This window comes from Medicago truncatula, chromosome 7 (genome assembly GCF_003473485.1).
Source record: "Medicago truncatula cultivar Jemalong A17 chromosome 7, MtrunA17r5.0-ANR, whole genome shotgun sequence".
In the NCBI taxonomy this organism is placed as follows: Eukaryota; Viridiplantae; Streptophyta; class Magnoliopsida; order Fabales; family Fabaceae; genus Medicago; species Medicago truncatula.
In genome coordinates this window covers 48,069,562-48,141,650 of record NC_053048.1, presented here as the reverse complement: position 1 = coordinate 48,141,650, position 72,089 = coordinate 48,069,562, and the positions used below count along the sequence as shown (strand labels likewise).

At 32.4% G+C, this 72,089-nt stretch overlaps 5 protein-coding genes across 6 annotated transcripts; 4 read left to right on the top strand and 1 right to left on the bottom strand.

Moving 5' to 3' along the window:
- The first annotated feature begins 15,525 nt into the window (after positions 1–15,525).
- On the top strand, positions 15,526–22,022 carry LOC11425780 (ABC transporter B family member 1). The gene is made up of 10 exons (XM_003625629.4): positions 15,526–16,248; positions 16,372–16,426; positions 16,568–16,743; positions 16,858–17,058; positions 17,172–17,431; positions 17,537–17,853; positions 17,962–18,185; positions 19,009–19,382; positions 19,690–20,404; positions 20,531–22,022. The coding sequence occupies exons 1-10, from the start codon at positions 15,811–15,813 to the stop codon at positions 21,785–21,787; spliced, it is 4,017 nt and encodes a 1,338-aa protein (XP_003625677.2). The 5' UTR covers positions 15,526–15,810; the 3' UTR covers positions 21,788–22,022.
- A 6,286-nt stretch (positions 22,023–28,308) lies between these two features.
- LOC25499325 (glucomannan 4-beta-mannosyltransferase 1) lies at positions 28,309–31,771 on the top strand. Its single transcript, XM_013594550.3, has 9 exons — positions 28,309–28,823; positions 29,449–29,547; positions 29,648–29,900; positions 30,023–30,133; positions 30,215–30,351; positions 30,458–30,571; positions 30,680–30,879; positions 30,962–31,162; positions 31,471–31,771. The coding sequence occupies exons 1-9, from the start codon at positions 28,509–28,511 to the stop codon at positions 31,628–31,630; spliced, it is 1,590 nt and encodes a 529-aa protein (XP_013450004.1). The 5' UTR covers positions 28,309–28,508; the 3' UTR covers positions 31,631–31,771.
- A 2,020-nt stretch (positions 31,772–33,791) lies between these two features.
- On the bottom strand, positions 33,792–42,653 carry LOC25499324 (histidine--tRNA ligase, chloroplastic/mitochondrial). Its single transcript, XM_013594549.3, has 11 exons — positions 42,248–42,653; positions 41,940–42,035; positions 40,473–40,561; positions 40,182–40,311; positions 39,614–39,706; positions 38,897–38,971; positions 38,371–38,488; positions 37,556–37,698; positions 36,592–36,720; positions 35,005–35,168; positions 33,792–34,188 (listed from the first exon to the last, which is right to left on the bottom strand). The coding sequence occupies exons 1-11, from the start codon at positions 42,575–42,577 to the stop codon at positions 34,050–34,052; spliced, it is 1,506 nt and encodes a 501-aa protein (XP_013450003.3). The 5' UTR covers positions 42,578–42,653; the 3' UTR covers positions 33,792–34,049.
- Positions 42,654–51,079: 8,426 nt separating this feature from the next.
- On the top strand, positions 51,080–53,188 carry LOC25499323 (heavy metal-associated isoprenylated plant protein 6). Of its 2 annotated transcripts, none has more exons than XM_013594548.3 (5): positions 51,080–51,238; positions 51,356–51,461; positions 51,536–51,795; positions 51,960–52,047; positions 52,288–53,188. In XM_013594548.3, exons 1-5 carry the CDS (start codon positions 51,230–51,232, stop codon positions 52,872–52,874), a joined length of 1,050 nt encoding a protein of 349 aa, XP_013450002.1. In that variant the 5' UTR covers positions 51,080–51,229; the 3' UTR covers positions 52,875–53,188. The 2 variants fall into 2 exon arrangements, with proteins under 2 accessions (XP_013450002.1, XP_039684173.1); XM_039828239.1 differs by having other exon boundaries at positions 51,119–51,238; positions 51,353–51,461.
- Positions 53,189–70,518: 17,330 nt separating this feature from the next.
- Positions 70,519–70,860, top strand: LOC25499322 (auxin-responsive protein SAUR71). The gene has a single exon (XM_013594547.1). The coding sequence runs from the start codon at positions 70,519–70,521 to the stop codon at positions 70,858–70,860; it is 342 nt and encodes a 113-aa protein (XP_013450001.1).
- Positions 70,861–72,089: the final 1,229 nt, after the last annotated feature.

The window sequence follows — 72,089 nt, the reverse complement described above, 5'->3', positions numbered from 1 at the left end:
CCATAAATGGTAATTTTGAGCTTATGGTCATTTAATAAATATAATGCTCTATTTTTCTTTGATCATTATTCAAGCAAAAATCAATCTTCTCCCTTTTAAAATTGTTCATTAATTCCTTTAATTTAGCGTGTGTTAACTCCCGTTCGGTATTTTTCAGCGGAAGTTAACTCAAGTTGACACTTTTAAGATCAGTTGAACCAGCTTAAAAAGTGATTGAATCAACCTTAAAAGTGTCAGCGTGAGTTAACTAACGCTAAAAAATGCCGAGCGTGAGTTAGCTTGCGATGAATTAAATAAATGAGCAAAAACGGAAGGGAGAATAACAATTTTCCATTCAAGCCTTGTGTAAAAGTGGGCTTTAAATGGAACCACTCCCTCTTTGTAAAGCCCAAAGTTTTCTTAATTTTACTTGAGTGGTCCATCAACCAGTTACTTGTCAAAGTCATTAACATTGCTAAGAATGAATTTGTCTTCTGAATTTCTCCTCGGATTCAGGGACAATTTTTTCCCTGTCAATAAACAAACTCACGGTGCCATTTAATTTGGGAAAGCAAACTTCTTTCCCATCATGGAAAAGTAAATCTCAACCATTAGATTCAAGAGGAACATTGATTTTATCATACTCTCTCCACACTAGATTATTTTTTATACTATCTTTCATCCTCTCTCATGTTCCCACACACCTACACCACTACCACCGCATCACATTCACATTTAACAACAAACCCATTATTCTCTTCATCTTCTTCAAAATTCCATTATGCTTTCAAACAGCATAAACACAACAACCATAGAAAGATATACTAAATTGAGTGAAATCCTTAAAATCAAATTTCAGAAAAATCTGATACACAAATGAATAATCAAAACAAGCATGTAGATGACAAAATTGGAATCTGAAATTTCATTATGCTTTCCCTAATTAGTCCACCGTTTTTTCACCCTTACTTCCACGCCTAATCATATCGGACATGTTTCCAGAATTGCGGTCTAAGTTTAATACTGATGTGTTTTAAAGCACCAACAAGGTTTTGTTTTTATTTTTCATGTTCTTGGTGTGATGGATTTTGAAGATCCATGGCAGATTGGGTGATGGATTTGTGTTCCTCAGTTTAAGAAATTCGCAAAACTGAATGATAATATTGGGACAAGGACAATTCAACTTGTTATTTTCTAAAACAACACCCATATAAAACTTAGAGAAATTGAGTTTTCCGGCAGCCATGGTGGTGTGTGGTGGTCAGAAGGGTTGCTAAATTTGTGCTTTAGTGGTGGTGGTGTGGGACATGAAAGAGAGATGATGAAAGATAATATAAAAAATAATTTAGTGTGGAAAGAGTATGATAAGAATATGTTCCTCATTAATTTAATGGACATGATTAACTTTCCCATGGTGGGAAAGAACTCTCCTTTCCCAAATTAAATGGCACCTAACTCAGAGCAATATCTAAGCTATATGTTGCAAATTTATACTCGAACTATTAGGTTATGAAGTATTTTGTATTGAACCTAAGTTATTGTAAGTCCTTTCTTTATTTTATGTGGAATTTTAATATTTTCTAATACGTTCCTTACCTCCGACACTATTTGATTTGGCGCGTGAATATAAATAATGAATAATCCGTCTTTAATACCATATTAAATTTTTAGTTTTGACCTAACTCATCTCAAGTATTGTATTAATTCTATCTGTAACTTGATTTTTTTTCCTAATAAATCCTGTTATATTACCTGTAGACAATAATTTTCGTTTTCCATCAAGTTATCTTTCTTTTTACCAAGTTCCTGATTAGATACACAAGTTGATTTCTAAGTCTAGTAACTAGTAATGAGGAAACAAGTGGTCTATAATCAAGGTGGACAATTTTTTTCCCAACCACCATAAGACTTTGACAAGAGATGCTGTTTTTATTTCTAAACGTCCCTATTGCTTCTATTGTTCAATTATTCCAGTTTAGCACATGCAACTAATTCTTTAGATCTTTTTTCCTTATCTTTCAATGAACCAATTAGTTAAACTTTGTCCAATTCAATGACCCTCTAAATTTCTTATGCTTTTCAAGTCTTTGGCCCTACTAATTAATTGTCAATCCCATCCCACTTTATAACTAACTTGTAATGTGTGGCATCCAATTCGACTTCTATTTGACTTGTTTGCCTCTCCCACTCATTTTTCTTCAAAAGACTCCAGCATTTGGAAACTCTCTCCATCTAAGTGACACTAACTTTTGCTGTAGTAACTCATTTATTACTTTAGTAGAAAAATGCCTAACTACTTTTCATCTCTTAAGACTCTAACCAACCAAACACCTTTTCATTTTATGACTATCATGATGATAAAGAAAAACCACCATAAAATATTCATACCCAATCTTATTTGTTGGAGAAACCTAACTAGTTTGAACTTTTTAAGTCTTGTACTTAAACATTGCATTTGGTAAGGACTAAGGAAGCAATTTTCATATAATGTTGCAATAACCCTTTTCAGTCAATGCTACATGTTTTCCATTTTTATAACAATAAGCATGCTACATTTATGAAATATCTATCATCATTTATTAGTGGTTAATATCTATCGAAAAATCTAATAAAAAAATAAGACGAATTCTTATATTTTAACAAAGTTTCTCCAAGGTTCGAACTTCTGATTATTTGCTTATATTACTCAATCCTTTATTAATAACATCTATGTTATTTTCCATTTTACTAATACAAAAGCTAAACCACTTTTTTTTTTTTGTCTCCAAGATGAAATTATTAATATGCTTTAATCTAGAAATTAATTTTAATTGATATCAGAAAGTGACTCTCCAAAGCCAAATCAGGAGACAAACCCTTTGATAACAAGGATTAAAGATCTTTCTAGGTCACAACCTTATCAAAATTCTCTGGTGCAAATAAACACACAAAGTACTAGAGTTGTCCATTTTTGCCATCAATTATGTTTGAGTTCCCAAACATCTTTTTCATATCAAAACTTTGTTAGCATAGGCCACAATCAAAAATCTCCTACCACATCAAGTAATCAAATCCCTAGTTTCTTTATTATCCCTCCCTGCTGTGTGATATGAATTTAACCAAATAATGTGTTGTAAGTGGCACATGTCTACCTTATTGAAGGGCCAACCTTGTTTTTATTGTTGAATGATTTTGATGGCTTAGCTAGTCCGTACAATCAACTATACTCTATCATTATTTATTGATCACATCAAAGACATATCATACTCACGTTATCCTTACTCTACATACATAAAAAGAAATGAAATTTTTACCTTTTAGTTTAAATAAATAATTGTCTTTGTAAATAAAAAAGTTTAAGTGAATAATTAAGCAGTATGTAAAGAGGTTTATTAATTTACACCAAAGCATTATATGACCGACAACATTTGTTTGTCTCCTGACAAAATTCATCTTAAAGTTTGTGGATTGTTGTAAAAGTGACGTACAACCAACTATGATATTGGCAAGTTCGGCTTGATTATCATTCTTATCATATATGCTCTCAATCACAAGTTTACAATCTAGTTCAATGTGCATTTATGATAATCCCGACTGTCCATGCCACAAAATAGTATCACATAAACCCACTGCTTCACCTTCTTAAGGAAGATGATTGCCTTCATACCATTTTGCAGCAGCTTTTATAATATGGCCACAATGATCTTGGATGCAAATACATGTACCTAAACTATTCAGGTCATTGAAAATGGCCGCATCGATGTTGCATTTCAGAACATCTTGTGCTATAGTTGAAAATGAAATAAGTGTGAAATACATAAATTGTGAAATAAACATATTGACATTTTAATGCTAAATTACTTTTTTGGTCCTCTAACTATTTAATTGGTATCGGATTAGTCCTCTAAGTAAAAATTGATTTATTTCGGTCATCTAAGTTTCTCACTGTTACTACATTTAGTCTTTTCTGTTAGTTTTATTCAAATAAACGTTAGGGTTTGTGTTATGTGGGTCCTCTAACTTTATTTATTAGTATCATTTTGGTCATATTTCTTATTAAGGTATTATGATTAAATAGTGACTGATATTATTATTGGTAACTATTATGGTTCATATGTATGTGTGAAACATGAGGTCAGATACCCACATAACACAAACCCTAACGTTTATTTGAATAAAACTAACAGAAAGGACTAAATGTAGTAACGGTGAGAAACTTAGAGAACTGAAATAAACCAATTTTTAGTTAGAGGACCAATCCAATATCAACTAAATAGTTAGAGGATAAAAAGGTAATTAAGCCACATTTTAACAAGCAAAAGAGTAAAAATAAAAAAGTAAGAGTGAAGAGGAAGAAAGGGAATGGGACCCAAAGCATGGGATAGAAGATGCAAAGTGATGGATGATAGAAAGGTTTGTTCACACATGCACACACAACAATCACTACCATAAACACATGGAAACCGAAACCAAGTGCCACTATGAAAACACAAATAATTTTTCATCATCATTAAAAATGCACAACACTAGCACCCACCCTTTTTGTCACTAAATGTCAACTTACATCATATGGATCCATTCATGCCTCCACTACTACCCATTTTCGATGCTTTTCCCATAGAATTTCCCTACCTTTTATCATCTTCTAATTATTTTGTCCCTCTAGCCTCGTCTCACCATTTAAGCATTTTCGCAAACATTATAAATAGAACCTTTTTCCAGTAAAATGGTTCAAGTGTTTTACCTCTACATTGTTCACTTTATCTACTAATGTAATGTCCATGTCCTTACTAAAATAAAAGGAATCCAAACACATTTCATATTGTGTGCAAGGAATCTAATAAAACCAATCTTACTTGCATATTAGAATTGGAGACTGAAGTAATTCTTAGAAACTGTGATTGGACCTAACACAATCTCACAAAACCGGCTTGTGATGTGAGGATTGCTCTCACTTATAAACATATTGTCAGATTATCACATATCTGATGTGGGACTCTTAACAATAATAGGATTGATTTTTATTTTATTTTATCATCAATAGGATCAATTCAATTGATCATTATTTAAAGAGAAATGTTAAATAGTGATCGTAGGATATTTGTTACGAAATTAAAATAGAAATATTCTTTTGAGAACTGATAAAAAAAAATGTATGTTCAACATTTTAAATGTTTAAAATTTATTTTTTTAATATAAAGTTTCTGGTTTTTACTTTTTTAACATGTTTTAAGTACATTTGTTAGTCCGACCCTTATTTAAATTAGAGGGTAAAAACTTATTTAACTAAGGGCTTGACTAAAAATTTGAATTTCTATTGATGTTATCACTATCATTCAATTTCAAAAAACTTGTCAACAAAATAATCATTTCAGTTTGTCATAAAAAATAATAATAATCATTTCATAAAAGAAAGAAAATAAACCGATTAATGTTCATATCAATTATCATAACTTAGTAACTATTCTTTCTATCTTACTTACCTGAATAAAGTCCATAAGCCCTGTTTTGTAGGGCAGACATGTGCAATGATAAAGCAAAATTTCAAATTTAAACATCCCTCTAAAATAAAACTGTACTATACAGTGATTAAATAAAATCGCTGATGAGAGCCATGTGACTTCAACGTTTTTCTAAGTCCCAAACCCACCTTACGAAAAGCACATAAACTATAATATGAGAAGATCAATTGTGGGTACACAACTTTACGACGAATGAGAATTTCTTCTAGAATTTTTGTTATAAAAAATCTACTAGTTTATTCAATCATTTGAGGTTTTCTGCCGTTCAAGATACACACACATGTCACACATAAGCAAAATTCTTCACTTCTCAATAGGAATCCACTAAAGCATTTTAATTAATATTTTATGATTTTGATATACATTAAAAGTCTAATGATAGAAAGAATATAGATGCAAAACAGAAGCATATGGTTATTGTGTACGATTTATACATTAGTATTATGAACATATCATAAACACGCTGGAAAAATATGTTGTCACACCCCACTAAAGTGAAATTTATTCGCACTTTAACACAAAGCATTTTGCAGATCCTGACAAATGGAGAGGAATGAGTTGGTTATTATGTGTAAGTATCAAATAATTTTATTTGCTTTATTGTGTTTGGCAGCTATAAGGATAGAAGCTTCAATATCTCAGTGTGATCAAGATTTATGTATCTTAGTTTAAAGCTACTTCTTTTTTAGTGTGTCATTGGTGGGTTTATATGTTGAGGCAACTCACAATAAGCTGGAATATTCCTTAACTTGATTAATTAAATGCTCCTTTTTGGTGATGGTGAAAGAAATTGCATATATTATATTGCTAACAATCTTAATATAGGATCAAATTGCATAATTTATAAAAGAGAAATGATATATGAACAACCATTTTTTATAATTTTTGTGACAACTTTCTTTCTCATACTCACATTATCTTTTTACTTTCTCTCTCTATTGCTTTAGTTTTTGTGTCAATACCTCATTTCCTTTGTAAAATTTTGATTGTCATAAAAGTTATCACATATATATGAATGTTCAAATAACACAACTCTATGTAAAAAGATAACCAAAATACTAGTAAAAAGGGTGTCAAACTCTCATCATGTGTTATGAAAGCAATTGAAAGTTAAAACTCATTGAGGACCCATACTCCAACTGAAGTCCCAACTCAGCTGTACTAAACCCCACTAAGGATGAGTTAAAATAAAATGTCCTCTAGTGCATGTATGTATTATACACGTGAAACTAATCTAATCTAATTATATAAAATTAAATTAAATTAATTGGACCCAATATATATAAATCATCACCTATACTATAGTCATAGGATTGTCCATGTCTGTTGGAAGAAATTAGCCTACAAGATCTAAGTCTTGCCAATCGATAAGATTTGCAACACACAAATGCTTAGATTTTGCTAATTGCCATTATTAGTTAGCGCTATTTTCTTGACCAAATTATTAGGTAGCGCTTTAATCAAAGAAAAGGTAAAAAGGTTAATAATGAATTATTAAAGCCAAAGTTACTTTCATTTATAAATAAATGAAGGGTTTTGAGGACAATGGTTAAGGAAGCCAAATGTAGTATGTTTGCATTGATTTCAACAGCATTTTGACTTTTAAAAAGTTAAATTTATCACCTTTCACCATTTTCCAATGCTATATTTATATTTTTATCCTCTTATCAAATGCCCCACAGATATAGTTAGCATTCTCCATGAATGAATCGTCAAATGTATTTTGTCAACAAGTGTTCTCAAGATATTGATTAAGAATTCTGTAAGTAAAATTTTTATCTTAAAAACATAACTTATTACTTTTAACTAAATAGTAATAATTACACCTTTTTAATAAAAATGTACTACTACTCTGAAACACAAGTTGGGTTGTGGAAAACTTGGGATTTTGAAATGTCAACTATTGGGAAACTGTGGGATGTGAAATCTTTTGAATATTGCTATACATAGTATTAGTGCAATAACATAAACATGACAAGAAAATAAAAATCACACCAAAAACGATGTTTGTGTCTCTTGTTCCGGTCGAAAATTATAAACATACTTTAAATTTTCTTCAGTGGGAAACATTTATTTATATTTATGCAGAAATTGTCGATTAGTATGACTGAATTTTTTTTCCTATGGAAGAGATATTCTTATATTTGCTTCTTTAATATATGTATTTAGAACACTTGTTAGTTATACCCTATAGCAAATAATTGTTCTTTTCGTTTAACTGCAATTTTGATCTTTGTATTTTAACTCGATCACAAAATTTGCACTTCTAATTTAAAATCATTAAGTTTTGGTCATTTTTGTGGATTTTTAGACTAAAAAATGGTGTGACATATTTTAAATGGGATGTTATACAATTTGATGATGTAGAATGATCAACACCCAAGAAAATACAAGAACGTAAATACTTAATCAATCTCAATGATTCTCCATCATGTAGTGAAATGCCAGGTCATTTAAAATACTACACATCACTATTTTTAAATAAAAAAACCGAGGGGACCAAAGTTGTGTGATTTTTAAAATGGGGGCACCGTATTTATTTAAAATATAGTAAAATATTAAATAAAACTAAAAAGTTTGCACCTCTAACTCATATTCTGAATACGTTTGTGATGGGAGGGAAGAGAAGGGCAACAAGTTGTGTTGGTCTGGTCTCTCTAGGGTTCACTTCTTTTGGATATTGGAAATTTGAGATGAGAGGAAAAAAAAATGCGGAATGAAACCTAATTCGCTTTTAATTTGGTACTTTTTATAATGTTTTTAAAAGAAAATATAATCAAAACGACGTCATTTTTTGGAGGAAAAACAATTTGTGCATGACCTGAGATGACAATTTTATGATGTTTCTTGGCCATATCCCAAATTTACATACCAACTAATCTCTTAGTCTTTTTAATCACCAATGTTGACAATTGGTTTGAGTTAATTTTTTTTTCCTATGTTCCAATGAATTTTAGAAAAAAAGAAAAAGGAAAAACATGAAATAAAAAATGATAAGCTATATGCTCGAAACATAAAGAACCAGACTTACATCACCATCTTCGCTTGCCTTCTTTTTAGTCATGTGTTTTCGAACCAGACTTGCATCACTATCTTCATTTGCATTTTTTATTTCATGATACTTCATTTAAAGTTTAATTTATTTCCTGACTTTTATGTTTTATTGTTATCGTCTTATCGATCTCTATAAAAGTGTTCTTCGAGTTTTAGCCTCCGCAATATTTTCTATCAACAATTTTAGTTCCTATAAAAATTAAAATGATATCAAAATCGAGCTTTATCGTAATGCTAATAGACTTTGACTACGATGGATGTCTCTAAAAAAAATGATATCAGAGTTTGATTTATAGGCCTAAATTTCCGTCTTTTATGTTTTTTGAGAAGTCATCATAATTTGAACAGTAATTAGTCTCAAGTAGCATTTCAAGATTTCCACTGCTCAAGAATTATAAAAACACTGTGCTGAGTACTCCTTTTATTTCACAACTAAGAACTTATTGATAGTATCTACACATAAAAATATATGACCTCTACAATCATGATTCCTACATTTTTTTTTAAAACTTTTGATAGACCTATCTGATAAGGATCTCTATTAACTAAGTTGTTCGCAGCCAAAAGTAAACATAAATATGGCATGATAGTCCAAATATATGCAAGAATCCTAAACCACTATGGTCTCCTTGGTTCTTTAAGGGGGGACATTAGATATTTGAAAAAGGAAATGAATTTGCAAGAAACGAAGGGTGGGTCCATGGGTAAATTTCTCACAAGTTCAGTTCACCAGTGTTGGAATGTTAGTGAAACATACTGTAGTAAATGCAACCCAAGGAATCAATCAACATAACTTAATAATGAAGATCACATGATATCTATTTTGATGTTTAAATATATAAATGTGCACACCTAACCACAAGAAAGACAATGGAATGACATAATTGGTGTCACAAAGTATCACCACTTTTGAAAGTAGTATTTGAGTGGATACTCGAGTATATTAATTTGTTGTATATATATATTGTACTTATTTGATATTTGGATAATTAATCCTTAAATAATGATATTTTTACAACTATTTTGTGACAATTTGTAGAACAATATTCTTTTTATCTCTTCTTATTGGACAAAAATAATATAGAAAGTAAAAACACAATGAGAGTATGAGAGAGTTGTCGTAAAATTGTCACAATTTTTTTTTTTTGTAGGATTACCGTTTCTCATATGGCCACTAGAATGGAAAATCCATTTTGGATTGGACATCATCGTTAGACCTTTATGATAATGTTGGCCTTTATTTATTACTCAAACCAAGTTAAATCATTCCATTGCAAAAAAATATTTAATACAATTATAAAGGAAATAAAAGTCATTTCAAAGCGTGAGCACTACCATTGGTTTGTTGTTAGGAGTATCTAGGATCATATTCTTATTCTATCGAATTTTTATTGAGAAAATGATCAACCACTTCCAAAACATTTTGGTCTAAGAACATTGATCGACCAAGCATTCCCTTGCGCTCAAGATTCATTTGATCCTCGATACATGTTTGGCAAAGGTGCAACAATCTCATGAATTCATGGATTGTTAACTCAGGTTGCTCCGCCTATATATTGCACAAGTCATCTTGTTAGAGGATACTACTCCATCCAGTTGACAACCGGTTATTATAACCAGTTACATTTAAGTCATAGATGATAGAAAGTTAGTTATAACAGATTACTTGTGTTACAAGTCACCTAGCTTTATTCACTTGTGTGTGTGTATGATTCTTGTAATTAACTTTCAGTTCATGCCATTCATTTCAATATATGAGATTTCTTTGTTTACCTCTCTGATTTTCATCTCCTCACAGTGTGCAATGAATTGAAAGAAAGATTTGTGCAAGGAAACTTAGTTTTTGCAAAACTTCAACAAGAATTTCAACCAAAGCACAATCTGATTTGTGCTGGCATAATGGACTTGTCAATTTACATCCCCTTAAAATTTGTTTTTGGAGTAAAATTGTTTTAATAAAAATCTGCCACCAAATATATTTCTGGACTGAGTCGCGTATACTTTCTTTAAGGCATTTCGCTACACTACCCAATATTGTGCAAGCAAACTACCGACCACATTAGACTTCTACTGCAATATAGGATCCGTTCTAAAATAATACCCTCAAATTTGGTACTATATATGATCACTTGAACTTAAGAAGGGGCAAACATATTTTGAAGGGACAAAAATCCAAAAGGAACAAATTTTGAATGGGAAAAGTGGCTTGAAAGTGCGTCAAGCATGAGAGAGAAAAAAGAGAAAGTTTGGAAGGGCGTCAAAACCGAAAGTTTTCAACAACAATAAGGTCTTGGTTTCTTAAAAATTAATACACGATAAATCCTAAGCGCAAGTGAGTCGGACGAACGGTGACAAGCGTGTGTGTGGTCAAAATTTAATGTTTGAATATGGTTATATTGCCACTCAAACTTCCAAATGGACAATATCTGGGACAATTCTTTTGAAGGAACAAATTACGAAAGGGAAGTGGTTTGAAAGTGTGTCAAGCAAAAGAGGTAAAACCAAAAGCTTGGAAGGGCATCGAAACCAAAAAAAATTTAAAAAATAAAGTTAAGGTTTCAATTTCTTAAAAAAATTAATACACCACATGGCCCAAGCCTGGGCGAGTTGATCGGATGGACGTCAACACATGTGTGGTGGTCAAGTTGAATATGTTCTCTCTCATTCACAAAATTGAATACACAAGGCCCAAATTCAAACGAGCCGGTCAGAGACGGCGATACACATGTGTGATGCTCAAATTGAATATGTTCTCTCTCATTTACAAAATTAGGTATCCCTTGAGGTACACCCAAGTATCCTACCTTTACCTTACATACGTTATAGTATTACTAATAAGATTGTGTGAACTCTCTTCTACTTGAGACTTCCTGCATATTTCAATTCACATAATATAATAGTATAATACTTTATTGTTCCAACATATTCTCCCTCCCTTGAATTTGACTGATGAATAGGCAAGTAAAATATCATTGTAATGAGAACTGGATTTGTTTATGTTGGTCTCTTCATGAGTGGAAGTTTGATCACCGACCCTTTTTATCTTTTCACCTAATATGTAACAAACGAATTGAGGGTTTATTTGACTTTTCTACTCTAACTTTATTTCATATTCAATATTCATATTGGATGTTGGACTTCTTGTGCAAATGGCAGGGCCATACCTCTATCGTGAATTCCTTATTTTAATTATCTACTTGTGTAACGCTTAAGACAAGGAATCGATTGTTCTCAACGTGGAAATCTTCACCATGGTATTATATGTTTTCTCTGTTTTTATGTTTCCTACAAATACAACCTCTCATGGATCTTCATCCTATCTATTAGTGGGGTCAAACCTTTCATAAATATAATTCTCAATTTACTATTTTAAGATTTTGAATTTTTTAAATTGCATATCTATTTTCTTTCAAAAAAAAATTACATATCTAGTTTGATTTTTATTTTTGTTAAACCATTATCTCTGGTCTTAGATGAAGTGATAATCCACTGAAAATAAACTCACACATAACTGTGAGGTATTGGGTTCGAACCCAGGTCAAGACGTCCGGCCTTGCAATTTCGGCATTTGCCAGTTAAACCATTATATATCTTTTTATAGCGTAATAAGATTACTAACTTATGTTATGTTGGTCATCAACAACTCTATTCAACATGTTATTTTTCGAACGGATTCTTTAGGGGTTCTCCATTTTCTCTAACATATGTTTTTCAAAGCTAGATATTTTTTCTTTAATACATTAATATTTTTGGTAACTTTTTTCTTTAATGAAACAAATTAAGATAAATATTTTTTTTATAAAAAAAGTTACCAGATAAATTATCAAAGTGTACTGAATAAGTTGTTGGGTGTTTGTTGCAGGCCATTACGCGTGCAGTGCTTGGCGTTGGCAACAAGTGGTAAAAACCCAAAAAAAGTGGGTATCAGAAGTCACCTTTTTCCATTTGCATTTTAAGACATTCCTGTTTGGGGTTTACAAATTTCCATATATCATAATAATGTAGGGTAAGTACTTGTACGTATTCTTTTTAAGGTCAGTGAAAGTAAGGTTCAGTCACCCTCATTAAATTTTGCATGTATAGATTGTAGAAATACCATGCATTAATATGTTACTCTTATTGTTAGGTTCTTGTAATTTTGCTTGCAGATGCACACACTTTACCCATATTTTCTCATTGTACATCAATTACTATGGCTATGTTAATGGATCACCATCTTGTCTAGCTTTTATTTGAGTTTATGCTAATGGAGTGACATTTTTTGCTTTACTATGAAGTAGTGTAGTAAAAACATGATGACATCACTTGTTAAAAGGAAAAATTAAAACAATTTTTTTTAATGTTCTTTAAAGGCAAATAACACATTTAATCAAAAACATTTTCACCATACAAAGTATAGATATTTATATTTATAGTATAGTATTTAATTTAATTAGAAATGAGCAATAGTACAAAAATGACAGTTGCTTTGAGCCTACTACAAGGGGGAAATGTCTTGCTAACTTTTAAAAGTAACTACAGTTGTGATGTTCATTTGCAATTGCCTTATTTTACAATCCAAACACTTTTACATGCTGTAGGACAAGTACCCTTGGATGAAGTGTAATGACTAATGACCCACACTCAGCAGAACCAAAGATTTGTACTGTTAAGCATGTAAAGGGTGAAACAAACTAATCCAATATTTACCTTTCTTTTTTCCCTTTTTTCTTTATTTGGACAATAGCATTAATTTGTTCAGAATTAGATGTCACCATTTGCCTATTTTTATTTTCGATTTTCACCCTTTTTATATATCAAACCCTTAAAAAAGTAAAAAAGGTAAATCTTGTTTACCTATTGATCTAGTAATTATTTTCACAAAAATACAACTACAAAAACTTCAAAGAATTTTTAACAATGTCAGAATTTCAGGCACACACGTTATTGTTTTTAAGCTAAAAAAAGGAACTGCACTGAACTTGTTGGTGGTCTCAATTAAAGCCAAAGAGAGAGTGTGATGTAAGTAAGATCGTACTTAATTTGTCGTTCTCCAATGAAATGGACATTAGTAGTTTTAACTTTTAATACTAATTATGGTATTTTTTATGAAATATTTTAGTTAAGCTATGATTAGTAATAGTTGCTTGTAAAACAAGTGGAGTATAGTCAAACATAGAGAACTCTACTCATATTTGTTAATTACTTGATTGATTGACAAATTTGGTGATCCTGCCTTGGATTCTTCAATTTCAGTACATAAGATTCCTAAATTATTCCAAGGTTTTTAATATTGTTGCTTCATATTTTAGATGACCAAGTCATTTGATGCATATGAACACTTTTCAGGTTTTTACTTTTTATCACGTTTTAGCTGCTGCATTGTTATCAAAATTATATTGAGAAAAGTGCTCAATTCTTTCTTCTTTTTATCGATCAGTTGTTATTTTTATTTTTAATTTATTAACAAATGTCTTAATAGGAGAATTGTTTATATAAATAAAAATGTCATGTTCTTTAATGTGACTCACACTCAATTGTTTTCCTTTTTCTTTTATATTTTATTTATATTTTTGTTTTATCCAAATTCTTTTTTGAAAAATGTGGTTTTATCTAATTAACTTCATGTAGAAGCCAAAGCTAAAGAAACTAAATTGACCACACGATTTTCATCTAATAGTTGAGATTTATAACTACACCAGGTCATTACACGAAATATAGTCATGAAATATATGAGTCAAGTATGAAAGATAGTTATGAACTATACCGGCCAAAATGATTGAGAACCTAAATTGAACATATGATTTGAGTTAAACAATTGAGTTTCTTTATTACATTTATTCATAATTGCAAGAAATCTAATCACAAAATACATTGGTCATTGATTGCACGAAATCTAATCATGATATATACGAGTCAAGTATGACAGATAATTGTTATATACAAGTAAAAATGATAGAGAGCATAAATTGATCATATGATCTAAATCAAACAACTAAGTATTTTGATTACGACAATTCATGATCATAACTGCAAAGGAATCTTAATCATGAAATAAACCAGCCCAAATATAACAAATCATTGTGAGTTACATCATCCAAGAATGCCATATCAATCAAGAACCAAAATCATGTAGAGTCATACTACCATTTAAAACTTTAGTTCGAAAATCACGCATAGTTTTCTGCAGTGTCAACATCACTACCATTAAACACTTTATCTCTCCTAATTTCTACATTTAATGCTCTATGCTTTGATTTTTTTTTCAAACGACTCTGTGGTCACATTAGATAATCCAATTCCCGCGTTATTGAGCAACCTTCATTCCAAAATCACACAAAGTCACACCATTATTGAGTGACCTTCATTCTAAATCACACAATATCATGCTATTATTGAGTAACCTTAGTCCTTTTACTTATTTGATTACATTTTTTTTTTCTGGTAAAAAAGCATTGTAATCAACTTCATTCATTTGAACTGTCTATGAGAAATTAAGAAAAAATTGGTACATAATAAAAAAATTATTGATGTGTTTAGTTAGATTTGATATTAGTACTCCTCAATTTTATAAAAAAAAAATATATTTTGAGTTAAAAAATGACAAAACTTACCAACAGTTATAACTGTTTCAAAGTCTTTTTCATTTAAATATTATATTATTATATGCACTGTATATTTTAGTAGATAACAGTAGATATAATTTTAGTGATTGATGACATTTGATTGAATATATATATTGGTCAAAAATAAAATCTTAAAATTTTCACACAACAGTGTACCTTGTCGGGTGGAAAATCAATTTAAACTTTATCTCTCTCTCTCTAGAAATGCAATGCATGCTTTTGTCTATGTCTAGGTTCTCACCACCAACCTATCACTTTCGGTGTTTTTTACGGACTTAGAAAAATAACTACTTACATTACATTAACCCTTGTTTTTTTCTTGTTCCCACTCTTCTTTAACACACACAACACAATAGAAGAAAGAAGAATAACAAGATAATCTTAATATTAATAGAAGCAAAGATCACAAGAATATGCCAACAACACACACCCCACCACCATCACACAAAACAAATTATCAAATACTATAATTATATATATATATATATAGAGAGAGAGAGAGAGAGAGAGTAGAAAAGTTAGTTCAGATCAGAAACATGAGAGCAGAAAGAGCAGGTAGAGTGAGATAGATAGTACTAATAAAGAAGAGTTAGTGTGTGAAGAGGTTGTTTTGTTGGGAACTGTGAATTTTGTTTGTGTATAAAACAAAAAAACTAACAAGTTTTTAACAAATGTCAAAAGAGTCTGAAGAAATAAAAACTACTGAGCAATGGAAATGGTCTGAAATGCAAGGACTTGAGCTTGTGAGTGATGATAACAATTCTTCTTCTTCTGACCCTTTCAAAGGGAACTTGCCAACAGTAACAGAAGAAGGTGTTACTGCTACTGTTTCTGATTCTCAGAATCAAGTTCAAGTTTCAAAGGAAATGGAAGAACATAAGAAAGATGGTGGAAGTAAGGAGAAGGTTAAGAGTGCTCCTGCTGTTGGGTTTGGAGAACTTTTTAGATTTGCTGATGGGTTGGATTATATTTTAATGACAATTGGAACCGTTGGAGCAATTGTTCATGGTTGTTCCTTGCCTCTTTTTCTTAGATTCTTTGCTGATCTTGTTAACTCTTTTGGTTCCAATGCTAATAATTTGGATAAGATGACACAAGAAGTTGTCAAGGTAAAATAGTAATAATAATTGATAGAACAATTCAAAGTTGTATGAATTTTATTTATTTTTTGATTGGATTCTTTTTGTCGAAAGTGGGTGTTAATTGTTTGAGGTAATGTTGTTTTTTTGCAGTATGCATTTTACTTCCTTGTGGTGGGTGCTGCTATTTGGGCTTCTTCTTGGGCAGGTTAGTTGAAAAAATTGAAATTGAAGAACATGTTTCTGTTTTTTTTTTTTTTTTTTGTTGAGAATTTTTGCTTTTGAATTTCTTATGTTTTGATTTTCAAATGTTTAATGGATTATTGAAAGAGGGTTGTATTTGTTGCAGAGATTTCTTGTTGGATGTGGACTGGAGAGCGACAATCAACCAAGATGAGGATCAAGTATCTGGAAGCTGCATTGAAACAAGATATTGAATTCTTTGACACCGAGGTTCGAACTTCGGATGTTGTTTTTGCAATCAACACTGATGCTGTTATGGTTCAGGATGCCATTAGTGAGAAGGTTAGATGAATGAACAAGTGTTAATGTTTTTCTTTCTTTTCTTTTCTTTTGTGACAGTATCATTAGATTGGAATTGGACTAGTTTTTGAGTTTTGTGTTTGGTGTGTCCTGCAGCTTGGAAATTTCATTCACTACATGGCTACTTTTGTTTCTGGTTTTGTTGTTGGATTCACTGCTGTTTGGCAATTGGCTTTGGTTACCCTTGCTGTTGTTCCTATGATAGCTGTAATTGGAGGCATTCACACAACTACTTTGGCTAAACTCTCCAGTAAGAGCCAAGAAGCTCTTTCTCAAGCTGGCAACATTGTAGAACAGGTAAAGAGTAACAATAACACATATTGTTTCGTTACAAAGTTAATAGTATTTGATTTTGTATGAATTTTGTCAGTTTTTCTGCATCTGAGGTGATTTTATTGTTGATATTGCAGACGGTTGTGCAAATCCGAGTAGTGTTAGCATTCGTTGGGGAGTCACGAGCACTTCAAGGCTACTCATCAGCCTTGAAGGTTGCTCAGAAACTTGGCTACAAAACTGGATTAGCAAAGGGAATGGGATTAGGTGCGACTTACTTTGTTGTTTTCTGCTGTTACGCGCTTCTTCTGTGGTATGGAGGCTATCTTGTAAGGCATCACGAAACCAATGGAGGGCTTGCCATTGCAACTATGTTTGCCGTCATGATTGGTGGAATGTGAGTACCAGAGCATTTTGTGTTTTAGCAAACAAAATCATAGTGGTTGAATTTCGAGTTTCTTAATGTTTAATACGTTTTAACGATTTGATTTGATTTACGTAGAGGTTTGGGGCAATCTGCACCGAGCATGGCTGCATTTACAAAGGCTAGAGTTGCGGCTGCTAAGATTTTCCGGATAATTGATCACCAGCCTGGTATAGATAGAAACAGTGAATCTGGATTGGAATTAGAGACAGTTACTGGACTTGTTGAACTGAAAAATGTGGACTTCTCTTATCCATCAAGACCTGAAGTTCTGATCCTCAATGATTTCTCCTTGAGTGTTCCTGCCGGAAAGACCATAGCTTTAGTTGGTAGCAGCGGCTCTGGCAAGAGCACTGTTGTTTCTCTTATTGAGAGATTCTATGATCCAACTTCAGGTAAATTTTAAAATTACTGTTTAGTTTGGACGATTGAATTTTGAGATTTGAAGTTTTATGTTAGTAGTAGTGGCTGTTACATTACATTGTTCCGAAAATTTGGTGCAGGACAAGTAATGTTGGATGGGCATGACATTAAAACTTTGAAGCTTAAATGGTTGAGGCAACAAATAGGACTAGTGAGCCAAGAACCTGCTTTGTTTGCCACCACGATTCGAGAAAATATACTCTTGGGAAGGCCTGATGCAAACCAGGTTGAGATTGAAGAAGCTGCTAGGGTTGCTAATGCTCATTCATTCATCATCAAACTTCCTGAAGGCTTTGAAACTCAGGTTAGTCAGCTCTGTCTCCAGAAAATACATCTTGTCATTGATGAAATGATGTTTGTTAAATTAATCACATTATTGGATTTAAATTTTTAGGATGGAACCATAGAAGCATTTTTTTTTTTTTTTAAATTATTGAATACCATCAATTTTGTCCCTAAAGTATCACCCTCTCTCCAATTTAGTCGGTGAAGTATATAAAAATAATAACTAGTCTTTAAAGTATGTGAAATCCGTTATTTTTGTCTCTAAAATATATAAAACTCCGCCATTTTAGTCCTTGACATCTTAATAGCAAGGACCAAAGTGGTAGATTTCATATACTTTTAGGGATTACTTATTATTTGTATATACTTTAGAGATTAAATTGGAGAGAGTGGTACTCTAGGGACTAAATTGATAGCTTATTATAAAAGAGTACAGGATGCTAAATAAATAAATAAAATCTTGGATAACAGAAAAGAGGAATATTTTATTCCACAACTGTTACTATTCTGTTATTATCAATGTATACAAAAACGTGGTGATGTCTTGACTATTAATTTGGTCAAACCTGAAGCAGGAAGTGTTTTTTATGCATTGCATGTGAAAAAAGACCAAGAGGGTAACATGCTTCAGTCAACTTGTGCTTGTGATAAACAATAAGGACCACAGAAAAGTTATTCATCAATCATAAAACTTCTTATCAATAGGAATAAATAATTTCTACACAGAACTCTAAATAAACTATGAATCACAGGTGGAATCATACAATATACGATAATTTAATTGAAAATGGTGCAAAATGATAAAGAAAAAAAATGAAAAAATAACAATTTTTTAATGGCAGGTAGGAGAAAGAGGACTACAACTTTCTGGAGGACAAAAACAAAGAATAGCAATAGCAAGGGCAATGCTAAAAAATCCAGCAATTCTTCTCCTCGATGAGGCAACAAGTGCATTGGACTCTGAATCAGAAAAGCTGGTGCAAGAAGCACTTGACCGGTTCATGATTGGCAGGACAACTCTTGTAATTGCTCATCGCCTCTCCACAATTCGCAAAGCTGACCTTGTAGCCGTGATTCAGCAAGGAAGTGTTTTTGAAATTGGAACTCATGATGAGCTCTTTTCCAAAGGTGAAAATGGAGTCTATGCCAAGCTTATTAAGATGCAGGAGGTTGCCCATGAAACTGCTATGAATAATGCTAGAAAGAGTAGTGCAAGGTAGTAAATTTCGCAAATGTTGAACATTTCTTTATGTAATTTCATTTTCTTTGTTCATGAAAGAGTAGTGCTTGGCCAAGGATTATTCCACCCGAGTTTGAATCCTGGTGGGAAATTGGGAATAATCCTTAGTCAAACTTTACTTACCTCTCGGCCGAACTCCAAATTTCAGGGGCTCCTTCCCCTAGGAACCGAAGGGTCAATACCAAAATAAAATATTACTATTTTCACCTATGTTTCAAGTTCATCTTATAACTATTGCTAGTATAGATTCTGAGCTGAACATACATGATATTTTTATCTGCAGGCCTTCAAGTGCAAGAAACTCGGTTAGCTCCCCGATAATTGCTAGGAATTCTTCTTATGGTCGGTCACCGTATTCGCGTAGATTGTCTGATTTCTCTACATCAGATTTTAGTTTGTCACTTGATGCATCTCATCCAAATTACAAGCATGAAAAGCTTGCCTTCAAAGATCAAGCCGGTTCCTTCTGGAGACTAGTTAAAATGAACTCTCCTGAATGGCTCTATGCTTTACTTGGCTCAATCGGTTCAATTGTTTGTGGATCGCTTAGTGCTTTCTTTGCTTATGTTCTTAGTGCTGTCCTCAGTGTCTACTACAATCCAGACCACAAACACATGATCCGAGAAATAGATAAGTACTGCTACTTGTTGATTGGTCTTTCATCAACTGCACTTATCTTCAATACGTTGCAACATTTTTTCTGGGATATTGTCGGGGAAAATCTTACGAAACGTGTGAGGGAGAAAATGCTGACGGCAGTGCTTAAGAATGAAATGGCATGGTTTGATCAGGAGGAAAATGAGAGTGCTAGAATTTCTGCAAGGCTTGCTCTTGATGCCAACAATGTCAGATCAGCCATTGGAGACCGAATTTCGGTAATTGTGCAGAATACTGCACTTATGCTTGTTGCTTGTACTGCAGGCTTTGTGTTGCAGTGGCGTCTTGCCCTTGTCCTCATTGCTGTATTCCCTGTTGTTGTTGCAGCCACTGTTTTGCAGGTTTGTTTTATAACATCTTCTTTCAGGCATTGTTTATATTCAATTCTGTTTCGCTTAGGGCCTGTTTGGATTGGTTTATTTGAGCATAAGTAAGTTATTTATCCAATTATTTTGTGTTTTGTACAGAAAATGTTCATGACTGGTTTCTCTGGTGACCTAGAAGCTGCTCATGCCAAGGCCACACAACTAGCTGGGGAGGCAATAGCTAATGTAAGAACTGTTGCAGCCTTCAATTCAGAATCAAAAATTGTTCGCCTTTTCGCATCCAACCTTGAAACTCCGCTACAAAGGTGCTTTTGGAAGGGACAGATTTCCGGAAGCGGGTATGGAATAGCTCAGTTTGCACTTTATGCTTCTTATGCACTCGGTCTTTGGTATGCTTCTTGGCTAGTGAAACATGGAATATCTGACTTCTCTAAAACAATCCGAGTTTTCATGGTCCTCATGGTCTCTGCCAATGGCGCTGCTGAGACTTTAACATTGGCTCCTGATTTCATCAAGGGAGGTAGAGCCATGAGATCAGTCTTCGATCTCCTTGACCGTCAAACCGAGATTGAACCAGATGATCAAGATGCTACTCCTGTTCCTGACCGTCTTCGTGGTGAAGTTGAACTTAAGCATGTGGATTTCTCGTATCCCACTAGACCGGATATGCCGGTTTTTCGTGACCTTAATCTTCGAATCCGAGCTGGCAAAACTCTTGCCCTTGTTGGACCTAGTGGCTGTGGTAAGAGCTCGGTGATTGCACTTATACAGAGATTCTATGATCCAACGTCCGGCCGGATAATGATTGATGGAAAAGACATCAGAAAATATAACCTCAAGTCCTTAAGAAGACACATTTCTGTAGTACCTCAAGAGCCATGCCTATTTGCCACTACTATTTATGAAAACATTGCATATGGTCATGACTCAGCAACAGAAGCCGAAATAATCGAAGCAGCAACACTTGCTAATGCTCACAAGTTCATATCTTCTCTACCGGACGGATACAAAACATTTGTAGGGGAAAGAGGCGTTCAACTCTCAGGGGGACAAAAACAAAGAATAGCAGTTGCTCGCGCTTTTTTGAGGAAAGCCGAGCTTATGCTTCTTGACGAGGCAACAAGTGCACTTGATGCTGAATCAGAGAGATCAGTTCAAGAGGCGCTAGACCGCGCTTCAACGGGAAAAACAACCATAATTGTTGCACATAGGCTATCAACTATCAGGAATGCCAATGTGATTGCTGTGATTGATGATGGTAAAGTAGCTGAGCAAGGTTCACATTCACAGTTGATGAAAAATCATCAGGATGGGATATATGCGCGCATGATTCAATTACAAAGGTTTACACACAACGAAGTAATTGGTATGGCATCTGGTTCAAGTTCTTCAACATAACCAAGAGACGAAGAAAAATCTAATGAAAATACCAGCTACAGGAATATATGCCATATATATACACATTTATAACTATTGGCATTTTTTGTCTTGAAAATAGTATAGAGTTTGTGTATTAGTCCTACTCTTTCTTTTCATGTCCTATTAAAGAATGTATGTATGTATGTTCTTGTCTTTGTGAATGTTACTAAGAAAATTAATGACAAATGAATTGATGCTCATCCTTATTAATTTATTGAAGGGTTCTTCTTTTTTGCATTTTATTAGTCACGAACTTTGCTCTAGAGAATCAAATAACTCCAATAAGCCAAGCTTCCTCATTCTCTTACACACAACTCAATGTCTATTGTATGGTAGCATAAACAAGTGCTAAATAAAATGAAATATATTATAATTTGTAATACATTTATCACCATGAATACTTCTTATACCATTCAATATCTACATCAGAATAATAATAGTAAATTTCGACACTTTTAATAGGGTTGTGCCAAAAATGTTGGGTACGAGTGACCATTTTTAGACTTGCCGATGATAATTTGACCATCATGGTGAACAATATGTATTGATCCATCATGGTGAAAAAAATAATAATCAATGATTTAATAAAAAATAATGCAATCTTTACCATTGTATTATTTAATTATAAAATAAATATAAGTCCATGTTAACCTTCAGCATTATTATAATCTAACATACTCCCCACGCTTTGCTATCTTAGATTTGCCTCTCATTCAACTCTAATTTGCCTCAGCAACTCGATGCATTTTATGCCTATCTATCTACACTCTATTCTGATTTGCAAGACATCTGTATCATACAGTAATAGACTTGGACCTATTCCATGCATTTCAATTTTTTTTTTTTTTTTAGCGTAGTAATTTGACGTGAATTTTCAATTTAAGTTATTATACTCCTTTGTTTTATGCATCATTTTCCATCACAATTTCCATCACTTTGTTTTACTCTTCACCGAAATTTACATCTCAGTTTCCATTTTTAACTCTCCCATCCAACCAGACATAGTAGGCTACACCAATTTCTCACCACCACTCTGAATTTCACCAACAATAACACTACCTTGTTCAATCTCAAGTTCAACCACCATGTCTAGGGATGTGTATAGTTTGATTCGAGATGAAAATTGAACCGAATTAGACTGTTTAATAAATTTAAAATAACCTCTTGAATTAGAGTATATGGACCAGGTTTTTTGGGTTACGGGTTTAGTGGCCATTGACGACAAACATTTGTTACTTAGCTGAATTTTTTTTTTTTATTTTAACAAAAACTAAGTTTTACCAAAATTGTTTTAGAATACAAAAAAAAGAATACAGTTCGTGAAATTGGCGAGGCATGTGCTTCACAATATATAGTAGCATTGCTCTTAGATAATTCTTAACAAGGGTCTGCAATTTGAAGACTTGGTACCTGTTAGGTATTCCATTGAAGAAAAATTTCTTTGGGTATTTATAAGACTCAAAGTTTTAAATAAGATATCAATCTTACATGGGCTCTATATATTTTTAATATTGAAATGTAATGATATAAAGTTAATGATAATTGATTAGTGTGTCTCATTTAATTTTTTTTTTGTAAGATGTTAGGTTGAAGTGATTAAGTGTTTATTTGGTATTACTATTAAAAAATTGACAAAATTACATAAATATTTTTTTAACTTAATTTTAGATAACCTTTTTATTCCTTTATCTTTTTATTTTCCGTTTTCGTCCTTTATCTTTTTAAATATTTTCATTGTTACCCTTTAAGTGGAATCTATTACACATTTTGTTAAAAAAAGAAATCACACATTAATTTCTTCTCCAACTTTTTTTTTAACATGCCTCTTCTCCAATGGTAATTATGATGCAGCTCCAACATAAACCCTAAAAATCAAATCTTGAAATCCATGGCATCCTCACGCACACAAGGTTCACACAATTATTTTTTGGTTCCTTCTTTTTCACTCTTCCATGAGAATGTTTCTGCAAGATGCGAAACAGACAGAGAGGGTCGCGTTCAAACTCAAAACTTTAGAAATATAGAAAAATCAAAACTTTAGAAACAAATGCACAAACACCTTGTTTAAAATTCTCGGTCGCAACTCGTTCTTAGTTCGTACGTGCGTTTTAGGTCGCAAATCGTATTGGGTGGCATCTGGTTATGGGTTTTCGAGAAATAGTTGCTTCTTTTGTAGGTGGAAAGGAAAGGGTTAAAAGGTAATCAGCAAAAGAAACGATTAAAATAAAAGGATAATCTAAATCTTGTTTTTTGTACACGTGATGAGTACATATGAGACTCTTTTAAATGATGTGTACACGTGAGACCCGTTTAAGTACCTAAAAGTGGATGTCTCATTGTGAACGCTCTAAAGTAATTTACACAGACGTAACCCAAAATCTTGGAAAATCCTTGTTGGAAAATCCGTGTATTATTTTTCTTTTTTATTATTTTTAAGTGTTTCTAGATGTTTCCAACTATTTCCTTTAATTTAGTTTGTACCCCTTTCGTATTTTATTATGTCACTTTCAAAAAAGATTGTGATTATGTCACTTTATAATATAAATGCATTATTAATCATTTTTTTTCTATCATACCTTTTACCATTTATTACTCTATTCTTATTTCTATTTTTTTTAATCTCTTTTTCCCCTGTCATAAATAAGATAATTTTGTAAAATCACTCAGGATATCTCTTTCCAACACAAAATGATAAAATATTGAGTAATTATTTTCTGCATGATTCATAGAGAAATTTTATTGTACTCTCACTATTTAAATCAACATTTGGTGGGGGAATAAAACATTATCGCAATGACTTCTTATTTTTCTAATATGGTATCAGCAGCTCTAGGTTCCTTAATCTAGGTTTGCAAAGTGTTTTTTTTCCTTTCTAAACATGTATTCCCGAATACAGTTAGGCTCTCATGGCCGATTCCAATAGATAGTTGCAAGCCTTTCACCATATCAACCAACAACGATGACTCCTCCACAACGGAAGGTGGAACAGGTATAAGGCTCACTTAATGGCTAAGGGCTTCACTTAGACCTATGGCATAGACCACCAAGAAACGTTTGTTCAAGTTGCAAAGTTGGAACATTGTCAGAATACTCTTAACTCTTGATTCTAACCAAGATTGTCCCCTACATATGTTGGATGTTAAGAATGTCTTTCTCAACGATGATCTAGAAGTATAAGCATATATGCACATTCCTCCTGGCTTTAGAGACAAGTTAGGATGAAATGTATGCAAAATGAAGAAGACTTGTATGGATTAAAACAATCTCCTAGAGCTTGGTTTGAAAACTTCATTCAATCCATGAAGAAACAAGGATAACCACACCTTGTTCATGGAGTTTTCCATGATTGTTTATGTTGATGATATCATTTTAAATGGGGATGATACAGTTTGAATGGCAAGAGTAAAAGAGAAACTAGCCAGTAACTTTAAAAATAAGGACTTGGGATCCTTGAGATATTTTATTGGTATGGAGGTTGCTCAATAAAAATAAAATAAAAAAATTGTGGCTTCACAACTAGGTGTGGGAATATGCTAGGTTGAACTAGGCTTTGCAAGATTAAACTAGGTGTGGGAATATGCGAACTAATAGATCAACGAGATTAAACTCTTTTTTGATATTTAACATGAATTTTTAGAGAATTTGATATTTTGATTATATATTACATCATATTTCATTTCTAGTTTTCTTGCCGATAACTTTGGAGACCCTAATACAAAACTAGTTTATTTGGTACACATCAGACCTAACATCGACTTCTCGATCAGTGTGGTAAGTGGTAAGTCAGTTTATGCTTTGTTAGATCAAAATAAGATAGTGTAGTAATAAACTCAGAGACAGAGAATGGTAATAAACTTAAAGAGACATGGTAAGTAAGAAAATAATGTTTCTTTTATCACGTAATCAAGGAGACAAAATCCTCCCCCAAAGGTCTCCCTCATGCACTGTCTATTAATCAACATTCCCCCAACTATCCCTACTAAATGTCAAGCTTCCTGTCTAACTCTATTTTTATATCTTCTGGTGTAAACTCCATATTTTCCTTCCCCTCATTATTTTCGTAACAGTAAAGCCAATATGGACAGGCAGAACCAACTCGAATAACAGATTTAAGAAGCCCTCAGTATTGTAGTTCTACCATAATTATTAAGACTAGAATGTATGATGTGCAAAGAAATTTCTTTGATCTATTAATCACTACAACAGCAATTCACACTCTAATTAAGTTCGCATATCAAAGGGAACATACCAAGGCAGTACGTCCCATAGACCATAGTCTTGAACATAATTCACTTAAACACATGAAACAAACACTTCCTATATATTTATTGCACCGCAAGTACCATTCCACATTTACCAAAAATACAAACTTATCTAACCTATCCTATAGACTCGAAAAAACATCAGACGTCTAATTACTTTTATTTTACCTGAAACTGTGTAATCTTTTTTTCTCTTCCATTACAAACTCTAATGGCTGAAACCAAATGATCAGAACAGTATGAAGGAATGATCAAGGCAGACATAATAAAATTTCCTAAAGTTCGTAATATTGTACTCAGGGTAACAAAAATTAATCAAGATTGATGAGCAACAATAGAAGAGATTTAATTTATTGGTTACTCCTTAAAACAATAACTCACATCCTAATGAAGTTTGTGTATGAGCATGTGTTAAGGCTGCACCAGACTCCCAACACAACAGCATAGTTATTAAATAATGACAGACCAATGACATGCTGCCTATATTTATCGTATCACAGCCACCATTTCACATATACCGCAGATATATACAAAAGTTAAATATATACTATTGTAAACCAAAACATTTAGAAGCCTCACTACTTTTGTAACTAACACAAAACATTAACTTGGTAATTGATATTTTATTAACCACTAATTGCAGAAGTCAAAAGATTTTAGCACAATGAAGGAAGAATCCACGCAAAGGTACATTCCTCCTATTCCCATCATAACTTGTTATAGACATTTTATTGTTACGGAAGCGACAGTATAGCTGAACTGCAAAATATTGTCGATACTGAGCTTGAGTGCACGCATAATTTAGAGAGTTAATATTTTGATATATCCAAATGACTACGTGTTGCAAAATAAATACATCTTATCTGAGTCAGACATCAATATATGTCATTTTTCATCAATATTGTCAATTTTCCAGAGTGGTCATTTCTTGGTATAATCTGCCTCATATCGAATAAGAAATTTATTGCAGAAAGGAAGGTGAGTGTTTCTTTCTTTACCTGCCAAATGTTTCAAAAGGAAATTTTATTCTTTCTATTTTCAATTATACCTTTATTAGAGACTTTACCATCAAGAAATCCTAAATCTTCAACATAAAATACTAATATACACGCTATTCTCTTTTAAAGCCATCCCACTTTTCAACAACTGTGTCAAACTTTTTCAACAAGGGATCGCCCCCGTCATTCCTCTACTTCACTCTCAAGCCTTTTCTAACCTCTTGTTTGCCAAAGTGGTTATTTTAAATAAAAATAAATTATAGAGAAGAAATGGAGCAAAGTATAAAAGGGGAACAAGATATCTTCCCAAGTACAAAAATGAAAAAGAAAAAACCCGGCCTAATGCATCAAAAAGTTTTCTCATAAATAAAATTCTACAACTTTATGACTACTTTATGACTATGTGCAAACATGCTCTCTACAGAAGGGAAGAAATATCCATTTTTTTTCAATAAAAAGATTCTTCTCTTAACAATATTAACTTTATTAATAATAGTAATTAAAAAACTTCATTAATATCACTACTACCACGTAAACCTAGGAAATGCAGGAATCCTATAGCTTTTCATGGTGTAGTAATAAAACTAAATAATAACAACCACATTTATCTCACTAGGATTAGCCATTTAAATTGGAAGCATGGCTGCATGATTTACAAACAACAAATTCCATCACAAACTTAAATTGCAGTAAAACCATAATAATTATATCTAGGATTTCATTAATTTGCTTTTGTGGATAGAAAATAAAAGATCCATTAAAAAATTTAATGTACTATATGGTGAACTATGAAGTACTTTAATTTCCTTTACCAACATTTCTAAAGAAAATTTACCATAAAAGAATATTGATGATGTTTTCATGAATGAATATGCTCTTAAACACCGAATCAATCTTGTGTAAAAAAAAATCAATATTTTTTTACCAAAAAATTGCATCCAGGCATTAGTAAGGCACAAAAAATGCCATATTTATCACGTTGGCATTTATCCAATATTTACTAGCAATATAACAGAATCTCATAAGTTTGATCAAATGATAGAAGCAGTTATTACTCCGATCAAAATCATTGACAGTATAACTCTTGATCAAATTGTCGGCAAAAAAGACATATCAAGCTATCAAGTAGCTACGTAGCAACACCATTGTTTGCATGAATAACGTGTGTCTCTAAAAAAAATAAGGATAGATCTCTCCTTAATAGCTCACTCAACACACTTCGTTCTTCCCCCTAAACTTGAATGCATGTCCTCATCTTCCTAACACGCATGTCCTTCCTATTTAAAGCGAAGGCTTCATCTCCTACCAGATCACACCCATCTGATCACTGCCTGCAACAAATCATTGCCCCAACCTACAATTGCCTCAGCCCCAAAGTGGCTTTATCTTGAGGCTCTTCTTCAGGCTCTGTGTACCCTAATAACTACAACCCCAAACACCATGAAAAACCTAATATTTGAGGAGCCTGAAGTAGATATTCCAGGATATGCCTCAAGCGGTTTACGCTATGCCTGGCAATCCATACGAGCCCCGGTGATAATACCGCTCCTAAAACTAGCAGTCATAATATGCTCAATTATGTCAGTCATGCTATTTATTGAACGAGTAGGCATGGCACTCGTAATTTTGGTGGTCAAGGTGCTGAGGATTAAAAAATACACCAAGTACAAGTTGGACGCCATGAAACAGAACATAGAGAGAAACAAAAGATACCCAATGGTGCTGATCCAAATACCTATGTTTAACGAAAAAGAGGTAACTTTTCTTTGTAATTAATAAGTATAGCACATAAAGAAAATGTTAATATGTTATTTGGTATCTAAGCATATTTACCATTTCATATAAGATATATCAAACCCAAAATGTTATGCAAGTTGATCCATCAGTCACTATATGTTTATAATTTTAAACAACCAGGCCAATTCTAAATGCATCCTTTTATCATTTACCAATAGTTGAAAATAATTAAGGCAGGCTTTAAATTGGGAAGAAAAAAAAAACTAGATATTGTGTTTTCAAACATTTCAATGTATCCTGAATATTAATTTGTTTACTCCCAATTTGGCTTTTTTTGTCAATCAGTTGGGGGGTGGGATGGGTTGGTTAATTTTTGCGCTATTTAGCGTTGCCAGCAAAGTCCGGCATCTTTTAGAGATCCTTCACTAAGGGTGTCCTTTTAGATTGTCATTATTCATTATTGTAATATACTCTAGCATTTATCCAATCATGCACATAATAAATCACAGCTAACTGACGAAGTAAAGGAACACAAGTTTATCAAAATAAAGATTGTCGATTAAGATTCATACAGTAATGTCAGTAAATATTAAAGAATAAAGATGAATTACCTTGGCTAAGAAAATTTAATTTCTGTTCCCAGGTTTACAAGCTTTCCATTGGAGCAGTATGCGGACTTTCTTGGCCAGGTGACAGACTCATAGTTCAGGTTCTTGATGACTCAACAAATCAAGTCTTAAGGGTATCCAACTAATCCAGTAAAGCTTCATAGCAGATCTCATATGTTTGTGTGTCTATGAGTGAGCAAAGCTATAATAACCACGTGTTTTCATTTCATGCAGGAATTAGTCGAATTAGAGTGTCACAAATGGATTGAGAAAGGTGTGAATGTCAAGTATGAAACAAGGAGCAATCGCAATGGTTACAAGGCAGGTGCCCTAAAAGAGGGATTACAGAAGCAATATGTTGAGGATTGCGAGTTTGTAGCAATATTTGATGCAGATTTCCAACCAGATCCAGATTTTCTTTGGAAGACAATTCCTTACCTTCTTGAGAACCCAAAGTTGGGTTTGGTTCAAGCAAGATGGAAATTTGGTAAGTAACTAGTAATATCACCACCTTGTAAAATTGTGTGCAGACACATCAGTGTGATAGCATGCCTTACTAAAGAGTCCAGTAAATCAACATTTTTTAACACCATTTCCATGTCTGCACAGTTAATTCAGAGGAATGTATGATGACGCGGCTTCAAGAGATGTCACTTGATTATCATTTTAGTGTTGAACAGGAAGTGGGCTCCTCAACATACTCATTCTTTGGATTTAATGGTAAGTCAAGATACTCGCCAAACAAAATTCAGACAAGCACATTTGTAGATCAGCTTATATAACATGATTTAAAACATGCAGGAACAGCGGGAATTTGGCGGATTCAAGCAATAAAAGACGCTGGAGGATGGAAAGACCGGACCACAGTGGAAGATATGGACCTTGCAGTTAGGGCAAGCCTGAAGGGTTGGGAATTTGTTTTCGTCGGCGATGTAAAAGTAAGTCATCCATAATTGACTAATATCTTCGGTACAATAGTGTTTAAGCTTGAATACTTCATAAACCACACCTTTCTCATAACGGGAAAAATTTGTTGCTTACTAGGTCAAAAATGAACTACCAAGTACATTTAAAGCATACAGATATCAGCAGCACAGGTGGTCATGCGGTCCAGCTAATCTCCTTAAGAAAATGACAAAAGAAATCCTCTTCTGCAAAGTACGTAAACTCTAATTTCCTCAATAACTAAAACCAAAGTCAATCCCTTGTGGAATCAACATTTAATCTTACAAACTAATTGAAATTTATATCACATGTATTATCCAGAGGGTATCGCTTCTGAAGAGACTTCATCTTATCTATGCTTTCTTCTTTGTGAGGAAAATAATTGCACATTGGGTGACGTTCTTCTTTTACTGCATAGTAATACCAGCTTGTGTGGTTGTTCCAGAAGTAAGTCTCACAAAAAAAGTTGCCATATATATCCCAGCAACCATTACAATTCTAAATGCAGTCTCCACCCCAAGGTAATTGGTTTCCAGCTATTTAAAATTATTTAATTTCCCTCAGTTATTTTGATTATTCTATACTCACTTATACATGGGACAGATCAGTGCATCTACTAGTACTCTGGATACTCTTTGAGAATGTCATGTCACTCCATCGAACTAAAGCAGCAATTATAGGACTATTGGAAGCAAACCGTGTCAATGAATGGGTTGTGACAGAGAAGCTTGGAAATACGATGAAACAAAGAAACAATGCTAGGCCATCAACATCAAGAAGTCCATGGTTTCGAATTACAGAAAGGTACCAGCTGCTTTGTAATCAGTCTCTCTAAATAAAGTAATTTATTCAACAAACACAACAGTTTTCCATTGAATCATTGAACAAGTAAATACATGATATATATAATTCAGGTATTTTAAAATAAATACAGAATGCAAAGAAAAAAGCAAGCAGGATACAATTAATATTTTTATTGCTCTTTTATATCAATTTGAACTTATGGATGATGTTATAGACACTAGAAAGCATGGTAAAGAATGCATATACAGTATTTAATTCCTTAATACTTCAGCTGATGCATACTAATGGGCTTTTATTATAATCAACAGGATCCACCCATTGGAGATTATCGTTGGGATGTATATGTTGCACTGTGCAATCTATGATCTACTCTTCGGACGCGATCATTTCTATTTGTATCTGTTGTTGCAGGCAGGGGCTTTCTTTACAATGGGATTTGGGATAGTGGGAACAATTGTACCCAACTAAAGCTTAAAGGCAATGATCAATTGAACTATTAGTGTCTCAGTCTGTTGTGTATTGTGTATGCAGAACTACTGGTTTAATGTTATACCCGTGAGCATATAACGGGAAGCAGTGAGTAATTACCTATCTAGTAGAACCAAACCATATGGTGGAAGGAACTCTTCGTATTCAAGCATACCAGGCAGAATAAAAGTATATATACATGTTTATATATGAAGAAATGAGTGTATTGTCCGTCCAACATTGTAATATTATGAGTGTATTGTATTGTCCGTTCAATATTGTAATATTATATTTGTGAATAAAAATTGGGGGAACTACCCCTTAGTTTCTTTCTTTTCTGAAACCAACTCAGTCTTACGATGGAGGTGTGCATTAAACACACCAAAATATAAAACAGTAAGATAGAAGCATGTGCAAAACAAACCAAAATATTGAAATAATTAAGGTGGCATAAAATTGGAAACTAATCATCCTATTACATCATGATGCTCAAGTTCCAACATTAACTAGGAGACAAATCCTATGTGGTCATTTCCTCTTGCTCACTTCTCTTATTTCCCAGACAAGGGAAAATGATTTGAACTTTAGGCTAAGTGGAAGGAAGCAATCAAGATGTACATCATTAGACTACTTTCCAATTTTAGGTAAATGAACCTATAAACCTCTCAAGTAAAACCAGATCTAGAAAAAAGAACTTTACATACATGAGATATGACCTACTCTTTCAGTAATATTTCTCCAAAAAAAAAAATGCATTTATAAAGGGATGAAGCCCGACATATATGCGACGTTAAAATATTGTTATTACGTAGTTAATCCAAGAAAACTATGCCACATCAAACATGTCGATGTTTTAGGATAACGGGAATAGGAAAAGTTAGAGAAATCAGTTAATTAAACAGTTATGGAATTCTATTCACCATTTTCTTTCAGAATTTTTCTAGGTTCGAAACACAAAATACTGCTGCAACTTTTCTGGTTCAATGACCATAATTTTTTTTGTAGATGTAGCAAGAAAAACATTTAGACTGCCATCCTCTTCTAAGAGAAGCATGCAGTAGCATTCCCCAAAGGCTACCTTAAAAAACTTCAACATGTTTAATAATTTGTTCCAATTAATGAAACATCGAAGCTTCGATCATCCGTTTTGTCAAAAGAAAAAAGCTTAAATCATCATACTTCATTAACATGGAATATTATATGTGCGCTAGCATTCTAAGTTAATACAGACTCATGCCAAGACTTGTTAATTTGTACCGAACACAACGTACGGCATTATGCTCCTTTCCTCATATCACATTTACTACTCCCTCCGTCACTAATTATAACATCCTTTACAAAAAATTGGTTGTCACTAAACATAAGACCCTATACAAATTTCTAGATGCATTTATTACTCTTTTCCCAAATATATCCCTTATTAATACTACCAATTTGTCTTGGAATATGAAAAGTTAAGACTCAATGTATTCATACATAAAGGATAATGATAATCTAGTAATAGTCACACTCACATTTTAGACAAATTTATTAGTCCAACAACTTTTCTTAATACCCGTGATTTATGTTAGAGGTTCCTATAATAAGGGCTGGAGGGAGTAATTTTAAAGGAAAAACATTAAATACAGAGATGGAATTCACCAGGTAATGGGAAGCATGATAAGATTCTAACCAAATAATTTTTAAATTATCTGGAAAAATAAAATGAATAAACAAATCATTAGCATTTCAACTTTTCTAAATAAAACTAATCATATAGCATAGTGTTAGGATAAAAGAATAAATGTGAACAAAAGTAGTTCGGATTACTTAGAGTAGCTGATTAATAGTTAGAAGGGGTATCAATTAGATAAATAGGAGAGATAAGGATAAAATGGATTCATAATTAATAGTTGCAATGGATTCATAATTAAATTTGATAGTTGCATGTGAAAGGGGGGATCCTTTTTAAAGGGAATACCCTTGGAGAAGATACCTATGTCCTATTCACTTTCATTCATTTAATATATAGAATGCCTTTCTAAAATTCGGAAGAGATAATACCAACTCATCGAAACTTGTTTAAGGCCACAAATAAAGATAAAATGGAAAGATCATCATATGGATGACCAAGGTTGAAGGCAGCAATCTAGAGCTGAAAGAAAATTGATTTTACCAACTGTAAACCTCCAACTTTAATCATCTTTAGTATGGTAGATTATGGAGAAAAGCTTTCAATCGAAAGTTTGAAAGGATCTATATTACAAAATGAAATATTCAAATCATTATTTCTAGCTAAAAAATATCCTTATTGAGCATAGTGCTCTATAAACATATATAGAAACACATGCGGGGGAGAGGAGAGTACTAAATTAAAAAATTAAAGTGAATGAAATACCAATAATGAAACAAAATACATACAAAAAATTCAAATTCTGATTTACTTTAGATCATCTAGTTTAACCTCGTATTGTTCACCAGTGGAGAGAATTTTGACACGAACCATACCCCTTTGCCACTCAGAATTTCCTACTAATACCAGACGCTCAGCATTTGTTCTGGCAGCACGTTTGAACACCCTAAAGGGGAATAAAGAGGATAAATCTTATCAGAAGACTGACGGAGTTTTCAAGTATGATTTAAGTGCCGTGTGCCATAACTACCATAGTTAGCACGATTCAACTCTCTTTATTACTGTGCAAGTTTGTTTCTTTAGTTTCCTGTAGTTAGGATAAATTTGATTTGTATAAATTTTATTGCATATTATTTCCTCAAAGTTTCTTAATCAAACAGATATGATATATTGCATATTGGGTGCGTTTGTTTTAGCTTTAAAAAGAATAGATTTTGTGTTAAAAGAATCTAGAGATTAATTTTTAGAGATTTTAAAAAAAATCTGAAGTTATTTTTGTTTGTCTACTACCCATAAAAATCCATTTTTCAAAGAAAATGAGTTTTAACATGTACATGTGTTACCTCCTTGTTTAAAAAAAAAAATAGATTTTGAGAAAAGCTAATCCTAATAGCTTTTCATTTTAGAGTCAAAATAGATTTTTTTGATAAAATGATTTTTCTAAAAATCCTAAACAAACACTTAAAAATGAAAAAAAGTGATTTTTTTAAGGAAAAAAATAGATTTTTTTTGGAAAAAATCCAAAAAAAAAAAAAAAACGGACCCATTGTCAACACCCTCTGTACTTTTAATCGAAAAAAACATATTATGGCCTTTATCCTCTCTTTTCAATTAAAAGGAGAAGAAAACTATAACACCGAAAGTGTTTTCCTGCTAGGTGTTACTACACCAATCAAATGATGGCACGATACCTTAAAGCCCTAACATATACTGTGTAAAAAAATAGACCAAAAATTAAACAAAAATGACAAGGATTTCATACCATTTAAGTGGTTTGCTTTCCAAAACTAAGTCAACACTCTGTCCTTTTTCTCTGAGAATGTTAGCAGCCATAGCAGCACACCCTTGAAGTTCTTCATCCAAGGCACAAACAATGTTATGTACTTGCAAGCTGAGCTCTGGTAGAAGACCCTTCTCTCTGAGCAACTGTTGCATAAAACAAAGTTGGAGCATAGTTGAAAAAGGAGGCAAACAAAGTCTACTTACCAGTATTAAAAAGGTAAGATATCAGTTGGCAGCAAAAATCAGCATTAACAACAAAAAAAAAAAACTGACTTTAATGCAATACGCCAAATATTACAGTGTTGCGTGCCCCGATAATCATACTGCATGTAGGTAAAGGGTTTCCAGAGTAAACCCAAAACACCTTTGTAGATGTATATCACCTTTAACTAGTGATAAATAGAAATTATAAAAGAATCAGGAGTTCAATACATCCCACTAGTATGGTGGGTTGTGTTTCGATGGAGAATTTCATCTTTTGAGGGAATTCAAAATGCAAGGGAAAATGGGAATTAAATTACATCAATTCAATTTTTTTTTCATTTGTAAAATTACTGGTTTGGGTATTTATTTGGAGAATTAAAATTTTGCTGTCCATGCAACAATTCTTATGAATTAAAAGTTGTGAATGCATTTTTTATACATGTGGAGAACGTCTACAACTCTATCATTGTAATGCATTTCAAGTTGCCAAGTCCCTAATGGGCAATTTTGCTGTCCATGCAACAATTCTTATGAATTAAAAGTTGTGAAGGCATTTTTTATACATGTGGAGAACGTCTACAACTCTATCATTGTAATGCATTTCAAGTTGCCAAGTCCCTAATGGGCAATTTTGCTGTCCATGCAACAATTCTTATGAATTAAAAGTTGTGAATGCATTTTTTATACATGTGGAGAACATCTACAACTCTATCATTGTAATGCATTTCAAGTTGCCAAGTCCCTAATGGGCATTGCCCAAAACAATCTTTCAGCAAGTCTGTTCTTCCCAAAAGCAAAAACACATTTATACCCAAGTATCAGGATGTAATAAAATATTAAGGTCAGATATTTCATCAAACAGCATCTGAACCATAAGAGCATAAATATGTGTGGTGGCATTTCAAGTTTAAAGCCACTGCCTCGGCGGCAACCGATAATTGGTTCCACATGAGTGGCATTACTCGCCTACGGTGCCAAATGAGGCACCGGTGCTTTGCTTGTTTTTTAATTTTTTGTACTAAAGGCCTTTTCAATGAGTAGGACCCATTTAGAGTATATTGTGAGATTTATGGGACCCATTTGAGAGTTTTGGATGGGTGGTATGGATATTTAGAAAATGTGGTTGAGTTTTTTTTTTTTTTTGAGCAAGTGGTTGAGTTGTTTAAATAATTGGAAAGTGTGAAATAATATAATATATTGAGTGGCGTCCATTTATACCACCAAATTGGGTGGCATGGATTGGGTGCTCTAAGGAAATTATCGTAAGAAGAGACCATGACCATGGGAATTCTTATAAAAGCACTATTATGGTTTGATATACTTAATATGGTGGCTTCCCATTACTGAGAAGTTATAGACTTACTTCGACTATGACAGCATCACCAAATCCAAAACCACAAGCAGGAATGTCATCAGCACCAAAAGTTGAGAACAAATGATCATATCGACCACCACCACAGATAGCTCGGAGCTTTCCTTCACGGTCAAAACCCTACTGAAGAATTCGATCATTTGAAAGAGGGAAAGAAAAAACAACAGCAAATTTATACCATAGTTACAAATTAACACAACAATAGGAACCATTGCGATCAACAATGCCATCTGTTTTTCATATTGTGTAACTGCAATGGGAAGCATGGTGAAAATTCAATTTGGTTGCAACAAAATAATGCCGGAAAAACTTTGGTATTTTGATCAAGCAATAGCAGTATATAAAGTTGTCTGTGTAGTATGTAGTACATACTGTCTTTTCCTTTCTTGTTTTTTATAAAGTAAATAATTCATTAAGGAAAAAAAATTACAGAATGAGAGGAAACAAATTGCTTTATGCATTTTATCTTCTTTCAAATCATGAAATAATGTTATCTCCAAGGATCTTACATGCCAAAGCCGCTGGCTTCATCAATTTGAATGTATCATACTCTTTGCCTACATGTTACATGAGTATGTATGAACTTCACAGTATCTTGCGAAAAATTACAAAGCACTTTTTTTGTCAAAATTCATTTAAACCAAGAATATGGATTATTTAATCATGAACCTCAGCCTTTATTTGCCAAACTCGGTAATCATGCATGTGTTGAGTGCAATTAAGTGTACCATAAGAATATAAATTAGAAAATACATGCCCGAAAAAATTTCTAAATATTTGAATAAACCTTTCGACACACTTGTCACAAAATCAGGTCATGGTCCAATGAGAAATGTGTCAAGTAACGCAACATAGGTAAGCCAAAAGCAAGAGTTTTGCTCAAGATGATCCAAAACTATGTATACTAGTGCAAACAATACTATCTATTTGGTATTAGCCATGATGAACGCCTGACCTCAAAGACAATGCCAGTGTAATAAGCAAGGCCACGAACAACTGATGCATCAAGTTGAAGCCATTTGGAGTAACCAAACTTTTCAGCCAGTGAGAATAGCTGTTTGAGATCAGCAATTGCCTCCCCACTCCCTCCGAGCCTCTCTAAATTCAACCAAATTGAGATTTCATGTAAGTTTTACACTTGTTTTTAACAACCTAATACAGGCAAGTTGTTTATAACCTAATAATGGAGAGAGTATATGAAATTTATGGTGCTGCAAACGGGCTTCAAGAAATAGGCAAAGAAACTGGGTTTTTTAATCTAACACGAGAGATATGATATACAACAACAATCAAGCCTTATCCCACTAAGTGGGGTCGGCTGAGAGTGATATGATTTGCCAAAAAAAATTGGAAAAAAAAAAAAAAAAAAACTCTGCCAAAGCATAAATGACAGCAAGTAGCACACCCAATAATAATATGAAAGAGGTCAAACTCTGATACTCTCAAGCTAAACAAGTTTCCAAAATCTTGTCCAGAATATTTTGGGAAAATGAAGCTTCCGTCAACAAGTGAAAAAAATAAAATCCTTCACTACGGAAAGGGATAAACTCTTTCATTAGCATGCATAACTCGGGAAATGATAAATTTGCATCAGAGAGAGATCACATCTATGTTCTTACATTCATAAACCTAATCTCAAAATCTCTAACACAAAGTTACAGCTGGCTATTATTTGTGTTTTTCATGCATTGACTACGAAATATACAACTTTCAGGAAATTTGTCATACTGTTGCAAAATTTTCAGAATCAATTTAATGTACAGAGCGAACCTTCTAACTCGGTCAATGACTTTACAGAAAGAACTTGCAATAGCTCCTGGACAGCCTCCTGTGATAGACCAAGAGCTTTCAACTCTTTCTTTATCTCATCAACTGGAATTTTCTCAATCTGTATAAAATTGAAAATGATATTTTTTATTTTTTATTAAATACATATTTCACTCATAGCATGGCCGCCATACCTAAATCTAAAGTAGACAAGGAAAAATGTGAGAATATGAAATTTCAGTAACTACAGAGACGGACATGAAATAATAGTGGGGTAAAAGTAATATGGATCCAAAAATAACAGAATAGAGGATAATGGATGACCACCCCATATGAAAGCTTAGGACCAATAAAAATACCATTAAAAATTCACATGTAAAAGTTTGGAAAAAAGACCACATGAATGGCTATCATGATGATCAGCTAACCATATTTAATTTTTTTAGGAACAAACAAGGATCGGGAGTTTTAGAGCTCCATCTACAATTATTAAATATAAACCATAATAAAACCAATATGCATAACTCACTTTATCAATAATGACGCAAACCTTGCCAAACATATTTTCAGGTATTGAATAACACTTCAATACTTCTTGTAGAACCTGCAACAAAGGTAGATATACAACAAAATGACAAGGTATCGTTAAACTAAAGCCATACCTAGAACCACATGAATAGGTTAAAATGAAAGTATTAAATGTTGTTTATTGTAGACTGTGCTAACTTACAAAATTGAAACAAACTACAAGCAAAAAAATGAACAAACTGATGACACTTCACAACATGTTATAACTGCATCATTAAATGGAGAAAAACAAGCATGATGCCCAAAAGAATCCTCGATAACAACCGTAGCAAGGAATTGAAAAATGTAATGTTGTCCACAAGTATATAGGGTGTAGATCTATAGTATCCCTGAGTCCTTGCACAATTTAACCAAGCTTTGACAACACAATATGATAGCAATAAACCTTCAGCCCTCTGTTGCTGCCCTTAGCACATCTATTAAATCTACACACATCTAATATTTAATATTCATATTCATTAAATTTGAAGCCAGAAGCACCACATAGCAAATTATCAGCTTTTTAGAAGCATATCATGGCATGTTGTGCATCTTTAAGTAATATTAATTAATACAAACTCCTTGATCATATAACTTGTGGAGAAGTGGAAATGCAATAAAACAGCACTGTGGAAGGAAACTTGATCCATCATTCATAAAAAGAAAATAAAACCCGCACCTTTCGACTAGAAACCTTAAATCCAACATCTGATTCTGTAATTCCTATTCGTTTGAAGAAAGAAACAATGGAAGATATAAGCTCTGCTTCAGCCTACATTGTTGAAAATAAGCATAGTGTTAAAGTCCATATCCAATATTAGAGCCCAATACATTCAATAATATTATTACCGCCATAGTAAAAATAAAAAATAAAAAAAAGCACACAGTATGAACCAGCCACAAAAGTTCATACAAAGCAAGCATAAGAATAATATTTATAAAAAAAAATAAAAAAAATAAAAAAAACTCATTTCATGACTTATTACGGGTAACATTTTCATTACCTTGAGACTCAACTAAAAAAAAAGAAACAGGTTCATCTATTGTCGGAAAAGAAGGGTGGGTGAAAGATAAGAGAGCATTAACTTATCAAAGAATATCTGACCCATAACTGCTATATTAACATAATTAAAATGACATTATCTATTAACTAATAAAACCTCGGTAGTACAAGCTTCCTGGATCAATCATGAAACATCTGACCCCGTTACATAAAAAGATGTGTATACCAGGCAGCACATACATACCATAACCCCAGGAACACCAATGATATCCATATTCCACTGGTAGTGCTCACGGCGACGCCCCCTTGTCATTCTCTCATACCGCCAACATTGTCCAACAGTGAACCACTTCAATGGTAGTGATACGGACTTCCTGAAGAAAAAAGAACAATCATGAAGAAGAGAAGTCAATATTCGCATTCGAGAAAACATGAGTAAATTATATAGGTTAAACTGTAATTTTTAGACATAGACATGAGATCTAAACTGCAGATGTAAGCAAACCTAAAATGGGAATATCAAAATGAATTTTACCCTTTCTGTATCACCAGCCTTGCCAAAGAAGGAGTAAGTTCAGGCCTCAATGCAACACGGCGATTACCTCGATCTTCAAAACAGTACAGCTGCACAATATAAATGTATATAGTTTGATGTTCCATATAATAATAATAATAATAATAATAATAATAATAATAATAATAAAGTGTGTATTTCTTCTCGTCACTATTAATGGAACTTATTTTTAGTAAATATTTGCTATGTTAATGGTAACTTTTTGAAGAATAATTCAAGCATGCTGTTTGTGTGACACAATTGCCATCAAAGCATGGGAGAACTCAATGGATTACCTCTAAATTACCTTACGGCCACATCAAGACTCTGTTCTAGCAAACGCTAACTGCTATTGGATTCAAATAACAAAATAATGCTAACATGACTCGTTGTACATAAGATATTGTCTGGTTCTCACAATGTTATCTGTCCATAAGTAGCATGCAGAATAACAAAGACAAACCTTAACTGCAGAAACACTGAAATACCGGAGTCAATGACCAGAGTTTTTAATGAAAACATAAATGAACTTCTCCAAAGAAATTTTTGAATTCGAAATAATAAATTGTTTCATGATGATATTTGTTGATCACCATGATTTATGAAACCCTGCTTCATCTCCTGCCTCTACACTTACATACAAAGAGGCAAAAGACCTGCCCCAAATTTGTTTACAACTAAAATAATGATGTGTGGAAGCAAGTATCTTTCAAAATCCTGAGAATAAACTTCAAATGAGATATGCTATCATGTACATGATTGACATGGAACAGAAAGGAACATTTGTTATTCCATTGTTTTGGGTGTTTTAAATATAGAATGAGAAAAAGATTTGTTCCATACCATTCTCACAAAATTAAAGGGAAATTAAAATTGGAGAATTTCATGGAATATGATGGAATCCATTCTATTGTATTTTAAGAAATCCAAACAATATAGCTGTTTATGATTCCCATCCAAACTTAAGGAGCCTATTGGTTCCAAGGAAATGGGTGGAAGAGATTATTTACAACTTTAGTTGTTTGGTTCAATTTTTGAGAGAGGGTGGGAGTAAAATCTCTCCAGAGCCAATTTTAGCTACCATAATAAATTAGAGTTAAATAGCATTTTATTAACGTGACATTAAAAATTAAAAGCATGGAAAAATTAATATTAAAATCTCCCTCATTTGTAGGGCCTAATTCAATTGCAATGCTGAGATTGTTAGGCTGGACATTTGCGGTGGTTAGTCAGGTAACCTAGGATCTAACCTTGTCGCGTATGAATTTCCAGGTGGTGTTTGTCATTCCATCTATAGACAAAATAAAAAAATCTCTCTCCCTCCTCTTTAACCATTCCACCCTAACCAAACACAACATTTAAAATCTCTATTCTCCCCCTCCTTGAATCCCCTCCCCTCCCCGTTGAACCAAACTAACCCTAATTCGAAAGAAGTGAAAGAGTTACTACCTGGTCCTTAATCTCCTCTCCTGCTTTCCTAACGAACAATGCCTCCGACTCAAGCACCGGAAAATCAATCTCCTCAAATCCGTACAACCTTGACACCTAAAATCATCGCAACAAACCACAAAAACAATCCATATCAAAACATCCAAATACCTATGAAGCACCAACACAGACACAGACACCAGTAATTATTTAAAAATGACATAATTGAATGTAATCACGTATATATGTGTTTTGTGAAAAGACCTTTGATAAGAAGTATCTGTGCTACATAGCGAAATACAGTAATCAATTATAACCATAAACTATACCTCTTTGAAATTATTAAAAAGCCAATTGCGCAATCGCATTTCTTCGGGCGGGAAATCACGAGTGCCCTTGGGAGGATTCACGTCGATTTTTTTAACTTCACCGGTGACCGGAGGAGTAGGAGACAACGCACCAGACCGACCGCCGCTGGTAGAATCGGTCTCAGCCGCTTGGGAGAGTGCACAGTGGAATCTGACGGTGGAGGATTTGACATTGAACGGGAACGGTGAAGAAGAGAGTTGGTGTGTGACTGAACGGAAAATAGGGTTAATATAGTGATTAAAACGCGGTTGCGAGATGAGGAACGAACGCGAAAATGGAGTTGCAGGCATTGCTGTGAATGTGAGTGCAGCTAGCTTGAGGATGGAAATGCAAGAGAGTTGGATGATGGAAAATTGCTTTTTTGACATAAGATGACTTACTATTGATACAAATAATTTACATAGGAAACAACGCTACTAGAATAAGCGGCGGCAATTAACTATCGTTCACACCAGTAACAGAACAGTCTACACTGTTTTACCTATAATTTTAACGGTAATTTTGGAGGAAATCAAACTGAAACAACAACATCCAACAGTCACAAACATCAACATTTCATAGGTTATCAATTATTCGGTAACATTACACAAAATCGATAATGCGTTAACGTTTCACAATTGTTTGAAATTCGTCAAATTTTTCACATTATGCAACACAATACACGTAATGTGCATTAATTACTAATAAATGTGAAACTCAAATATATATATATATATATATAGTTAAAGGTTGGTTACATATCACCCAAAAAAATTGGTCATTGCATTATATATCCCAAAAAATACGTCGGCGCGTATCGACCAAAAAACGGATTAACACCGACCAAAAAGTGTCATATTTCATATAACAAAAGCAAATCATCTAAATGTTCCGGAACATCTTCAAATTCTTCGTTTCCTTTAACCGGAGTGTGAACAAACATAATTGGATTGTCTTCATTTGTTGGTTTTTTTGGTGGAACCGGTCTCTCTTTATCCTCAATCTCCATGAGTGCTCGGAAACGATCGTGTTGATCCAAGAATTCATAATCTCATGCTTTTGCCCCATCGCTCCTATGATTTCTCCACTTCGTGGATGATGGAGGTAATGGACAATCATCTTTCAACGAAAGAATGACAAAATGATTTGGGATTAAACCAAGGCAAATCATGTTGCTTTTCGGATTAACCGGAGGCGCACCTCTAAGTGGGAAAAAAGTCTCGGAGAATCCAATATCAATGGTAGTCATCTCCACCACCGGCCTATTGTAACAAGATGCAACGATATGTCCCATATCCGGCAATGTCAACCATTTGTCGGGAGGTGCAAAGCTACTAGGATTTTTGGGATGATGCAATCCATCCAAAATGTACTTGTAACGGTTCGCGCTCGCATATACCTCGATGTATTTGTTCATATGCTCTTTCAACTCTTTAATAAGTGCTCTCCGCACCATAACATGACTTCCTTCCGTCAAACCCACGTGTTCGGCAATAGCCTAAACCCACGATGTCCGTCACCAATAACATCTACAATTCCTTCAATGTATGGTCTCATGAATTTTGGCATGTAATACATAGGATTCGATGGATCATAATTTCTTGAAACCAAGCTACGCTTAGGAACCGAAACCGGAAAAATGGCAATGCGAGCACCTTTTCTTTTAGGTTGTGAAGATTTTTTTCGTGGTGAAGATTGACTTTCCAGATGTTGAGAATCAATAGTCTCCCAGTTAGATGGGATCCTATGTGTAGTTTTGATTTTTTTGGGAGCTCCTTTGGTTGGCACCTTTTTTGGAGATGGTGATAACATTGTGGTCTCCGGAAACGCTAACAATCGCATACCCTCTTTGATTTCTAGTTTCATTTGGATCAGAACTCTTTCGAGACATTATTGGATACCACGCCACTCCTCCGCGACCGAAAACAAATCTTCATTACTTTCTTCTTCACCTATATACAACTTATGCCAATGCGGGTGTATCTCATCCAATCGAATGGGCTTGTTGTGACAGATTTTCATAGCAATGAAGCATGCACAGGTTAGGCCATACGACGTCCTTTGAACATAGCCCCAAGTTTTCTTCTCGATGCACAAGGTTTTCCTAGCACGCGCTTCAAGAAGAAAAAAACAAATAAACCACTAAAAGTTTGAGCAAATGAAAACTAACATTTTGTTTAATGGTGGGAAAGGTGTCAAAAGCGGTCGATTTAAACAAATTGACATGAAATATTTTTTGGTTACAAAAAATTTAGGGTGAGGGGATGGTGCCCCAGTCCAAGGCAGGGAAGACCTTCGGGCTCAAAGAGCACTTACAAAAGGTAATTACATTTACCTCCCTCCAAAGACACTAGCGGGGCTCGAACCCGGGTTCTCTCGGATTCAAGACCTGTCTTTTTACCACTAGACCAAGACTTGTCCTTTTGACATTGTATGCCTTGTCGTTGTACGCGAACCTTGAGAATTTGAGGGAAGTCAAACTAATGTTTTTATTAAGAAATCAAACTAACCTAGCGAAATTGACATTGAGGAGAATTGAGCATGTGACTTCGAGAGAAGCACACTCTAATGCATCAATCCAACAACATTAAATCAACAAAATTAGATTTCAATAATTTAATGTTAAACAACATCGACTTCTAATTTGAGGTCAAACAATTGAAATATTCCATTCGATCCTTATTAAAAGAAGAAAAACCAAGTAACATCAAAACCAATGTATCATTAACTTTTGAAATATTTTTACAAGTATATCCTTATAAAAAGCTGTGAAAAAAGAGATAGAAAAATATTTTAAACAATAATTATATCTTAAAAGTTACGACATTTTCTTGTATACAAGACCAAAATTATTTTTTTAAAAAATATATTTATTCTTATAATAAAAACTAGAGAAAGTATGTAATTGTGTGGTGCATTTATAATGAGAAATCCATATCCGGGTTTTTGCAATAATGTTATCATCTGTTCAAAACTTTTTTTTGGGGTGGCAAATTTTAGCCCTTGTCTAGTTAGCTGGCAGCATACATAATAATGTTGTAACTTTTATCCCTTGCGATAGAAGAAATCCGCTAAGATTAAAACTGAAAGAAACTTCGACAATTCCAAGTTCTAATAATTTTATCTGAACCAAGGAAAAATGATGTAAGTGGGCAGTACCATGTAGAGGAACTAAAATAGATGTCACGCATCTAGGGCAGCTTAAGAAATTAATTGAGCCATATGTTACACATTTTTGGTGCAGGCAAACAGAATCCCAAAGAAAAGGGTCATCATGATTGGTGCATATCACAATCACAACCAACATGAGCAACACGGTTTCCTCTAAGTGTCGTTTGGTTCTTTGCCATTAGGCATTAGCGACTTAAATTATTGGGTCTCACTATAAAATATATGGGTCTTGTTAACTAGTAATATTTTTATGTCACTTTTTAAGCATCATAAATTAAGTAATTATTCTTTAAAAGTGTTAAAGATTTCAATTCACAATGCACTGATTATACAAATTTTCATAAAAAAGTTATTTAAGGTCTTTAACTAATGCCCCGAAAAAATAATAATAGGGATAAATAAATTTATGCTAAAAAAACATTTATATCATTTAAAGATAAACTAATTCAACAAGTCAACTTATAGTGAACTTTTGCCCTCTCTTATACCAAAAAATACTAATATTTAACTCATACTTACAAAGGCATGAGTTCACAGCTAAAGTTAGGATTAGGTGGATAATTTATAAGTAAGTACTTAAACGTCGAGTTTGGAGACATGACTATGATGACAATGACGAGTACCGGAACCCAACTCATAAATCTTTTCCAAAAAAAGTTTTAAATACTAAGAAATATTGCATTAGCATAAGCAAAATTATTAATTTTAGGTTTAATAAAATAAAAATAATTGAATAACTTGACAAAAAAAACTGAACAGATTTGTCTAGCAAAAAAGAGACTAGTGTAAAAGCTAGTGCGTTTGTTGTGCACAAACAAAGCAGTCCAACACGCTTTGATGTTAGGACAAGCAAAGTACGCCATGAGTTCTGATCACAAAGATGAATGAACACAATTATTTTGACAATTGGCATCTTTAAATTGAAGTCTCAAACGTGAAGAAACACATTTTATTTAACATGTCAACATTTGTTTCTTTAACGCATTACTAGTATCTCTATTTACTTTTCAGGATTTTATGTTCATTTATGAAATAGGTTCATTTGGTGGAAAATAAATACTTTCAAATAAGAAATGATAATCATTTAATAATAATCCTTTAAAAAAATCATTTTATAATAAATAAAGTGTTAAAATATACTATTAAAAGTTAAATATCAATTAATTAGTGAAAGATGAAATTGCACGCATATAGGCGAGAAAAAACAAAAATCACGAAAGAGAGAAAGAGAAATTATGAAAGGTTTAAATATGATTTTATTTCATGAAGTTATAACATTTTTTTTATTTTGGGTCCGTAAGTTATTTTGTTTAATTCAATCTTGTGAATATTAAAGAGAGTGACGCTAGCATTTTATCAAATTTTGTTGAATTATGCAATGAGTGTTAAAAATAAATTGCAATTAAAAAAAATATTGCAATTTTGATAACATTTCTCTAAATATATACTATAAGACAACAATCATAAGCAAGTTCCCCTCAATACAAGCTACTGCTAAATATGGACAATTAGATTTGTCTTCTTCGAGGTTTCCTTTCTATGACTAATTAAAAGTCATAGAAGATGACTAATTTGGTGGTTGTTTACAAGTGTGATCACTAGAACCATGTCTTTCCTAATAGCTGCTATAGGAGTTTGGAGGCTAAGCTACGTATTTTATACGAGGTTGCACTAAGAATAAGCCAAAACAAACAAGCTAAAGGTTGTCATTATGTTCATGTTTGCAGCAACTTGATTTAATATAGTCTTTTTTATAAAAAGCAATTAGATATACGGGTGATTATTTTAGAGTATGATTGAATTTGGTACATACACACAAGAGATAGGTCAGAAATATCATGCTGATATATATGGGGAGGGGACCAAGAAATTGGGGTTCATGAATACACATACACGATTGTTTTTTAAGTCCCCCATACACATTGTTGTAGGTTGGAAAGGTTTCAAGTCCCCAATGAGATAGTGATGCGAACAACTAATATATTTTCAAACCATATTGGTTCCACTTCATAAGATATATACGTTTCAATCTGTAGCAAAACAATTGCAAGGATTAATTCAGATACAAGTTACAATTTTAACTAAAACATGAGTAGTTTTATTACCTAGAGAAGCTGAAGCAAAATCAAAACAGAAGAAGACATTGCGTTTCTTAAGAAAGGTGAAACAAAATAGAAAAGTAAATTGGAAAAAACTAGGATAAACATACAAATGAAAGCCAATGCATAAGGAATAGATCAAAGTTACAAGCAAGAAAGCCAACTCCACTTGGTTTACAAAAAGAAAGCACCACTACTCGTAAAAAAATGAAATTGAACATAAACCAAGATAATTCCAAAACCAAAACTTTCACGGCCAGTTTTGTACACATGATAGGGTGATAGGATATGATATCATATCCTGATTCCATTTGTTGTTTGGTGCATCAATAGAAAAGGATAAATTAAACTTATTTATAATCTTTTTTTTTTTTTGAGCAAAAGCAGAATCAATTCATTTCATTCATAATTAGGCGGTACAAAGTAGGCAATACATGATGAAAAATATGGGGGCTAGGATGAGATAGCGAAGCTCGAGCAATACTATGAGCAACACTATTTGCTTGCCTCCTAACATACGACACTGCAAAGTCGGGTTTATCAAGTAAGAGACTTCTACATTGGGTTACAAGATCTCCAAACTCATTGGTAGGGGAAGAGTTATTGGTGAGTGCATCAGCTAAGATCTTCGAATCAGTTTCAAATAATACAACATGCATCTCATTTGAAATAGCCAATTTAATAGCATCAAGCAAGGCTAGAGATTCTGCCTCCAAAACAGTGGCTGATGAGTGATGAAAGTCTGATTTCCCAAGTAAAAAAGTACCTGTATAGTCGCGAAAACACATACCATACCCCATGATAGAATTATTATTAAATGCAGCTGCATCGACATTGCATTTAATTGTACCTATCGGTGGTTTGATCCAGGAGTGGACAGAATTTGCGTGGTGAATTGGTGCCTTTTCTCGTTGCATACAACTCCATTCGTTGATGACATCCTTTGCTCGAGTGACAATAGAAATTGGAGTAGTATCTGTGGCCTCCCAAAGTTTGGAATTACGACTCTTCCATAAGCTCCAGAGAGTCATAGCAACTAGTACTTGCTGCTGCGGGTGTAACCTGTCAATCAAGTCAAAAAACATAGAAGTGCAGTCATTACTAGAGAGTAGCAGGTCTCGGATGATGTGATTAACTCCAAGCAGTTCCCAGCAGCTGGATGCTTTCGGACAGACGAAGAAAACATGAGTCTGCGTTTCTGCGAATTGGTCGCAAAATATGCACGAGTCATCACATGGAATACCACGGGTAAGAAGATTAGCGCGAGTTGGCAAACAATGTTGAGCAAGGCGCCAAAGAAAAGCTCGAACTCGTGGTGGGATCTGCAAATTCCATATAGAATTCCAACGATAATCATGTTGGATGGGATTGATGGCAGTTATAAGGTCTGAACAAAGACGATATGCTGATTTGACAGTGTAAGATCCGTTTGCAGTAGCCTTCCAGATGCGCTGATCAGTAGCAGTACGAGGGAATAAAGGCATGGAAACGATTGCTTCTGCATCTACGCTATTAAACAGAGATTGCACTATAGGAATATTCCAAGAATTTCCATCTGAATTCAACAAATAACTAACCGTAAGATCCGCGTGGTGCAATAGAGGCGGGGTAGATGGTTTGAGAGTTGGCAAATTGCGGATCCAAGGCATACTCCACACATTAATTAGGGAACCGTCTCCAATTTTCCACCTATGGCCCAAGGTAAGTAAAGATTGAGTACTCCATAGACTCCTCCATGTGTAACTTGGATTATGACCTAGATTGGCATCCAAAAAATCCCTTCGGGGAAAATATTTAGCTTTGAGGATTCTTGAAAATAGGGAGGACGAGTCGGATAAGAGTTTCCAACTTTGCTTACCGAGCATAGAAAGATTAAATGCTTCGAGGTTCCTGAAGCCTAAACCTCCTTGACTTTTGTGGCGAGTGAGCTTGTCCCAACGTAGCCAATTTATTCCACGACGACCGTTCTTTTTAGAGCCCCAATAAAATGAGTTCATCATCTTTTCAATCTCATCACAAAGAGATGTAGGGATAAGAAAGGCTCCCATACAGTAAGACGGAATGGCTTGGGCCACTGACTTGATCAAAATTTCCTTCCCTGCCCTTGAGAGAGACCGAGCGCTCCAAGATTGACAATTCTTCCATATTCGATCTTTTAGATAGGTGAAGATTGCCTTCTTGCTACGACCTACCATAGATGGAAGACCTAGATATTTTCCGCTTCCGATTGCACTAGAAACGCCAAGGCATGTCATGATGGAAGAGATAGAGTCTTGTGGAGTGTTTGCACTGAAGGAAATCGCCGATTTCCTATAGTTTATGGCTTGCCCAGAAGCGAGTTCATAACTAGAAAGAATGTCTTTGAGGCATTGAGCTTCTGAAATTGTCGCCTTGCAAAATAGGAAGCTGTCATCCGCGAAAAGAAGGTGACTAACAGGAGGAGCCTTACGGCAAATGCGGGTTCCATGGATTTTACCTCGAAGCTCGTGATTCTTAATAGTAGCAGACAACCCTTCAGCACAGATAATGTACAAATATGGGGACAGAGGGCAACCTTGTCGTAAACCTCGTGTAGGAGTGATGGGGCCGATGCGGTCTCCGTTAAAGATGACATGGTATTCAACTGTAGAGATGCACATCATCATCCATGTGATCCATTGGGAGCAGAAACCCAATTTGGATAAGATTGCTTGTAAATAAGACCAGCTGACACTGTCAAATGCCTTTGAAATATCGAGTTTCAGAGCTATATCCCCTTCTTTTCCTTTTATCATACCCACCTTTTGTTAATTTTATCCTTAATTAATTTTTGGTGGATTAACAACCTGATAGTAAAACCCTTTCATGCTTATCATTATTTTCTCGGTTTACAACCCGAACTTTCTTACTTCGTTGCTTTTTTATCATATGTTGCACCAAACACATGATAGGATAAGTGTCTATCATATCACTATCTTTATTTAATTCATTATCTTATCATGTCTTTGTCATGTCTTGCACACCGCACAGACCCTCACATTTTTCAAACTTAAACATCAATGAGTCTTAAAAGACATCGAAACCACGTCTTCATTCAAAATTTGAGGGCGTTAAATATATTAATGATCTCTCTTGTATTTCTAATATATTCTCTATTTTAAATCTATGTAAGACTAATCAATGACACACCACCCTTCAATTCTAAAAATGTAAGTCAGTGTTGCTTTGACATAGAAAAGGGACAGTACAGCAATCCCATGCCATGGGAATCCCAAACCCATAGCCGAAGGGGTGGAATGTGTCTGACTTGTGAGAATTAGATGGATGTTGGATATCTTACCGGCTAGTGCCGCTGTTTTCAAAATCTTCATCCCTTCCATCCTCATATCACACTTTCAACATCAACCCAACGGATACTATTTCTTCATTCCCTTTCAGTTTTCCATTTCACGCCTTACCCTACGGATGCTCAAAGGTCATTGACTCTTTGAAATTCCCTCATCAATCCAAGGGCATACCAGTCAATTCACCTTCAAGTGGGTCCACTCAAAATTAAAACGATTATCTCCATTAAACCGGCTATAGTTAGTTACCCAATAAGAAAATTAAATCCACACTCCCCTGACTCTTCACCTATATATATGTTGTTTCCGTTGCTTCATACTTAATTTACATCTCTTTTCATATTCATTCATCAACAACATACACCAACAAATGGGTCAGGTTAGTTTCAATTTCACTTGCTTACTCTCCTTATCCTTGAACAAATTCGATTAATGTAAATTTATATTGTTTTCTCGAATTCAAATGATTTCTTAACGCTCAGTTTTTTTTTAGCAGAAAGATGAGATGAAAAACGACGATATCCCTTCTGTCGTTTTGAAACTGGACTTACATTGCGAAGGATGCGTGAAGAAGATCAAACGCGCGGTTCGCCATTTCGACGGTACTACTTCTATCATTTACTAAGATATTCAGAGTTTTTTCCTTTTCAACGGAATTAAAAAATTGATGATGCAGGTGTGGAAGACGTTAAGGCAGATACGCCAAATAACAAATTAACCGTTATTGGAAAAGTAGATCCTCACAAGGTTCGTGATAAACTGGCGGAGAAAATTAAGAAGAAGGTTGAGCTTGTTTCCTCCCCTCAGCCTAAAAAAGACGACCCCGCTGCAGCCGATAAACCGCAGGAGAAGAAGAATCACGATGAGGAGAAGAAGAAACCGGACGAAGACAAAAAACCTGAGGAGAAAAAACCCGAAGAAAAATCCTCAAAACAGGTTAGAAATTTCATTATCTTCTTCGATACCGTTAGCCGTGACGAAATGGAAACAAATTTCATCGCAATTCATTCAGAATTGACTTTTTCCGTGTTGATTAAGTTAAAGAGACTTGTTCCTCCACGCTTTTTTCTCACTAACCGTTTTAAATTATTTTTTTCCAGTCGGTTCAAAACACGGTCGTTTTGAAGATTAGATTGCATTGCGATGGTTGTATTCAAAAAATTGAAAAGATTATCCTCAAAATCAAAGGTTAGTTAGCTAGTCATCATAGCACTTTGGTCTTTAGTTTTAATTAATTAAGATTCTTTCCATATGAAATGAGCTCATATCCACCTGTATATATCATCAAATCATGCTATGATTAGTGTATTGTTAATTATTAATCAGCTGGTATTCTTTATTAGTTGTTAAGTTAATATTTTTCTCATTCAACTGAATTTGTTGAATTCTTATTCTTCAACTCCTTTAACTACTCAACCCATGTTGTAGGAGTCGAATCAGTGACAAGTGATGAAGGGAAGGATTTGGTGACGGTAAAAGGAACGATAGATGCAAAGGAAATTGTACCATATCTGGCGGAGAAGCTGAAGCGGAATGTGGATGTGGTTCAACCAAAGAAAGAGGATGGTAAGAATAAAGAGAAAGATCAAAGTGGTGGTGAGAAGAAAGAGGGAGAAAAAGCAAAGGAAGTCGGAACTAAGGTAGAGGTTAATAAAATGGAGCATCATGGTTATGGATATGGGCATCAAACTCCTATGTATTGGTATGACGGATATGAACCGGGTCAAAATAGTGGTGGTAGTAGTAGTAGTAACTACGCGATGCAGGTTCAGCCAGGGTATTCGAATCAACAAGTGCACAATTATAATTATGTGAATCAAGAAGGGTATAATTACAATTATGCGAACCAACACCAACAAGGGTATGATTATAATTATGTGAATCATCAAGGCCAAGGTGGGCATATGGTGGAACCTCAATATCAATATCAGCAACCTCAGTTTTACTTGCATCCAAATCAACCTCCTCCACAAATGTTTAGTGATGAAAATCCGAATGCTTGTTCCATGATGTGAGCATTTTACCATTGAGGAAAACATATTTTTGTTTTTGGAGTATACAATACACGTGCAAGTTGTAAATAACATTAACAAGTATAAGTATTAGTTTAGGATAAGATTTTTATATAATAAATTAGGTTAGAAAAGTATATAGTTGAACTGTGCCATTGGCGCATGGTTAGTGACGTACGGCCTGCTAGATGAGAATCCAGTTTTGGGGAAAAAGACAAAGATGGAGTAGCTGTTGTTTTTGTTTGTTTGCGTGCTTCTAGTTTATGCCGTATTAGTATTATAAAATTCAATATATAAATAAATCATTTTTGGAGCTACATTCGGATCGTCTGCTATTTCTAGCAAGCTTGCAACAAATTAGTCATCTATTTTATTACAAAAATAAACCAATTAGTCATCTATTCTATCAAAGTTATTGTGCTTTTTTCTCTTTCTTGACGGAAAAGTTATTGTTTTTAACTACATAGCATTGCCGTCGTTAATATGTTTTGGTATTTTTTCACCAGCAATTTTACGGTTGCAATTCTAGAGTATACCAGTAAGCTGACAAAAGGGACCAACAACTCAAAATACTAGTCAATTAACGGTAGAGTCTCATAGATTGAACTTTGAGACTTAAGATATTGCCGTTCTCTTTAAAACGCATGGTATTGTCACCATTTTTAATTGTTATACCGAACATACATTATAACTATCCCGAGACGACTTTCACTCATTAATCAATATTCGGTGGTGAATCTTAGTTGAGCTTATATCATCATAGGTAGTTATTTCTATAGTTCAACTCTTAACATGAGCATTCGGTTGTTATAACTAAGTCCACAAAGAGAACCCAACTCAGGTACCACATTAACAAAATCAATCATAAGATTACATATTTATGATTGTGTTTCGTAACCGTATGAGAGTTTAATGACTTAAGCACCACATTAACAAACCACTTTATTGTAGACCGATACTTGAAAATTATTTGATATACTCTAATAATTCATAGTTTTTTTTTTGGTACAAATAATAATTCATAATTATCTTTGCCTCAAAACGGATTCATGTTTGTTTTCTCTTATTTTGTCCAATTATTATTCATTAAATCAGAGAGGGCCATAAATTTTTACGTTCAAAGAATGTCATGGATCGTCTTTGATTTTGAATACAGGGCGGGCAAAGCAGAACAAACCAAATAGTGTAAAACAGGTCGAGAATGTGTTGTGAACATGCAAGAGTTTTCTTTTTTGTTTTGAGAGTGAACATGCAAGAGTTGCTCCTACACAATCATCTAAGATTTTAAATATGATTAACTATAAATTTTTTTGGTGTTAACCTCCGGTTTCTAGATGAAGGAGATTCTACTAATCTAAAACGGTTCCCACCAGTAGAAATTTATTAATCACTTGAGTCGAATAACTTGTTTATCATTAACTATAAATTTTAGTATTCAAACCTACTCTTATAATATATAAATGTGTGTGTAAAAGATAGTCGGATTTTATATAATTAATATTTATTAGAGAAATGTTATTTGAACAACCAAAATTAGACAACCGTACACATCATTTATAATTATTAATTTAATTTGAGGAAAAAGAAAAAACTAGAAAAAAGAATGCTAACAAGTGTCTTTAGAATATTGTTTAAGCATTCAAAAGTAACTTTTTCATTATAAATTGTGTAGTTGTGATTTTTATATGTGTTTCACTTGTATTTTCAAGATAAAACTCCTTATTATAGGTTCCTTAAACAATGTCATTAGAACACTTAAATGATTGTCAAAATAACATTAATTGATTTATCAAAAATGCTAAAGAGTCTCCTTAGGAAATTAGTTAAGATAATTAAAATAGAAAAAATGTATTGGAAAATGGTGAAAAGTTGTTAATTTAACTTTTTAAAAATCAAAAAATTGTTGATTTCAATAACAACCTATTATTTTTTGTTTCCTTAACAAGTGTCATGCCTTTAGGACACTTGTTAGTACACCCTTTATTTATTAAGAGAATTGATATTTGAACAACTATATTAAAATAATTTTTGTAACAACTCTATCTCACTCGTATTTTCATTATACTTTTATTTTCTCTTTTTTTTCTCACTCTTGTTATTGTCCTATAAGAAGAGAGTCACTAAAAATTCTTTAAAATTAATTGTTAAAATATCATACCCATTTATTAAACATACTTTGTATTCAACTACCTAATTTATTGTGGAATTCAAATGTCCAAATTGTGTCAAAATCATAAAGTAAATAATGATATCGCAAACTTGACACCTCCAAAGGAGCAGGCAGAGGTGCATTTTCTGGATCTTTGGGGTAGGAAAATGACACATTCTCTCCTGCAAAGTAGTGGTCTGCATGAAAGATCAATGAAGCTACGTGTAACCACAAAAGAGCTTCTTCTCAAACCCACCACACACACATACACAGTTAGTAAACTTTCAACATTTTGAACTGGACATGAAAATAAAACGACAATGACAACATTCCAATTCCACCGACGGCTTTTTGATTAGCTGAGTCATGCTAATAAGCAACCAATTATGTGTTTATGTTCCTCGTCAGCTCCCATGTCTTGGTTCCCAAATGCTTGCGTGGAGTGGGGCTATAAATCCATGCCCATTCAACTAAACCCACTTATTTTTAATTTTATAACAATATTTACCATTTCTTTTTTGGATCCCATTAAAACCAAAATACCTTCTGGAGGGTGTCTCAGAAAGTTTAGTGTCAGCACCTTTAATCATTAACCTAATTAATTAGGTGAAATATAGATTATATATATTTTTTATATAAATCGAGTGTTTAAGTTGTATAGATTAATTCTACGAGTCAGAGAAAATTACAATCAACAACGTAGTTCTTTCTCAAAAGATTTGACACCAACAAACTTTAATTAAGTTGAAATACAAATCATCTCAACTAGATGCAGAAATATGAATATATTCGATATCCCAGCTCTGCCATTTTTGGGATTCACCGCGTCTATTTGAGAGCATTTTTAGTGAAGACATTTTAGAGATTGCTTTAGACACATGGCAGAGTGGGATGCAGAAACTTGTGCAGAGTATTTTAGATAATGCACCGTTCAATAGCAATCAAAAATAAATAAAAAATAAAAAATAGTATATTGGACAAAATAAAAACTATCAAAGTTTTGGTTCCTATCAACAATAGATTGGTTCAAGTGGTAAAGGATTTAGACTCCTTTAAAAATATATCAAATGCATTTAAAGGTCATTTAAGTTTTTCGTTTTTTTTCAAAGTCTTCCTTTAAGTTTCAAAAGCCCCAAACAAATTCTTTAAGTTTCAAAAGTTCCAAATAAGTCCTTTTAGTTTTTGAATCGTTTCAAACAAGTCCTTTTATAGGATGATGATGATGATTTAGATGATAGCAACAAAGAGCATTATTCACCATTTGTCATGCCTAAAAAGATGACTAATTTTAAGCGGGTGTTAGGAGCCAGATTTAGTACCAAAGATGAGTTCAAGGAAGCAATTACCAACTATATATGCTATTTACAATAGGACTTGTTTGAAACGATTCAAAAACTAAAGGACTTGTTTGGGACTTTTGAAACTTAAAGTACAACTTTGGAAAAAATGAAAAACTTAAAAGGACCTTTAGATACATTTGACCTTAAAAATATGGTCAGCAGTTCAATTTTTAACTCTTGCATATGAAAATAAAATCCGATTAAAATGAGGAAAACTTATTTTATGTATCTCACATGTTTTTTTTTTTTTTTTGTCAAGTAGCCTAGTGGCTAGAAATTCACTTTTAAAGTGAATAAGTGAAGTGTCCGGGATTCGAACCCCGACCCCTGCATATAATAATGCATTGTCCCTGCCAACTGAGCTATGCTCACGGGGACCACGTGTTCTTCTAATCACTACTATGTGGCGATGGAACGTACCAATGGTATAGGAAGAAAAAAACGTGTTCCTTAAATGTTGCTTAATTTCTTACTATTAAACTGAAATATGTTTGAGTTCTTTATTTTCTCTTCATTGGAGATGTTGCTTTAATTAATTGAACTCCCTTCTTTTTATTGCAAACATCACTTGTATTATAATGTGCCAACATATTATTCGAGTGAGGTAAATCAAAATTATTCGACAAAGATAAATTATTGTTGATCAACTGTAGATATTTTATAAATAGAACATGATAAATAAGTTATATATAGATTTGAAACTAAAACCTTATTATATACTACTCAAATGAACAAACCTTTGATCAATAAACCAATGTAATTAGTGGCTTCATTTTATTACATTTCAATAACATAAATAATTGGCTACATTTTCAAATTTTGTGCAAACGTACGTACTACTGCTAAAATATCATCAAACAAATAATTTTGGTGTTAACCATCTAATTCTAAGGGAAAAAGAGGTTGTGGTAATTTGGAGTTCGGTCGAAAGATAAATATAATCTTATTAAAAATTGTTTCAATAATTAATGAATTGAACTCGAATTCTCTCGAACAATTCTTTTTTTAGTGGAGATCATTAACTATTCAGACAAATACAGTGCTACATTTGTTGTTATTATAATAATAATAATAATAATATATTATTATTATTATTATTATTATTGTTATTTAAATAGCTCTTTCATGGTGAAATTCATATATTTTGGTTGATGGGATGACAATTGACAACCATTTTAAAACACATTAAATAACTCAAATACTAAATCATACGAAAAAACCTTTAAAATGGTAAAAATACTCAATTCAAGAGTTAATTTTTTAGAATAAATTAAGATTAAACTGCATACGATTGTTACCACATATTTTTTCAACGATATTGTATTTTTTTTTTTTTTGGTACAAAACGATATTGTATTTTAATTCCTTGTTTCGTCTTTTAGGTATAGTTTGTTTTTTCTGCGCAGCCATATTAATAAACTACCTTATCATTACCGTTTATTCGTTTAAATGTTTAATATATAAAGTTGTGTGTGTTTTTCTTTAAAATACTTCATCGTTTAAAAAATGAGTGTCATTTTAGTGAATTGCACATATATTAAAAAATGGAATAAAGTAGTCAAATGTCATAGCAATTTTACCAAATTATCCTAATCAACTACTGGTTTGATTTCATTAAAGAAAAAAATATTACTTTGGAAGTAGTGTAACATAGTATCAATTGAAGGGTACAATTGAAAAGAAAAAATTATTATTGCATTGGAAACTAAAAGTGGCATTCATTGTGAAACAATTTTTTTTGGTAAAACGACACTCATTTTAAAACGGAGGGAGCAGTATATAACGGTACGTGTGATAGCTATTTCTTTTTTCTTTTATTTTGATTCAATTGAAAGAAAACGACAAGCAAACTAGTTATCTGTTGTCTCAAAATTCTGGAGAGTCGGGCAACAAGGTGAGAACTAATTGTTGGGGAGAAGAATTCCACATCTTTAAAGTGTCGACATCCATTGCCCCAAACTTAGCTAGCCAATCAACATATTTATTGTCTTCCTTCAAGGTGTGAGTAAACTTAACCTCCAAGAAAGAGATGATAAATTCGTAATGAGAGAAAGAATAGTTACATAAGGATGAAAATCAGTACTATGACCTCCTATAATTCAATCCAGAGCCATCTTAGAGTTAGATTCCAAAATAACCGACCTATGACCAAGGTCTCATGCCAGATGAAAGCATCTTCAAATTGCCAAAAGTTCAGCAAACAAGTTTGACGCTCTCCCACAAGAACATGAGAAACTATGAATCCAAATACCATTAACATATCTCAAGAGACCACTAAAACCTGCATTACTTAGGTTTCCAAAAGAAGAACCATATACATTAACTTTGATATAACCATATGTAGGAGGATACCATCGAACTTGACGAAAATCAGAACGATAAGAAAAACAAGCAAGTGCATGAACCATCAAAGAATGATATAAGAAAATAGTGATAAGTCTATAATTTCCATTTAGAAGTATTTAATCTCAAAACCAAAGTTTACCTAAAAAAAAACTCTAAAAAGAGTTTCATTGTCCCGAAAAATATAATTTATTATCATAGACTAAGGTTTTTTTTTTTTTTTTTTTTAATATTTCAGCACTTTGAAATTTGATTTTGTTTTACAGATTTAAGAAGTGTTTTATTGCCACTATAATTAAGCAATTTACCTACCACAACAGTTATCACAAGTAGAGCCGTCAAAATTGTCATGGTGATTGCCCCATAATTTTTCGTAAGCTAGGCCGTAAAAATGCAAATGTAAAGGGGTTGGTTAGTTCAAATGATCCGAGTTAAAGGTTAAAGGAGTTGGAGGTTTTGGATTTAAACCCACACAAAGGAGAAAACTATTAATCTAACAACTAAATGTCCAGTTACAAATATTGATCGTTAAAAAGTTGCAAGCTCAAAGACAATTCGATATTTTTTGCGCATACCCAAATAGCCTATATAAAACTGGAAATTTCTTTTCCAACCCACCAGCTTCTCACGTGCCCTCCAAAAAAATTATTCTACCCCCTTTTGGAATATATATAATACAAATAAAAGAAACATTGTTCAGATTATATAATCTGAAACATGTCTATATGTAAACAACGATCATAACCTCCGACCATTTCAGTCAGCAGTTGCGATTTTTGCTCTAAAAACCACCAAAAAACAAAGTGAAAAATGACAAAACCTATAAAATAAAATATTCAAAAATACCACTAAAAATTATAAAAATCAAATAAAGCTAATGCAAAAAAATGGATTTTTTTAAGAATGGGTCTAAATGATGTAAGTTTGAATTTTGAAAGGCAGTATCCCGTAAGAAGCTTCTCCTACGAAAGTTTTGATCCTTGATTTTTTTCATCATTTCTGAGCAAGTTTCGAAGGAAACCGACACAATCGCCCAAAAAATTAATATTTTATTTTGTTCTACTAGAAATGTATACTTCCAAGACCTAAAACACAGTCGTAACCAGTTAGAATGGTTAATATCATTCTTAAACTTGTTATCTCTATCATAATATATGTTCAGTGTTTATGCTGATACATCTCGAATTATATAATTTGAACATGTTTTTTGGCAAAAGAGGATATATAAAAGATGTTCGGATTTTATAATCCAAACATGTTCTATACATGCTTTGAAGTAGCGTGTATAATCTGAAATCATATGTTTTTTGGATTTTAGAATCCAAATTTGTTAAAAAAAAACATTTTCCACCAAAAATGTAGGATAAAACCTCATTTTAGATTATATAATTCAAAGGTCCTATTGCATTTTTAGAACTATGGAGGGTGCACGAGAAGTGAGTATGGTTGGAAAAGAGGTTTCGAAATAAGACTTCGATTGGATTGGGCTAGCCTATTGAACTTTGAGATAGCCCACTATCAACATCTCTGTGATTTTTTGAAGAAAAAATAACAGTATTAACAGATACAATTATCATCTAATTTAAGACAAGATACATTAACCTTAAACTTTGAAAATTGTAAAGTTAATAAATTGTAAATTATTGATCTGGGTTCAATTGAAGGCATAAAATTAGGATTAATGTATATTATGCGATGTTCCTTAAAATAAATCCATTTTCAATTCAGTAGGTGTATTCCTTCAAAAAAAATTATTTTACTAAAAGTATTATTTATCTAAACATAACCCAAATTAATACTATTATTTTGCTTTGAAATGTGAAAATTTAATTGTAAGTACATCGATATGAAATGGGTAATTTAGTAATAGTTATACTCAATATATACACATTAACAAATATCCCATAATAATATTATCTTTTTAGGTTAATTGTTCAAATTCATCATGTTACATATGCTATGTCTAAAAAATGAATGTGTAAAAATGAAAACACATTATATAACCCTATAATGTGAGATTGCTCCTATTTTTAACCGTGTAGTATACATGAAATCTATAAAGATGTCTTAGAGGTTGAATCTTTTCATGATTTTTTGGAGAGATGTTTATGTCGTTAAAATATGTTTTTCCACAAAAAATTAAAAGTTTCAGACAAAGAAAATATTAATTATGAATTTTTGCTCTCAAAAAATCATGAAATCTCCAAAATGTCATGATGAAGATTATTATGATGTTATAACCCTATGAATAAAATTCATATTTTCTTACAAGAAATGACTAATTTATGAAAAACTGGTGGAAACCAAGTGTTTTTTTTGTTTGATTTGTTTCATATATTTTGCAGAAAATATTTATTATTTTTAAGGAGTACTCCATCCGTTTTAAAATACATGTTCAATTTTTACAATGTGTACTATTCATTTGACTTACTTTGACCATATAACTAATGTATAAATACAAATATTAGCATGTAAGATGTTGTTTGATTTGTCTCGACAAATATTCTCAAAATATTAAATTTTTATAATTTTTTACTTTAGATAATTAAAGATATTAACAGTCAAAATTGTACATTATCATGTGTGAAGTGGTTAACTTGAACATGTATTTTAAAACAGAGAGAATATGTTTAAATATACACGAGTTTTTTTATTGGTTGCATACATACGATATACACAATCATTAATTACATGTTTAGAGGACTGATCTTAGTTAACTTACCACTCAAATTACACGTTTTGATATGTGGGCACCAAATGGCTATTATTAAGCTTTCCCATCAAGGAAAATAACTTTCCTTTCTCAAATTAAACGGCACCTCAAATACATAACAAGGAGATCCAGGGCTATAGAAATTGTCGCAGGCTCGCAGCAACCATATACGTGTTAAGACTTGAAAATCAAGAGGAAAGATGAGTCACTGGCTAGTAGCTACTGAGATCACATTTATAACTCCACCATGATTGTGACATCTAGAGATATGTCAGCTTCTTCTAGATCATTTCATTTAATAATGAGCCTTTTTCCTTTTGAATTCATGGTGACATCCCAAGAATTCATGGTCATATGATTTTAATTGCATGGATGGGCATGCATCATGGATCATGTGTGCCCCCACTGCATATCATTGCATATATTGTCACAAAATTGAAATGTATGTTAGTTAACTTACTAAATTATGAAAGCGAAAAATTGGTTACGTTAAACAAATAAATTCTATGTAACTCTTGTATTGACAACTTTTGTTATTCACATTATTGAAACCTTAGTTTCTTTCTTCCTTCACTCTTCTCTCTTTCTATATGAATCTCCATTGTTAACATAGTAGTAAATAAAATGATTCAATTTTTGTACAGTCCACAACATGTAATACACTAATACTCTTCCAATTTTAGGAAATATCTTGACCTAATGCACATTGTTACGTCACAAACCTCAAAATAGGTTTTCATTCTTAATTTAGTATACTTTTAAAAAGGGTTAAGGATGTCATATACTAACATACATAACCTATATAGACGTTCAACATATTTTCTCAATAAAGATTATGTTAACGGTAGAACATGGATAAGGCAAAACATACACATAATGAAACACAGTCGTAACACAGCATGAATTTCAGTCACATGGATATGACAAGATCATAAATTCGTATCAAAGTTCTTGAATTATCAACACATCACATATTCCACGAAATATGCAATGCAATGATTTGATTACTTTTATTCAATACTTCTCATGACAAGTTCACAATTACGCAAAATCACACTTTCTCAAGTTCCCAATCACCCTTTCACTCACATGCTCGTGTTAAATCATATCATAATTTCCCCATTCATCTATCATATTGTTCATAACATAGTTAAATAAGTTTTTTTCCCTAAAATTATATCAAAATTTGTTTTTACTCCTCGTAAATAAAAGTGACATGTTTACGTCATCATATAATTTTTAAGTATGAACTTTAACCCTTATTAAATTTTAATTTTAATTATGTTTAAACTTTTATATTTATTATTAAGATTTTGCAAGTATGTTTAGAACCTTAATTATAAACATTTCTTTCACAAAAATTTAGAATTTTTTTAAATGAAATTAGTTAAATATTCAAGATAAAAAGTAATGAAAATACATATGGATCTAGAAATCATACTTTACCAATAACTTTTTTTTTTATAATGTTTTAAACATGTTTAAAAAAATCATTCAAAAATTAAAAAAATTTAAATATAATTAAACAAATTTAAATTTAACGGCTAGAACTCTTGGAAAAAAAATAGAGACTAAAACATGTTTAATTCATATACGAGACTGATGCAAATGATGAAATATACTACTCATGCAATTGATGACACTCATTAAGGAGCATGTTTATCATTAACAAATAAATTACTCAACATATATCACAACAAGGTAAGTCAATTATTCAACATATATCATCATATTTATCATTATTCATTACTTAATGAGAAGTATTGAATGAAAGTAAGGAAATCATTATATAGAGTTTTAAGGAGCAACCTAAGATGACGATAAAATTTAGGGACTCAACCATGTCTAAAAGGAAATATTTGTTGATGATGATGTGTGATTTTTTTTAGGTGGTCGTGGTTTGAACTCCGAACCTTGCATATTTTATGTATTGTTCAAATCAATTGAGCTAAGCTCACGTGGACGATGATGGTGTGATTGTTAGCCTGTAATTTCGACAGGTTTAATTAATGCAGTTAATATTTGTTGACTTTTTGACATTTCAGGAATCAAAGTTTTATCTTTAACATGGGGATTTCGACAGAGTTTGGACTTAGCGTGTGAAAGAGTCTAAAATCTTTGAAGTTCGACAAGACGCGAGTCAGAGCGTAAAGCTGGTTGAAAGCCAAGCGGTTACCGTGGAAGAGGAAAGAATTTGCATTCAAATAGGTAGCGTTTTCCTTAGTAAAGACGTGGAGGACAAACAGTTTTCGATGGAAGAAGTGATGATCGTGGTAGTTAGTCTTTTTTCAGTTATTTTACTATGTATAAATAGTAGTTTTCCAGATGGAAAACGGGTCACAAATCATTTATAAAAATAAAAATTAAGCACTCGAAGTATCAACGTCTATAGAAAAGAGTCATACAAAATGTATGTAATCTGATTTGTCGAACCACCTTCATTTTAATGCCAGGCAATTTGCTTTTTCTTTAAGTTTCTGCGTTTTAAACTTTTAGTTTTTACTTGCATTTACTGCATTTTCTTTTGTTTTACCTTTTTATGTCGATAGACACCATACAAATTCGTCATGTTCATAAAGCAGCCTATGAATTTGATGAACGTTCACTCACTTTCTAGAAAAACTTTGCACAACATATCCTAGAATTTCTAATTTGATCGTGCTTGTAATAATCAAAACCAACCCTTTTTGTTTACCAAAAATACTGGTAAACAGTGATGATATATTTGTTGATGGTGAAAAAAATAATCTGTTTAGTCACGTATATGATCAAAGTAATGTCTAAAAGGTAAATTGTAGCCACTATAGACCACTTAAAATAATATGAATGTTAACGATAATTATCTTATGCGCATGAGATTGTTGCTTTCGTTTAAGTAAGTACATGTTGGGAGCTTTTGTTTTTTGAAAGAACATGTTGGGAGCTTGTGCGTGGAGGAAACAATTCTAATAATTACGAAGACACAATGTTTTTAGTTTTCTTTAGAACACCAAAAATCTAAAAGTCGACTATTTCTCTCAATACTATTTTTCCTGCCTTCTTTCCATTCCTTTGAATTGCTTGTTTCTCCCAATGTGTTAGTAGTATTTCTTATGAATTCTTTCATTTATTTTGTTTCAATTATTTTGTCATAATTCTATTGGTAGGGTAGTGATGAAAATGTCAAGGACAAGATAAGGTAAGTAAGAAGTTAAGTTTTCTTGCGTTTTGCACATTTGACCTGCGGTGTAATCCAATAGTATCCCTTGTTTTTATTTTTAATGTAATTCAATAATCAATTACCCATAGAGTTAAGAAAGAAAGTTGAAGCTGAAAGTTGTAAGAAGTGGAGAGAGCAAAGATGCTAGTGGTGTTAATTATAGGCTCTCCCTTTGCAATAATTCTCACAATTATTATCTTCATCTTTCTCTTACGCTTTATCCTCCTTCTCCTATTTCTCCTTCTCCTCTTCTTTCTATGTGCTAACCTAGTTTACCTCCTCTTTGATATCGTCTCCAAATCATAATTACTATTATAGTCTCTTCCTTCAAAACGGTACGTTCCATCTTTCTTATTTAATTTTTATAATTATATTGATCGATTTGTCCTTTTATCTTTAACCTTCATGTTTCTAAGAAAAGGATATTGGTGATCCAAATTTTAGTCGGAAGGTAAATTGATTAAAGATTGTTTCATTCTCTTTAAAAATAAAAATTGTTTCATTAAAAATTTAAATTTTTGTTCTCCTGAATAATTTATCGTTGTTATTGATTTATTCCGAAATTTTTTAAATTTCACTTATATTATTAGTTTCCTTTTCAATTTTATGGGTTTGGCATGTGCAACAGATGGGGTCGCACCTTGGCCAAATTTTGTGTTTTATTATGAACCTATGTATAGAAAAACAAAAGTTGTTGTTAGTTCCCTTAAATTTGTGTCTCTACTCTTTTGTCCTCCAAATGTAAGTCACGTTTTTCCATTTTTAAACCCTGCCCAGTTTGTTGTGGATCATAAACCGTAGCCCAAGCCTATTCTAAATAAAATTTTGTGATTGTAATTGTGGTGATAAGTGGCCATGTAAAACATGATTGTAATTTGTGATTATAATTGGCCATGTAAAACTGTCCCAGCTAGTAACGATTGCAAACCTTGCTTAGAAACTCAAATATTTCTATGGTACAAACCTTGCTTAGTAACGATTGCAAACCATGTAAAACAATGTTGTGGATCTTGAGGAAATTAATTAGTTGAATAGAAACTCAAATATTAAATTATTTTGGTCTTTTATTTTTGCAGGGGTTAATCAATCTCTGGAGTACTGGAATGGTGAGATACGATGGAGAGTACAGTGCCTCCTTGAAATTGCGGGTAATGAAGAAAATTTAGGAGTGACTTTTACATTCCAAATATATTCACATGTAAATTTTGTGGTGAATGGTGATAACTTTACATCTAGTACCCTTCAAAATAAAACAATGTTCACATCTAATCTAGTACGAATAGTGTATAACTCTTCTTTAGCTTATTGAAGTAATAATCTGATGTTGAAAATTGACATTATCTAATATCTATATCTCGTAATTACCAGTAATCGGTTGTTGTTTATGGATAGTGGATATTGGGTTTCATTTCAAGTTTAGTGTCAAAAGATGTATATGGTAAGAGTTTGATTTTATAATGATACGATTTAAATTTTATTCAGAATAGTCGTAAATTGATGTTGTTCTTTTTTTTCACACCATTTTGTTTTCGTCGAGTATCAATGATGTCGACTGTTTTGATCAAAAAATATGATAAAAAAAAACCTACCAATTTGTTCTGTTAACATGTAGCCTAACTTTTTTTTAGTTAAGTAAACTTTTAAAAATAATTATTCCTTTTTATTTAAAAAGAGTATGATCTGACCATAGTTTCACGTAAGATGAATCATAAACACATATCATTCGGTATAACATATTATCACCAGGTGATGAAGGCGAATTTTAAATAATTAACAATATTTTTAACACATAGGATGATTTTGTACATATGTATGACACTTTTGCGACTTCCTATTATGGAATATATATATTTTTTGTTCCTATAATTATTCAAACATTTTGTTTTTTCCCCCCTTATATTTTTTTTTCCAATCCTCAAAACATTTTCCCTTCATATTTTTTGTCCCTATTTTTTGTTTTGTTTGGGTACAATGGTTCATGCTTTTAAGTAAGGTTATTTGTACCCTTCAAATTTTTGCATGAATATTTAGAATATTATAAGAATTTCTCCCAAATAAAAATATAACTTTTTAATAAAAAATTAAATAAACATGAATTTTTAATCTCTAAAAATATAAGAAATACATATTTAATTCATCCTATGTTAAAATATTTAAATTTTTGCAAGAGAGATTTCTATAATGTATTAAACATGACTGCAAAAAAATATAATTGAAATTTTTAATGATACACATGAGTTGACTTAAAAGTAGGGACAACAAATGATGATGAAAAACTTTTAAGGGATTAAAAATAGAAAAACTAAAATGAAAAATTAAAATATTTATAAAAATAAAAAACATATTCAATCCTTCTATTGATCATTGCAATGTCTAGATAAAATTTTACTTTTAAACTTGAAAAAGTTAATATAGATTTATATGCTAATGTGGTTTGATACTTCATCTAAAATGTCTTTGTTAGTACGTCCTTATCATCATAATCATGATATGCTCTTTGAGTTGCTTGCTACATCCTAAATCCACTATTGTCAAGGCATTAGCTTGTTGGCAGTATAGTCGAGAGAATATTCTTGGCCAATGAAGGAAAATAATAATAATAATAATAATAATAATAATAATACACATGGCTTCATAGAAGTCACGACATTTTTCACTCTCCTTTCTCATATGAGTTAGAGTTAACGTATTTTCCTGAGCTTATCTCTCAATTGCTAAAAAGATTGTAATATACATTTCCATGATTACTTTGTATATGCTAAATTTTATGTTCTTTTAACTGTACAGAAAATTATGTCGTTTCACTAATTTTCTTATTAATAGTTATTTATTGGAACTTTATTACTTTCTTGTCAAAAAAAAAAATTGGAATTTTATTTCATTTTGAATGGTTAACATTGTATTTAAAAACAATTAATTAAACATACACCTAACACAATTGATAGAAACCTGGGAAGGAAACGATTTGATACTCGTCAATAATTGAAGTAAAGTCAAGTGGTTGAGCAGAGACATTCAAATGAGTTTGAGAGGAAGAGGTCCACAATTTAAATTGTTGTTGCTAATAATATTTATAGAAGTATCAAGTATACTATTTCAACAATCTTTTTACGACAACTTTTTTTTTGTTGAAAGAATTTACGACAACTTTTAAAACAACTAAAGATATATAAGATAATTTGTAATAATGACACAAAAATAAAAGCACGAAAAAAATAATTAAAAAAGCTTATATAACTTTACATAAAAAGGTAATTTTTTTAACTTAGCTGGTAACAAAATGGCGATTGTGGCATATATGATCAGTTTAGGTTGGGGGAGGATGGTGGGGCTTGGAAATAGAGACGGCGTTTATTGGCATGGGAGGAAGAAAAATTGAAGGATTGTTGCATGTTACTATATCCTATGTTTTGCAGGCTAATGTTAGTGACAGATGGATCTGGCGACTTCATGAATCTTCAAAATATAATGTTTCTAGTGCTTATAACTACTTGCTTTCAATGGACTAACATATCATCGTTGATCATTCAAATATCTTTTGGCATAAGGAGGTTCAATTAAAAATCAATGTTTTTGCTTGGGGTTTGTTACGTAATCGTTTACTAACTACAAATAACTTAATTAAGCGAAGGATGCTTCAACCAAATGCTACGTTTTGTGAGGGAAATTGTGCCAAGGAGGAGGATACCAACCATCTCTTTTTGCTTGCGACTCTTTTTGGAAAAGTTTATTTTGGTATCTATAATTGGTTAGGTTTAACTACGGTTCATCCGGCTCAAGTTTTCTATCATTTACTTCAATTTGGCTCGATTTGCGGCTTCTCAAAGAAAGTTTGCTATGTTCTTCATTTAATTTGGCTTACTTGCGTTTGGACTATTTGACATGAAAGAAATTCAAGAGTTTTAAAATAGGCTTAATACATGCTTTGATCCCTTAACTTATTTTCGGATTTCATTTTGGTCCCCTAACTATAAAGTATCTCAATTTGGTCCTTTATGTCTTTTGCCGTTACATCTTTTGGTCCTATCCGTTACATTTTAACTGTTTGATCTATTTTTCAAATAGAAATCGTTGGATCATGTAGGTGTATTGTAGCCTACGGTGAATGATTAACACTTGATTTTTTTGAAGTCAAAAATATATAAAAAAATATTCCAAATTTTTTATAAAATCATTTTCAAAATTAAAAAAATTGAAAATTTTTAATTTTTTTACGAAATTTTTAAAAATGGTCAGTTTTTTTTTTCGAAAAAAAAAGGTTTTTAAAATTTTTTTCTAGAAAATATTTTAATTTTTAAAAATCTGGAAAAATATATAAAAAAATCAGATTTTAAAATTAGAAAAAAAATATTCCAGAATTTTTATAAAATCTTTTCCATGATTTAAAAATTCGAAAAAAAATTATTTTTTTACGAAATTTCAAAAAAAGGTCAGATTTTTTTTTCAAAAAAAAAATACTTTTTAAAATTTTTTTCTACAAAATTCTGGAAAATATTTTAATTTTGAAAAATAAATAAAAAATTCAGATTTTTATAAAATATGAAGAAAAAAAAAATATTCCTGAATTTTATAAAATTATTTTTAAAATTTGATTTTTTTTTTTACGAAATAAAAAAAAAAGGTCAGATTTTTTTAAATTTTTTTTTTCTACAAAATTCTAAAAAATATATAAATAGATGAAGATTGATGGTGATTTTAAATTTATATTTTTAGGAAAATCAAGAAAAATAGAAATGATTATATGTTGTGAGCCTATTGTATACTTGTGTACTTTTCAAATCTAGCCCTTGATCACCAATCTTAAATGACATGTGGACAATGGTTAACTATTTTTGAAAACAAATTAACGGAGAGGACCAAAAGAGGTAACGACAGAAGACATAAGGGACCAAATTGAGACACTTTATAGTTAGGGGACCAAAATGAAATCTGAAAATAAGTTAAGGGACCAAAGCATGTATTAAGCCTTTAAAATAAAAGGGAGAATCTCTTCAACATCTTCATGAGAAAATAAAGCTACAATCTTACTTATGGCTAAAGGCAAATCATCCAAATTTTGCTTTTAACTATCACACGTGGTGGCTTAACCCTTTTTGTGTTTGTGTGTAAATATCTAGTCTTGTTTTGTGTATCTTTTAGAGAACTTGCTTTTTGACTCTTTTTTATTTTGTGCACTATTGAATCTTTGATGTAACTCTTGATTTTTCCTCTCGATCTTTTCTAGCACTTCTTGTACTGAATCGACTTGAAAGTTCAATTAATATATTTCATTTTAGCTTCTTAAAAAAAATTATAAAACTGTTAATCTCTCTTTTTATTTACAATTTCTCTTAAATTGTATGAAATTGTTTAATACTACAATTATTGTGCTATAGAGAGTAACATACTAACAACTAACATTATACCAATAAAAAAAAAAAAAACACTACCTAATCTCTGTCTTGTTGTAATAGACCGTTACTAAATAAACACTATCTAATTATTATAAGCTCTATTGCTTTCAAAATCTGGCTAAGTAATTATTTCACTCATTTAAATTACATGTATTGCAATTTATATAAGGCCCATATTTAACCAAAAGAAAATTGAAATGGCCAGAGTAGTACTTTCTGTCTACTTCTCCATGTAGATATACGTTTTCCCTCTTACATTTAGTGAGCATGAATAATGATTCATGCAAGTACATTGCTAACTTCGTCCCCAAAATGGGAGAAACAGTGACACTTACCATTAATGAAAACTCACATGCAATTGTCCCCAAATGTTTTATGCTTATCCACCGAATCTATACTATTAATCATAATATGATCATATACAAGACACTATATATATTCTTGTTTTTGATGAAACTTGTTGAAAGTTAATTTTTATTTTTCTTTGTTCATTCATTCATTCTTCTTAACATGGGAAAATCAAGTAGTAGTTGTAAGGGATTTTGGAAAGGAGGGTTTGGAATAATGATGAGGAAAATGGTGGAGAAAAGAATATTGTGGTCAGAAAAAGGTGTGAAGCAAGGTCATTTTGTGGTGATTGCAACACAAGGGTGGAAAACAGAAAGATTTTGTATTGAATTGGAATATTTAGATCATCCTGAATTTGTGAAATTGTTAAAGCAAGCTGAAGAAGAGTTTGGATTCTCTCAAGTTGGAGCACTTGCAATTCCTTGTGAACCAGATGAGTTGAAGAGAATCATTAGAAGGAAAAAACAGCACATAAACAACAAGGGTATTACTATTACATGTTAGGTAAAATATTAGAAAAATAAAGTTGTCATTTCTTTAATATTTTTTTGTGTGTATACCTTCTAATGTTTTGGAGGCCTATACACATTTTTAGTGCTTTTTTTATTTCATTTTTAATAATTAGTGAACTAGCTAGCTAGAGGACATGCAATAAGATTGTGATTTTGTTGTGTATTTGTGCCCCTGTAATGTAAGTAAAATAACTTTAACTTGCAGGTGCAAGAGGGCTAGATTAATTAGCATGCATTTCCTTCTCTTGTAAGTTTAGCTTGTAAAAATGGTTATTATTAGTGAATAATGAGCACCTTTGCTTTTAGTATTATATAATAATTAATAATAATAACTTATGGAATGATGACTTAAACTAGATCTATGCCTTGAGTCAACTCTAAAATTATGGAATGGAATGATTGATATGGGAGTATATGGGTCCATAATATTAGTAACTGTTACAAAATAGTATAAAAATCAACCTCATTGGAGGGTATGTTTTTGTTTTAGATTTTTTTTAAAATAATTTTTTATGTTCTAGTTACTGTGTGTAGGTTATTATAAAAATAAAAAAAATTGAAAAATAATTTTTATGCTTGAAAATGAAATAACTATTTTGATTAGCTTTCATCTTTAATAAAATAGAGAAAAGTATAATTTATAGTGTCTATGATTTTTGAACCATATAACAAAAATCGTTTTAGACAATCTATAACAAACAAGCCCTAAAAGTGTCAAGTAGAGGAACATGCATAAATAAGATGAAAAGAGTATATATCAAATGACTTATTGTTTTAGGTGAAGATATACTCTCCAAACCAAACCACTCATCTATAATTGCTCTTAGCCAAGCAAAACTATCACATCATATCACTTGGCAACAGCTCAGAAAACTACAAACAACTGTCTCGTTTAAACAATGAATTAAAATGAGATAAAACTAGGGTAAGGGAGAAAGAGTAGTGTGTGTAGAAACTTAGCAAAAAAGATATAGAGAAACTTATGGCAACGGTAATTAGGGAGCATAACCCTATTTTTAAAGATGTTTTCAACAACAAATTAGGAGTGATTGAGCACCAATGAGAGCCATGAGAAGAAGTACAATAATTGTCTTCCCTATGGCTATAGATGTTGGAAACTTAAAAACTCATATGACTGCAAACAGTTTCTCCATCTAATAGTAAGACTCCAAACCATCAATTACTTAGAATCACATTCGAGCTATAGAGACTCCACCAATT

Bases quoted from the DNA above. Each gene is read 5' to 3' on its own strand.
- LOC11425780 (XM_003625629.4), top strand. From the start codon at position 15,811: ATGTCAAAAGAGTCTGAAGAAATAAAAACTACTGAGCAATGGAAATGG. The intron at 17,059-17,171 runs GTAAAGAGTAAC...TTGATATTGCAG, and splicing joins CTGGCAACATTGTAGAACAG to ACGGTTGTGCAAATCCGAGT. The intron at 17,432-17,536 runs GTGAGTACCAGA...TGATTTACGTAG, and splicing joins GCCGTCATGATTGGTGGAAT to AGGTTTGGGGCAATCTGCAC.
- LOC25499325 (XM_013594550.3), top strand. From the start codon at position 28,509: ATGAAAAACCTAATATTTGAGGAGCCTGAAGTAGATATTCCAGGATAT. The intron at 29,548-29,647 runs GTATCCAACTAA...CATTTCATGCAG, and splicing joins CAACAAATCAAGTCTTAAGG to GAATTAGTCGAATTAGAGTG. The intron at 30,572-30,679 runs GTACGTAAACTC...TGTATTATCCAG, and splicing joins AAGAAATCCTCTTCTGCAAA to AGGGTATCGCTTCTGAAGAG.
- LOC25499324 (XM_013594549.3), bottom strand. From the start codon at position 42,577: ATGCCTGCAACTCCATTTTCGCGTTCGTTCCTCATCTCGCAACCGCGT. The intron at 39,707-40,181 runs GTATGTATGTGC...TCAACAATGTAG, and splicing joins TTGGTGTTCCTGGGGTTATG to GCTGAAGCAGAGCTTATATC. The intron at 34,189-35,004 runs GTATGAAATCCT...ATTCCCCTTTAG, and splicing joins GAAAGCAAACCACTTAAATG to GGTGTTCAAACGTGCTGCCA.
- LOC25499323 (XM_039828239.1), top strand. The intron at 51,796-51,959 runs GTTAGAAATTTC...ATTTTTTTCCAG, and splicing joins AAGAAAAATCCTCAAAACAG to TCGGTTCAAAACACGGTCGT. The intron at 52,048-52,287 runs GTTAGTTAGCTA...CCCATGTTGTAG, and splicing joins GATTATCCTCAAAATCAAAG to GAGTCGAATCAGTGACAAGT.
- LOC25499322 (XM_013594547.1), top strand. From the start codon at position 70,519: ATGGGAAAATCAAGTAGTAGTTGTAAGGGATTTTGGAAAGGAGGGTTT.